This window comes from Trachurus japonicus, chromosome 11 (genome assembly GCF_045865225.1).
Source record: "Trachurus japonicus isolate A0001 chromosome 11, Traja_1.0".
Classification (NCBI taxonomy): domain Eukaryota; kingdom Metazoa; phylum Chordata; class Actinopteri; order Carangiformes; family Carangidae; genus Trachurus; species Trachurus japonicus.
In genome coordinates, this window is record NC_140917.1 from 12307878 (window position 1) to 12379707 (window position 71830).

Genomic DNA, 71830 nt, shown 5'->3' on the forward strand with positions numbered 1-71830 from the left:
TCTCCCTCTTCTCCTGCCTCGCGCTGACAGCTGATCTAGTAGCGCGCACCACGGCTGTGCATATGCGCATCCTTTGTGCAAAACGGGGCCCCTATTGGATCGCGGGGCCCTACGCACTGTGCGTGATCTGCGTGTAGGCAGGGGCGGCCCTGACCCCACTGCTCTTTTGCCCTCCTTTTTTTTTTTTTTTTAAGATTTCAAATTTTTTATCTTCCATCATGGCGTCCGTATCTCGCGCAAGTGGAACGTTCGTCACGTGCAAAGGGTCAATAGCGGTCAGTTGGTCAGTCCTCAACGCCACCAACATTTTTCCGTTACAGAGACAAACTGATTCTTCGTTAATAACTGACCTGCTCTCTGTAACAAAACCCGAGGGTTTAAAGGAGCATTAATGCAAATCCAAATTCGTCATTCGGCGACTAGATGGAGCCAGTGGCGAAGCATATCAGATATAAACACAGGGACGTGGAGAGAAGGTGTTCTACCGAGCGATTCAGTGACTGTAAGCAGCCCAACACTGCTACATTACAATTTACTACATTTTTCCGATTCAGAGGTCGGATCTTTCCAAGTTCCGAGTGCAATCGAACGCAGCAGGCGCCAGGCCGGCTTGTGTCATAACAAAGACAAATTTTGCATTTGCCCCGCAGACACTACACTGTTGGCTATTTTCTTTGTAAATTTAGTTATGGCTCCCTCCGACATATCTTTTGCATATTTCAGCTTATTTAATGCTATTACTGCTGTATTTACAATAATGCTCCTTTAACAAAGCAAATAGTAATGTTCACTCTTATTTGTTAAAAGTAATCCCCAGAGCCAGCTGTTTCCAGTGGTCTGCTGATTAGAACAGAAATAATATGCTGCACATAGTCCAGGTAATCTAGCTCATTTTGGACCCAAAAATAGAACTAATTGTAACAGAAACAGTGTTTCACTATATATCATTTCTTTGAGGTGTCCAGAACAACATACTAAAAGTCCTAGGAAATCCTAGTTGGGGAAATATGTTTAATTCTCATCAATCCAAAATTGATTTACTGTAAAGTCTATGGTGCCAATAAGGCCAGAAAACAATACACCCCAATGGGGCTATCCCCCCCCCCCCCCCCCAATACAATACAATACAATACAATACAATACAATGAAACTTTACAAAATGAAAAAATTAATGAAATGTAACATTTTTTGTATTATAAGTTTCTTTGAAAATTAATTTGAATAAGCAAATGAGCCATACACATGTATATGCCCAAAATACACCCAAATAGGCTTGTTTTTTTTCCTTTACCCCTACCACAATTAAACTTTACACAATGAAAGTATACATGAAAAGTAAAAAAGGTTGTATTACAAGTTTCTTTTAAAATGAATTTGATTATGCAAATGAGCAATACACTAATAGAATATGCCCAAAATACACCCGAATAGGCTTGTTTTTCCCCCGTTTACTCCTACCACAATGAAACTTCACCCAATGAAAGTATACATGAAAAGTAAATTTTTTTGTATTACAAGTTTCTTGGAAAATAAATTTGAATATGCAAATGAGTTCAACACTAATTGAGTTATGGCAGGGATGCAAACGGGTCAGGACCAAAAAAGAGAGGAATTTCCGAGGGGGGGGGGGGGGGGGGGGGGGCTCACCATTAACAAATAAGTACATTACAATATCACGGAAAAGTCAATTTCCAGTAGTTCAACCCCAACTAAGTATTGAGTGCATATAGATGGACATAGTTTTCAGAAGGCCAACATTTCTATATTAAAATGCTTTTAAAAAAGATCCTTTGCAATATTTCCATTTTGGAGATACTGATTTTTAGGTCTTCACTGAATGTTAGTCATAATTATTACTATTAAAATAAACTGAATAAATAAAGATATGGGATGTTTCATCCAGTGTGTAATGGACATATAGCCCTATATAATGTGTTAGTTTCACTTTAATTGAACACATTCTACATCGCGGAGGCGACGTCTTTAGGGCTTCCTTCACCTCTGAAACGGGGCATGTCCGGTGCACAGCTCCACGGACATGCACCGTTAATATAATACATCCATGACATGCACGGGGGGAAAAAACAGCGTCGCCGTTGCACCGACTGCACGCGGATACGCGCCGCTTAATGAGCGCGCATGTCGCGCGTCTACGTTTGAGGTCGGCTGTTATCAGTATAATCAGAGACAACCATGAATGAGTTCGCCTCAGTTTCACGTGATTGTCACTGTCAGCCTGTTAGAAAAACATTTTACTGACCCCAGCTGAGACGCCCCCCCCCCCTCAAAAACAAAAACTCTTCGGATCTGAACGATTCACACAAGTCACCTAATTGGTCATGAAAAAAGCGAGTTTCGCTTTTCGGCGCGCTGTTTGCATCCCTGTATGGTCAAGAAGCCATAAAGCCGCAAGCAGCAAAAACAGGGGCCAAATATCTAAGTTCTTAGTCCCGCTCATATGTTGTTGAACATAACAGCATATTTAACATAACATCACACACAGTCATTGAAACGACTTTAATGTATTCTGACTTTCTTCTGATGTTCTCTGCAAATTGAGGGGAAAGTCATTAGCTAAGGCTTGTTTGCTAATAAAAAATGGATTTAGAAAGCAACTGGAGACAAGACTGTGCAATCAATTCTTAAGGTCAAGTATTTTTGTGGCAACTAGTGACCCAGGTAAGTGTGGCAAGTGACATCAAATTGTGTGTATGCATTGGTCAAGTATGGCAAGTGACTTCACATTGTGTGTATGCATGGGTTAATTTACTGAATGGAAATGAATGTGTTAAGTTATTTGGCCCCTGTTTTTGCTGTTTGCGGCTTTATGGCTTCTTCTCTTCTTCATATCCATTTTCAAAGAAACTTGTAATACAAAAAATGTTACATTTCATCGATACTTTCAATGTGTAAACTTTCATTGTGATAGCAGTAAAGGAAAAATAAAGGAAAAATATAGCCCCATTGGTATTGTATTGTTGCCTGGCCTCATTGGCATCATAGACTTTTATACAGTAGCCTAAATCAATCTTGGATTGATGAGAATTAAACATATTTCCCCAACTAGGATTTCTTAGGACTTTTAGTATGTTGTTCTGGACACCTCATAGTAATGGTGTCTGGTGAAAAACATTCTGTTACAATTATTCTGTCGGAAAACGCTATTTTGCCTGGACCAACAGTGCTCTGGCGTCCTGTTACTTCTGCTGCTCAACTGTTCAAGATGGCGGCCGCATTTCTTGCGCCCCAGCAGCCGATGCGGCGTCTACTCTTCATGTTTATAACGGTCAGTTGGTCCGTCCTCAACGCCGCCAACGTTTCCCCGTTACATCAAACCGAGACAAACTGATTCTCCGTTAATAACTGACCTGCTCTCTGTAACAAAACCCGAGGGTTTAACAAAGCGTCCAGTTGTTTCCTCTGTCGCTGCTTCTCCTGCTCTGACCGACATAGCTCCTCCTCGTACTCCGCCACGGTTCTTTCAATCAGAACAAAGATCTCTTCGACGGCCGAACTCAGTCGCTGCTCCACCAGCGCTCTCAGCACCTGGACTTTAGCCATGTTCACTCAGACACACACACACACACACTCACTCCCCGTGAGACAGCAGCGAGAAGCAAGAAGCTCCACGAGGAGTCCGTTTCCTGTATCCGTGTCACGTGGGTGTCGCCACCACTCCGCCCCTTCAGGGACCAGCAGCAGCAAGTTGTCTCAAACGCACAGAGGGTTGGAAATATTCCTTGGTTTGCACACGTGTTTTGCTATCCACAAATACTACATATTTGTAAATAAATATTTTTCCATTTGTAAAAACAAAAAAGCCACGGTCGAGATCCACAAACAAACAGCTGGTGATTCACAAATGGCCCGCCCTCGTCACCAGTAGGGGGCAGTGTTGGCAAGTAGCTGAATTAAAATTATGAAGAAGATTGCTACTGGAAACTGGATTATCTCGAGAAGTTATTTTAATTCCCTGTTCCCTGTTAATACATCACTTAATTAAGTTTTAATATGTTTTCATGCGAGAAAGTAACTGTTTAGATCCCCAATATGTGGTTAGTTTATCCAATGACGCCTGTTTGGAGGTTTGCTCCGTCGTGAAGCTCCACCTGGCTAACGACTCTCAATGAATTAGAATATTAAGGAAAAGTTTACTTACCGTATGTCAGTAATTCAATTCAAAGGGTGAAACTAATACATTATATAGATCCATTACACACATAACTAAACATTTCATGTCTTTATTTATTTACTTTATTTTATGTGTAATGATTATGGCTTATATTAAATGAAGATCTAAAATTCAGTATCTAAAAAAAACTATAGGAAAAAAGACCAATTTAAAGAACATTTTTAAAATGGAAATGTTTGCTTTCTGATAAGTTTGTCCATCTATATGCTCTCAATAGAGAGCCTAAGCGGAAGCAGGAAGTAGCCTAACGTTGCCATGGGACCTCAACTCGGAAAAAGTCTCCATGTAAGTGAACGGGAGTCAAAGTTTTATTTTGTGATCCGATTGAATTGCGCCATGAGAAAAAAATATGACCTCTACCACTTTAAAACATCACGTTTCATGCCGAGAAATCAGCAGTCTATTGTTAAACAGCAACGGAAGAATGTAGGCTATTTTGTGTGACGACGCTCTACGGACTACAAGTCTGGTGTCCCACAAAAAATACATCACCAACTGACACGGGAAAGGGCGGCATTTGGTGTGTGACGTCACCTACGCGACTTGTAGTCTTTCTGATTGCGGATTCTTCTGAATTTTATTTTACAATAGTTTTACAACAAACTGCTGATTTCTCGGGATGAAACCTGATGTTTTAAACAGGTAGAGGTCATATTCTTTTTCTCATGGCACAATTCAATCGGATCACGAAATAAAACTTTGACTCCCGTTCACTTACACAGTGGCGCCGCCGGCCGGAATCCGTGTGCGTACAATTTTTTTCATAGGTGAAAAAAAAGCAATTTTGTTTATTTTGAGGGGGTGTGATAAAGACGCTTGTTGTTTTTAACAGGCTAAACGTGCTGAGTTCATTGATTGTTAAACCAATCACGGGAACCCTAACGTAAAAGCCAGTGATTGTCGTGACGTTTACGTCATGTCATCTGTCTCTTTTTGATTTCTGGCGCCTATTTACACTACCGCTAGTGATGATTACGCCCGGTCCAGTATAGAAATGTCAAAAAGACAGTTGAGCCTTTTCCAGGCATTTGGAAAAAAAGAAGAGATCCAAACCCACGCTCACAAACACGCAGCAGAGCAGCGATAATGAAGGTCTCTCCTCTCTAACTCCAAACTCACTCGTCTGCACCGCGATTATGGACTCATAGGCGCCGATTCCAGGTTGAGCCCCCACTGGGGGAGCCTCGGCCCATCAGCTGTGTGTCTGTGGGCATGTGTAGCCCGTGTGTGTGTAGCCTGTGTGAATGTGTGTGTTAATCTCTCACGCGCTCTGTTAAGATGAATAAACACAAACCGCTGCGCATCTGGCACAATCCGACGTCGATGTTAAGCACACGTTGTTATTGATATTGTAGCGTCCGAGCCGATGTAACTACAACAACATAACACAAACCTATCTGACAGGTCTCACTTCTTCCTCTGCTCCTCCTCACTCTCACACTCACACACACAGACAGACAGACAGACAGACACACACACACACACACACACACAGGTCTTCCTCACACTCACCCCGGCCCCTCAGTTTCTCATCCAACCATACCCTACCTGCCCGTACCGTACACATTCATAGTCAGTCAGAAATCACACAACTTAAACATCATAACAACAACATTACTGCGGGGTCGCAACAATATTTTCAGTTGTGCAGTATATTAATGAGCGACAAGTCCCATTGCTACGTGGCATGATAAGCGCAGTGTTTGTAGAGCCTGGTGTGCGACCCCCCCCCCACCGCCACTTCACTTACATGGAGACTTTTTCCGAGTTAAGGTCCCATAGTGACCGTTACTTCCTGCTTCCACTTAGGCTCTCTATACTTGATGGGGGCTTTTTGACTTGAACTACTGGAAATAGACTTTTTCATGTCATTCAATATATTGAGATGCACCTGTAAAACTCAAGGATGTGGGACATTGAAACATGCTATGTGAGTGTGAGTAACTGTGTTCAGTAAGTAACTGTGTGATTAACTGTGTGAGTGAGTAAGTGTACGAGTGTGAGTACAGCAACTGTGTTCAGTGAGTAACTGTGTTGAGGGAGTAACTGTGTAAGTAACTGTGTGTTCAGCAAGTAACTGTGTGATTATGAGTAGGCTGTGTGTGTAATATGTACTTAAAGACCCCTCCCATGAAAATTTTCTTTGTGCTTTTCACATGTTCCTGTGGCATTTTTCCTGTGTTAGAGGACATATCAGCAGAAAAGGAAGTGCAAAATTGCATTTCTGAGTTTTTCTGCCTTCAAATTGCTGTGAACCAATGGCAGACGCAAACTGGCAGTTTCAGGGAGACTGGAGCTGACGTGTCACAACCCCAGGGGAGGGCACTAGCGCTACAAGCTCCCGCCCCGCTCTGCATCTGGCCCAGAGGTGAAAGGCTTGACAGCTCGGTGTAGCTGTCTGTGTAGCTGTCAAGGTATAACAGGTATAGCTCAGCTGGTAGAGCAGCTTGCACCGTGAGCAAGGACTTTATTTGCGAGGGGGTAGCTGGGCGGGGCAGCGCACTCTCTGCCCACCCTCCAGAGGCGCATTGCTAATGAGCTGCTGGTGCTGTGCAGAAGAAGAGCCCTGGGAAATGGCACAGGTTTTGTGACTTTGGCTAAAAATGTCATAATCACAATTTAAAGACCACAGAGAATGTTTTAAAATAACCAAAAAGGGTCGTGGGAGGGGGACTGTATTTCAACATTTAGAGACTCCGATTACAATTGATTGTTCGAGAGACAAATTCATCGACATAGTCTGTGGACCCCCTGAAATAGCCTTGGCCACCCCCTGGCCACCCCAAGGATAAAAGTCTAGCTCCGCCACTGGCTAACGTTACCGCCGGACGAGCGGTTCATCACAGAGGCAGCAGCCGGGCTACTGAGGTGGTCGGCCGGCTAACCTACATTGTCATCCCGGGGATATACAATAAACAGACAATAAATGTAGAACCGATTTTGACTCATTTTTCTCCTTTTAACTGCTAGCTGCGGCTAATGGATAATAATAAGACAGTAGTGATGAGGGAGAGGAGAGGGTGTGTAAGTTAGTGACCTGCCTGCTGCTGTGTGCGTGTGTGAAGGGAGAGAGAGAGAGAGAGTGGCAACAGGGGGGGTTAGATAGATAGATAGGTGATAGATGATTTTTAGTATGGCTTTTAACAGGGCTTTCAGTTGTGCTGGGTCGTTTGCTGGCGGGCGAAGAGCTTCCCAAACAGTCATTTGGATCCACCACTTGCCCTCATGTATCCATTCCATGGATAGACTGTAAAGATCCATTCGAAGGCGGTCGGGGAATCGCTGACGTCAGCGCGTGAAATTCACCCCCTGAATTGCAGCGCATTATGCAGCACAGACCCCGTTCAAGGCAATGGAGAGATACGCGGGTGGGCTCATTCTTTTTGGTTTTGAACGCTTCCTCACCCATTATTATTTAAAAAACATAAAACGCATGCGTATTTTCTCACAAATCCTGCCCTATGATCCTTTAAGTAGTGAGTGTATCAGAAAAGTGCAGATAATGAGGAACAGCATTTCAGTAACTTCATATTGATTTACTGGATGTTAAAATTGTTGATGCTAATGAGGAAGATTTTTAAAAACCAAAATCATGAATCTGAGGTTACAATCTAAAACTTTTAAACTGTCTGTGTGATCTATTTCATTACAGTCTTCATCTGCTAGTATCCACAACTAAATAAATACATTTAAACAGTGTGTTTCACCTCTTTTTATGTAGTCGAGTGGACAAAGACACGTAAATTAGTATGAACTTGACCTCAGACTTTTCAAATCTGGGAGTCTGCTCCTATTTGTTGAGGTTTAGTGTGACTGTACCTGAAGTGACACTAACTGATGTAACTAACATAATGCAAAGTCTTCTAGTCCATGGCTCAGTTCCTCCATATTTATTTCTCCACAGGGAGGAACATTTCAGAGACAACTCACAAGAATATACAGATATTTTTCCAAACTTGTACAGAATGAAACTCCCCAAGAACATATTAGGTTTTTTGTACTTCAATCAGATCAGAATGAAACATAAACATCTTCATATTTGGACACATAAGATCGGTCCTTATGCAACACACAACCATCAAGTTATCAAAATGACCAAACTTATGAACACCACACCTAAAAACGTCTGCGATGTTTTCTTGAACCAATTCACAGATTGGTGTTAGTACTAGTATTACTACAGTGAACTTTAACCCATGTCCAGACAACAGCAGAGCATTGAATCCTTCAGACTGGTTTACTGTCGCTGCCAAGACGACGCCTCTGACGCCGTTTGCCTATTGGTCGTCTACGAACCTTTCTGAACTGGTCCTTGTATCCTTTCCATCTGAAACTGGCCTCACACACTTGGCAGCTGAACGTGTTGTCATCGGCATGTTTTCTCATGTGTGCAGCTAAACTGTTACTCCGAGTGAAGCGTCGACCACAATCTGAACACTCGTATGGTTTTTCTCCACTGTGGGTTGTCATGTGTTGTTTCAAGTTCGACTCAAATCTAAAAGGTTCCTTACAAACTGGACATCTTTATAGTTTCTCTCCACTGTGAATTCTCATGTGTCCCGTCAGGTCCGTCTTCCTGCGAAATGTTTTATCACACTCAGAGCAGCTAAATGGTTTCTCTCCTGTGTGAGTTGTCATGTGTCCTGTCAGATGTGACTTCCTGCCAAATGTTTTACCACACTCAGAGCAGCTAAATGGTTTCTGTCCTGTGTGAATTCTCATGTGTTTCATCAGGTCTCCCTTCCTGCTAAATGTTTTATCACACTCGGAGCAGCTAAACGGTTTCTCTCCTGTGTGAGTTATCATGTGTCCTGTCAGCTCTGACTTTGTGCCAAATGTTTTACCACACTCAGAGCAGCTAAATGGTTTCTCTCCACTGTGAATTCTCATGTGTTTCATCAGGTTTGTCTTGATGCGAAATGTTTTACCACACTCAGAGCAGCTAAATGGTTTCTCTCCTGTGTGAATTCTAATGTGTCCTGTCAGATGTGGCTTCGTGCCAAATGTTTTATCACACTCAGAGCAGATAAATGGTTTCTGTCCTCTGTGAATTCTCATGTGTTTCATCAGGTTTGTCTTGATGCCAAATGTTTTACCACACTCAGAGCAGCTGAATGGTTTCTCTCCTGTGTGAGTTCTCATGTGTTGTGTCAGCTCTGACTTTGTGCCAAATGTTTTACCACACTCAGAGCAGCTGAATGGTTTCTCTCCTGTGTGAGTTCTCATGTGCCTCGTCAGGTCTGTCTTGATGCCAAATGTTTTACCACACTCAGAGCAGCTAAATGGTTTCTCTCCTGTGTGAATTATCATGTGCCTCGTCAGGTTTGTCTTGAAGCCAAATGTTTTACCACACTCAGAGCAGCTGAATGGTTTCTCTCCTGTGTGAGTTCTCATGTGTTGTGTCAGCTCTGACTTTGTGCCAAATGTTTTACCACACTCAGAGCAGCTAAATGGTTTCTTTCCTGTGTGAGTTATCATGTGTGTAATCAGGTTTGTCTTGATGCCAAATGTTTTACCACACTCAGAGCAGCTATGTAGTTTCCTGTTAGTATCACAGCCATTATTTTCAGAGTTCAACCCAGACTGAGGTTCTTTTTTCTCCCTCTCCTCATCTTCACTGTCTTCAGTGTCAGATGATTCGGAGGTCTTGTCATTAGTATCTGGTAGTAAATGTCTGTCTGAACATGTGTTTCTGTCTGGTTCTGGTCCTCCATCAGTGTCTGTTTCCATGTGTTTAGGGGAGCTGCTGGCTGGAGGCTCTGCTCCTCCGTCCTCCTCAGTCTGACCCTGTTGAAGCTGTGAGAGCGGAGGTTTCTCTTCATTATCTTCATGTTCACTTTTCACAGGTAAAGGAATGACTTTCAACTCCTCTGGTCCTTGAAGCTGCTCTCCTCCATGAGTGGTCCAAGTATCCAATTCTTTTTTCTCCCTCTCCTCATCTTCACTGTCTTCAGTCTCAGATGATTCAGAGGTCTTGTCATTAGTATCTGGTTGTAAATGTCTGTCTGAACATGTGTTTCTGTCTGGTTCTGGTCCTCCATCAGTGTCTGTTTCCATGTGTTTAGGGGAGCTGCTGGCTGGAGGCTCTGCTCCTCCGTCCTCCTCAGTCTGACCCTGTTGAAGCTGTGAGAGCGGAGGTTTCTCTTCATTATCTTCATGTTCACTTTTCACAAGTAAAAGAATGACTTTCAACTCCTCTGGTCCTTGAAGCTGCTCTCCTCCATGAGTGGTCCAAGCGTTCTCCAGCTCTTCTTTTACACGAGGAGGCTCAGAGTCCCTCTGGTCCTGACTGGAGCTCCACTCCTGCTGCTCTGTGGGAACTTCCTGTGCCCTCACACACTCTGAAATACAAACATTACACACAACTTAAAACAACTCACATCACTTGAGAAGCAAGGGACTGCTTTTCTAATACGCTTTGAGAGCACAAACATCACTGCAGTGTTCTCAGTCCAACTTGAAAATTATGGCCTTTCATAATGCATGTTCGGTTCTACCCTGTATATTTATTTCATAAAATATTGAATATTAAATAGATAAATAAACCACACTGATGCATTATTGAGCTTAAGCCAACAACCAACAAAAGGAGATCAGTGCTTGAATGGAGGCATAATTTATTATCTAGTATCTGTTTATAATTTATTGCTTTTTGTTTTTAAACCTTTTACTGTATCTTAAAACGTCTTTGTTGTACCATTTTGTGGTACAGTAAATAAGATAATTAAACTGTTTGCATTAAGTTTTCAAGTAACAAGTTCCCGGGTATTTGTTTACATCGATCTGGTTTCCTCTTTTGTATGTTCTTCAATGAAATAACTGAAACCATATAATTACTCTATAACTCTACGCTCCCAGAAAATAACAAATCTTAACCTCTATTTTGACGTCTAATCGTGTTTTGAAACTGGAGTTGTTTTTCTTCAATGGCTGGTAGCTAGCCCAGCAAGGAGTTGGTGCTTGGAACCAGTTTTAAGCAAAGAACCGCTGCTAGTCAGGCACTGGCTCCGAACCAGCACTGGAACCAGCTCAGTGGAAAAGGGGGGAAACCCTACAACCACGGCATGTCACAAAACTATAACGCGCCCCATTGAATTAAATTGACTCCACTGCTCTTTTGCCCTCCTTTTTTTATCTTCCATCATGGCGTCCGTATCTCGCGCAAGTGGAACGTTCGTCACATGCAAAGGGTCAATAACGGTCAGTTGGTCCGTCCTCAACGCCACCAACATTTTTCCGTTACAGAGACAAACTGATTCTTCGTTAATAACTGACCTGCTCTCTGTAACAAAACCCGAGGGTTTAAAGGAGCATTAACGCAAATCCAAATTCTTAATTCGGCCACTAGATGGAGCCAGTGGCGAAGCATATCAGATAACAAGGGGGCGTCTCTCCTCAATACATGTTATGCTTTATGGTATTTAAAAATCAGCTGTCAGAGAGAGCGCAGCCTCGTTTGGTGATAAGAAGAACAGGTTCTCTAGTGTAGGACATGAGGAGAAAAAACATGGAGGTTTTCTGTAACATTACAAAACAGCGCCCCTGTTTTTGCTGTTTGCGGCTTTATGGCTTCTTGACCATAAGTCAATTAGTGTTGAGCTCATTTGCATATTTAAAATAAAATTTCCAAGAAACTTGAAATACAGAAATGTTACTTTTTATCGGGGTTTCCGCTACATGTAATTGATCGTGGCGCACCGCCACGGCAAAATAAAAGCCGCCACACCTTCAGAATGATGATTTTTTTTTTTTTTTTTTATGTTAAAGGCCCCATGGCATGAAAAACGTGATTTTTGTTATTTTTTCGTGCTTGGGGAGGTCTCTGGGCCACGTATATACTGCCCCATGCATCAAACTAGTCATAAACGGAGAAACACACACCGCCCATTTGTAGGAACATTCTCTTTAAGACGAGCAGATAGCACTTCCTCCTTTCTGTGATGTCACACACAAGGTAACTCCGCCCACCGTGACCAGTTGTTTGTTTGTTTTTCAATTTTTATGAATGCAGCTTAAGCCTGCCACACACATAAAGATTTTATAAATCTCAACCGATTTATTATCTGTGAGAGACCCCACACATGAAGATAAAAAATCTGTGATTGAACAGTTTTGATCGTATTGTGTGTGGTGTGCTGCGATATTCCAAACACAACACACCACACACATTAAGATTTTTCAGAATCTTGACCCTCTGGTCAGAAAACAATCCGGCATCAGCAGCGATACCAGGGGTGTCGTTGTAGCTACCATGGATGTCGGGTCTATTTCCGGAATGGACAATGAGAGTGACGTAATTTTTTTTTTTTAATGAAAGCGGGACACTTCAGCCTTTACAACGATCCCATCTGTGTGTGTCTGTGTGTATGTGGCTCCGGACACCGAGCAGTCAAGCGGCTGTCCAATAGGGAGCCGTGCGCTGTCACATGACGGGCTGTGAGCGGCGGTCACATGATCGTTTAAACATGGCTGCTGTATTGCTGGCTGTTGCCGGCTACGAGCGCTACTGTCTTTGCTATCGGCTTCAGGAAACCTCCCGTGTATGCGTGAATGTCTGTGTGAACCTCATGTAACACCAGGGCTGCACCGTGGCTCTCTGTGAGGTTGCCGGTGTTGTGTCGAGAAGTGGCTTGTCACCGCGAGCAGCATGCAGAGCTCGGTGAGCAGGCGCTTCTCCGCACAACACCGGCTCTCCACACACAAGATGACTTTTGATTGCAACGGCCACCGAAGTCGGCCCCGATAATCGTAAATATTGAACATGTTTAATACTTACGATTATCGGCGCCGAACGTTTTCCGAGCCGATTGTCGGGGGAATTTTGACTCTTAACACACCACACACTACAAGAGAATCTTATAAGATAATCGTAAAACCTTAAGATAATCGGGCGGTGTCTGTCCGTGGTCGGAAGGGGGAAAATCGGGGCAAAATCAGCTTGATTATCTTTATGTGTGTGGCAGGCTTTAGGTTTCAGTTACTTGCCTGTGATTGGCCCGACCACATGCCACTCAAAAACAGTCAGCCAATCAGAGGAGATTGAGATTGTTGTCTGGCCTCATTGGCATCATAGACATTATACAGTAAATCAATCTTGGATTGATGAGAATTAAACATATTTCCCCAACTAGGATTTCTTAGGACTTTTAGTATGTTGTTCTGGACACCTCATAGTAAAGGTGTCTGGTGAAAAACATTCTGTTACAATTATTCTGTCGGAAAACGCTATTTTGCCTGGACCAACAGTGCTCTGGCGTCCTGTTACTTCTGCTGCTCAACTGTTCAAGATGGCGGCCGCATTTCTTGCTCCCCAGCAGCCGATGCGGCGTCTACTCTTCATGTTTATAACGGTCAGTTGGTCCGTCCTCAACGCCGCCAACGTTTCCCCGTTACATCAAACCGAGACAAACTGATTCTCCGTTAATAACTGACCTGCTCTCTGTAACAAAACCCGAGGGTTTAACAAAGCGTCCAGTTGTTTCCTCTGTCGCTGCTTCTCCTGCTCTGACCGACATAGCTCCTCCTCGTACTCCGCCACGGTTCTTTCAATCAGAACAAAGATCTCTTCGACGGCCGAACTCAGTCGCTGCTCCACCAGCGCTCTCAGCACCTGGACTTTAGCCATGTTCACTCAGACACACACAGACACACACTCACTCCCCGTGAGACAGCAGCGAGAAGGAGGAAGCTCCACGAGGAGTCCGTTTCCTGTATCCGTGTCACGTGGGTGTCGCCACCACTCCGCCCCTTCAGGGACCAGCAGCAGCAAGTTGTCTCAAACACACAGAGGGTTGGAAATATTCCTTGGTTTGCACACGTGTTTTGTTATCCACAAATACTACATATTTGTAAATAAATATTTTTCCATTTGTAAAAACAAAAAAGCCACGGTCGAGATCCACAAACAAACAGCTGGTGATTCACAAATGGCCCGCCCTCGTCACCAGTAGGGGGCAGTGTTGGCAAGTAGCTGAATTAAAATTATGAAGAAGATTGCTACTGGAAACTGGATTATCTCGAGAAGTTATTTTAATTCCCTGTTCCCTGTTAATACTTAATTAAGTTTTAATATGTTTTCATGCGAGAAAGTAACTGTTTAGATCCCCAATATGTGGTTAGTTTATCCAATGACGCCTGTTTGGAGGTTTGCTCCGTCGTGAAGCTCCACCTGGCTAGAGTAGAGTAGAGAGTAGAGAATACTTTATTCATCCCGAGGAGGGAAATTCATATTAGTGTAGTAGCTCACACGACAATGACACAAAAAAGAAAGAAAGATGGAGCAGGGTCGCCGGATGGAGCAGGGCGGGCGGATGGAGCAGGAAGTCTGGTGTCCCACAAAAAATACGTCACCAACTGACACGGGAAAGGGCGGCATTTGGTGTGTGACGTCACCTACGCGACTTGTAGTCTTTCTGATTGCGGATTCTTCTGAATTTTATTTTACAACAGTTTTACAATAAACTGCTGATTTCTCGGGATGAAACCTGATGTTTTAAACAGGTAGAGGTCATATTTTTTTTCTCACGGCACAATTCAATCGGATCACGAAATAAAACTTTGACTCCCGTTCACTTACACAGTGGCGCCGCCGGCCGGAATCCGTGTGCGTACAATTTTTTTCATAGGTGAAAAAAAAGCAATTTTGTTTATTTTGAGGGGGTGTGATAAAGACGCTTGTTGTTTTTAACAGGCTGAACGTGCTGAGTTCATTGATTGTTAAACCAATCACGGGAACCCTAACGTAAAAGCCAGTGATTGTTGTGACGTTTACGTCATGTCATCTGTCTCTTTTTGATTTCTGCCGCCTATTTACACTACCGCTAGTGATGATTACGCCCGGTCCAGTATAGAAATGTCAAAAAGACAGTTGAGCCTTTTCCAGGCATTTGGAAAAAAAGAAGAGATCCAAACCCACGCTCACAAACTCGCAGCAGAGCAGCGATAATGAAGGTCTCTCCTCTCTAGCTCCAAACTCACTCGTCTGCACCGCGATTATGGACTCATAGGCGCCGATTCCAGGTTGAGCCCCCACTGGGGGAGCCTCGGCCCATCAGCTGTGTGTCTGTGGGCATGTGTAGCCCGTGTGTGTGTAGCCTGTGTGAATGTGTGTGTTAATCTCTCACGCGCTCTGTTAAGATGAATAAACACAAACCGCTGCGCATCTGGCACAATCCGACGTCGATGTTAAGCACACGTTGTTATTGATATTGTAGCGTCCGAGCCGATGTAACTACAACAACATAACACAAACCTATCTGACAGGTCGCACTTCTTCCTCTGCTCCTCCTCACTCTCACTCTCACACACACACACACACACACACACACACACACACAGGTCTTCCTCACACTCACCCCGGCCCCTCAGTTTCTCATCCAACCATACCCTACCTGCCCGTACCGTACACATTCATAGTCAGTCAGAAATCACACAACTTAAACATCATAACAACAACATTACTGCGGGGTCGCAACAATATTTTCAGTTGTGCAGTATATTAATGAGCGACAAGTCCCATTGCTACGTGGCATGATAAGCGCAGTGTTTGTAGAGCCTGGTGTGCGACCCCCCCCCCCCCCCACCGCCACTTCACTTACATGGAGACTTTTTCCGAGTTAAGGTCCCATAGTGACCGTTACTTCCTGCTTCCACTTAGGCTCTCTATACTTGATGGGGGCTTTTTGACTTGAACTACTGGAAATAGACTTTTTCATGTCATTCAATATATTGAGATGCACCTGTAAAACTCAAGGATGTGGGACATTGAAACATGCTATGTGAGTGTGAGTAACTGTGTTCAGTAAGTAACTGTGTGATTAACTGTGTGAGTGAGTAAGTGTACGAGTGTGAGTACAGCAACTGTGTTTATTTATTTATTTGGTTCATTTCGGGCATGTCAATTAGTCATCATCATCACACATCATCTCAATCCAATTAATACAATACACATGACCGAAAGGGAAAGCGGGAGAAGCAAAAGCTTATCTAGTCCCGCCCCCAATACTCACATATTCATTTTTTCTGCATGTTACATTTTTGACATAACATTCTTCCAGTATTTTCAAAATTTAACAATTTAACAATTTGACATGACATTTTTTTGTTTTGTTTTGTTTGTTTTTTTTGTTTTTTTAACATGACATTTCTCAATTTTTTTTTTTTTTTTTTCAACATTTGACATTTTGACATAATGTGTTGCAGCATTAGGCAGTATGTAGAGTTGAAGAAATTGAAGTCCAGCTCTAGATAGAGCATAAGGATTACGTGTGTGTCTGCACATGTGTCCAACCGTCATGAGCGAACAACAGTCTCTTCTTGTTGCCAGGCATGTCACAAAAGTCACAAAGTCACAAGATGGTCCAATTGACAGAGAGCAAAGTCTGGTGTGGTCCAATTGACAGAGAGCAAAAGTCCAGTGTATTGATTTTTAGTTGGGATGGTGGGATGGTGTAGGAGCCCTTTCTTCTTTTTACTCATTCTCTGCGGTTTTCGTCGCCATTTCTCTCGATTTCCTCCCGAGTTTTGGCTATGTCAGCTCGCATCAGTGACACATACTCTCGGATTGCGGATATGTCGGACCGTATCCCGACCACAGCACTCCGAGTTGTTGCGTTATCCTCCCTCGCGTCGGTCTGCTCGGTGGCGATCTTTCTCATCTTACGATACTGCATGTAGGCGCCAAAACCCAGGGCGATCATTCCAATTGTCATGAACGTGAAGATGTACACGTCCTCGACATCCTCCACATCCAGTGGGGCAAGGCAAAGGACTCTCCACTTCTCCCATCCATCCAGCATGTAGCCGGACATGAAGGTTCCGTCCGGGCATCTTGGCTCACCAGAGGCCGCACGCCTTGTTGAGAACACTCTGTCAATCGCATTCAGTGACCAGCTCAGCAACTCCATCGTGGACCAGTTGATTGGCGTTGGTGTGTCGATTAGCAGTTAGTTGAGTTCTTCACTTGACTGATTTCTCACAATTAAATCACAGTTGCAATTGTGCCCCAATTTATCATCACCCTGTTGATACTCATTATAATAACATACTACGTATTATAATAACATTCTACGTACAAACTGACATTGGCCTCTGGCCACACAAGTTTCTCTGGTTCATCACATTGTTTTGGGAACACAGTGTTTTTTGTTTTTACCCCTTGTAGTCTCGATACTGTGTCTGCCGTTAGCCTCTCTGACCTTTATCAGCTCTCATGTGTCAATCTGTACCGGTCAATCGTTGAGTTTACATACTTTTTCTTGAAGACGTTAAATGTTGGTAATTTTTTTACTTCATCCTCTAGCACATTCCATATTTTGACGCCTGCGACCGATAAGGAAAAGGATCTTAGTGTGGTTCGTGCCCTCCTCAGCTTAAAGATGTTTTCCCCTCTAAGATTGTGTCTCCCTTCTCTGTTCATGAATAGCTTTTGCAGGTTGAGGGGGAGGCTGTTGCTGGCAGCTTTGTACATAATTTGCAGGGTGCGATAGTTTATTAAATCATATAGTTTGAGAATATTAGATTTAATAAATAACTGATTTGTGTGTGCCCTATAATTGGCATAATGTAAGATCCTCAGTGCTCTTTTTTGGAGTAATAACAATGGATGGGTGGAGCCTTTGTATGTGTGTCCCCACACCTCTGCACAGTACTGTAGGTGTGGAGAGACTAGTGCATAGTACAACATATGGAGGGCTTTTTGATTTATTATTTTTTGTGCTTTCCATATTATGGATACACTTCTGGCCAACTTGCTTTTTAAAGTTCTTATGTGTGGCTTCCAGGTTAACATATTATCAATAGTCACACCCAGTACTTTATTCTCACTAACCCTTTCAATATTCACTCCATTTACTTGGATGTTAATACTGTTGCTGAGGCCTTTTTTCCCAAATAGCATGTATTTTGTTTTCTCTAAATTTAGTGATAGTTTGTTTATGTTAAACCACACATGGAGCTTGGCCATTTCGTGGTTAACCGTTTCCACGAGTTGGATCAAGTTACTCCCAGAACAGAAAATATTGGTATCATCCGCGAATAATATTAGTTTCAGAATGTTTGACACTTTACATATGTCATTTATATATAGTATAAACAGCTTCGGACCTAGAACTGAGCCCTGCGGGACCCCACAGACTATGTCTAGGCAAGTGGATGAGTAATCATCTATTTTAACATATTGGGATCTTTTGTCTAAGTAGCTCTTGACCCACTTCAGTACTATGCCTCTAATGCCATATCTTTCCAGTTTAGATATTAAGATATCATGGTTAATGGTGTCGAAGGCTTTTTTCAGGTCTATGAAAATTCCTATTGAGTGAAGTTTTTGGTCAATAGCATCAGTGATGATCTCCACCGACTCAGTTAGAGCCAAGGCAGTCGAGTGATTCTTTCTGAATCCATACTGGCTATCATTTAGTAATTTGTGCTTATTTATGAAGTTGTCAAGTCTATTGTTGAATAGCTTCTCTAGGATTTTGGACAGTTGCGGTAGTATTGAGATTGGTCTGTAATTGGTAAACTCATGTGTGTCCCCATTCTTAAACAGTGGCACGACTTTGGCAACTTTCATATTATTTGGAAATGTTCCAGTTTGAAATGATAGATTAAATATGTATGTTAGCGGCGCGATGATACCAGGTAACACTTTCTTAATCAACTTCATGTCCAGGTCATTGACATCAGTAGATGTTTTTGCTACACACTTGCTGACCAGGTGTCTAATCTCTGTGTCCTTCACTGGTGTGAGAAACATTGAGTTGGGATTTCTGTCTCCGTCTTTATCATAGTGGTCCCAGTGTAGGGGTGAGTCAGGAATGTCCTTGGCTAGCTCTGGACCGATGTTTACAAAGAATGAGTTGAATCTATTTGTTATGACTCCTAGGTCGTCTTCCTGCGTGTTGTTATAGTTGAAGTAGGGAGGGAGGCTTGGTTTTGCTCTTTTGTTATTAGTCACTTTGTTTAAGATATCCCATAGTTTTTTAGTTTGATTCATATTTTCAGCTAATAGATTGCTATAGTATTCTTTTTTGCGTTCATTTAAGATGCAATTTAGTTTGTTTCTGTACGTTTTGTATCTCACTTCTGACTGGACCGTCCTAGATTTAATGAACTGTCGGTACAGAGTGTTTTTCTTCCTGCAGGCATTTATCAACTTTTTCGTTGAGTTCAGTGAGTAACTGTGTTGAGGGAGTAACTGTGTAAGTAACTGTGTGTTCAGCAAGTAACTGTGTGATTATGAGTAGGCTGTGTGTGTAATATGTACTTAAAGACCCCTCCCATGAAAATTTTCTTTGTGCTTTTCACATGTTCCTGTGGCATTTTTCCTGTGTTAGAGGACATATCAGCAGAAAAGGAAGTGCAAAATTGCATTTCTGAGTTTTTCTGCCTTCAAATTGCTGTGAACCAATGGCAGACGCAAACTGGCAGTTTCAGGGAGACTGGAGCTGACGTGTCACAACCCCAGGGGAGGGCACTAGTGCTACAAGCTCCCGCCCCGCTCTGCATCTGGCTCAGAGGTGAAAGGCTTGACAGCTCGGTGTAGCTGTCTGTGTAGCTGTCAAGGTATAACAGGTATAGCTCAGCTGGTAGAGCAGCTTGTACCGTGAGCAAGGACTTTATTTGCGAGGGGGTAGCTGGGCGGGGCAGCGCACTCTCTGCCCACCCTCCAGAGGCGCATTGCTAATGAGCTGTTGGTGCTGTGCAGAAGAAGAGCCCTGGGAAATGGCACAGGTTTTGTGACTTTTGCTAAAAATGTCATAATCACAATTTAAAGACCACAGAGAATGTTTTAAAATAACCAAAAAGGGTCGTGGGAGGGGGACTGTATTTCAACATTTAGAGACTCCGATTACAATTGATTGTTCGAGAGACAAATTCATCGACATAGTCTGTGGAGCCCCTGAAATAGCCTTGGCCACCCCCTGGCCACCCCAAGGATAAAAGTCTAGCTCCGCCACTGGCTAACGTTACCGCCAGACGAGCGGATCATCACAGAGGCAGCAGCCGGGCTACTGAGGTGGTCGGCCGGCTAACCTACATCGTCATCCCGGGGATATACAATAAACAGACAATAAATGTAGAACCGATTTTGACTCATTTTTCTCCTTTTAACTGCTAGCTGCGGCTAATGGATAATAATAAGACAGTAGTGATGAGGGAGAGGAGAGGGTGTGTAAGTTAGTGACCTGCCTGCTGCTGTGTGCGTGTGTGAAGGGAGAGAGAGAGAGAGAGTGTGGCAACAGGGGGGGGGTAGATAGATAGATAGATAGGTGATAGATGATTTTTAGTGTGGCTTTTAACAGGGCTTTCAGTTGTGCTGGGTCGTTTGCTGGCGGGCGAAGAGCTTCCCAAACAGTCATTTGGATCCACCAGTTGCCCTCATGTATCCATTCCATGGATAGACTGTAAAGACCCATTGGTAGCACTACATAATACGGCCCGCGACTTACAGCGTACCTACCGCTCTCTTGCCGCGTAGGTTGCCGCTTATTTCACACAAGTACTGAGTAACTGCAGCTCACTTTCCCCCGTTTCCCCCGTGCATTTACAGTGTAACTAGGCTGCGTTTTAGCGCGTAACTTAAATCCTGCTTCACACCAACTTCCACAGAAGTACAGGGTAACTCTCGCTGTTTTACAGTTTAACTAGGCTGCGTCTTGGCACGTAACTCCTGTCCTACTTTACACCAAATTACACAGTAACTCTCGCTCACTCCGCCACTAATTACCCCGCATTTTACAGTATAACTAGGCTGTGTCTTAGAGCGTAACTCCCGTACAATTACGTCCTACTTTCCCCGGACTTACAGTGTAACTCCTGCCAGGTACATTAGAAATTAAATAGTCTACTGTACAATATGAGCACAGTTGCAATCCATGTTTTCCAAAAGTGTCAGCAGCGACATTTCACCTCTATTTCAGAGATTTATTATTCATTATTTAATTGTATGGTTTGGAATAGGTGAGAAATGGGTATAGAGTGTGGACATTTTCCAATACAGTAACAGGCTGGCTGGTAGCAAACTTACCTCTCTAAAATGCACATCTATGAAAGTCTAGTTCTGTCATCCAAGGGCAAAACACAAACTATACAGTAATACATCCACAATAATGAGTCATTCGGAGAGTTAGAAAATGTTTTTATTATTTATTAACCAGAAAACACATGACACATCCACATCCATGATCATTCATAAACTTTAAGTACAGTAAGTACCCTACTGTAAGTGAGCACTGTTACCCCTCCTTAGTCTGCACCTACACAGTAGCTGTCATGCACCTACACACTACTTGTCTTAGAGTTACCCAGTAAGTAGAGGGTAACGGGCTGTATTATAAAGTAATGGCTGTTACTCCCTCCTTACGCTGCACCTATACAGTAGCTGTCATGCACCTACACACTACTTGTCTTAGAGTTACCCAGTAAGTAGAGGGTAACGGGCTGTATTATAAAGTAATGGCTGTTACTCCCTCCTTACGCTGCACCTATACAGTAGCTGTCATGCACCTACACACTACTTGTCTTAGAGTTACCCAGTAAGTAGAGGGTAACGGGCTGTATTATAAAGTAATGGCTGTTACTCCCTCCTTACGCTGCACCTATACAGTAGCTGTCATGCACCTACACACTACTTGTCTTAGAGTTACCCAGTAAGTAGAGGGTAACGGGCTGTATTATAAAGTAATGGCTGTTACTCCCTCCTTAGTCTGCACCTATACAGTAGCTGTCATGCACCTACACACTACTTGTCTTAGAGTTACCCAGTAAGTAGAGGGTAACGGGCTGTATTATAAAGTAATGGCTGTTACTCCCTCCTTAGTCTGCACCTATACAGTAGCTGTCATGCACCTACACTGTACTTGTCTTCGAGTTACCCAGTAAGTAGAGGGTAACGGGCTGTATTATAAAGTATTCTTTGTTATTCCCTCCTTAGAGTGCAAATACACTGTAATTGTCCTGCAACTACACTGTAGTTGTCCTGGAGTTACCCAGTACCTTCTACTACAGCTGTAACTACTGTCTAAGTAGAACCAGTAAGTTAGAACACAGTTTGTTTCACGAGATAACATCATCTGAAAGTACAGTAATACAAAGACAAAACTAACTGAAGTGTCCCTGACATCATAAAATAACAGATTTCTACTGGCTTTTGTTATTTACATTAAAGTTCAGTTTTGTTCCTTCTGTTATAAACTGTTTCATTTAGTTTTGATCCATCTGTCTGGTCCTTCTAGGTCTAAAATAGTCAGTCAAGTCAGTTTCATTTGACAAAATGTACTTTCTAAGTTAGAAGAGTCAAGTTGAAATGATCGTTGTGATACTACTATCACACCGGAGTGTGACACTCAGTAATGGAGAATGGATGGGCTCCTCCATAAAAGGTGATCTTGATCTTGATCCAGCTCCTTGGGTCAAGGCAGAGATCAGGGTCATGGGTGGCGTGCCATCTCCCTCGTCAGGTACCATTTTCATGGCATCTCAAAAACCTCACCTGTGTAGAAACATAATTATATATTGTATCATCAACTTCATCACATAAATGCATCACTGTAAAACAAAGTGAGAAAATTAATAACTTTGAACGGTACAGTTTTTCTCATCATGGAATACTTAAAGCAGATATCAGTGGAATGTTTTGTTAATATAAGTCCTAAATAGTCCTATTTTCCGTCAGCAATCACTTACATGAAGTATTTCAGCCTAAACACGAGTCTCTCCGTCACTATGCTCTGCTGTAACCCGAGGAGAAAATTTTCCTTGTGGGATACAAGTGTTATCCAATGAGGGGAGAGAACGGCATGAAGGGCTGTGTGTGCAGCCAAGGGATGCGCGTGAATGTGGTGACGCAGCACGAGGACCAATTGATGCCTGACAAGGGCGGGGGCTGCTAACTCATGGTGCGTTCAAGGAAACTCATACTTTGTGTTTTTCCTTCCTGTGAAGTCATACCAGTTCGATCTGGTACGAGTTCACGGGTCGGAAGTTACGAGTGGCCGTTATAGGGAACTTTCACAGACAACAGGACGGTAAAAACACGAGCTACGGGTTACCTGGAACGCTACCAAGTCGTAGTTGTGACTTGAAGCTGTAACTTACGGTTTCAAAAGCCTGCCTTGAACACAGCATTAGCCGAAACGGCCGTGCCGCTGTTATCTGCTTTAATGGTCAAAGGTGAGTGACTGTGATTGACAACTTATTTCATCCTATTTGACTACCACAGTCTCTCAGATTTGACCATCTGTCATTGGTCAGACCAGAAGCTGCTCACTTGCCATTGGTTGCCTGTTGAGAAGGTAGAAAGTCCCACCTCACAGCGAGGACGGAGCTTGTTGACACAGCCAGGGACGACAGGAGGAGACGACGTGGAGAGATGAGGGAAATTATGCAATGTCTACGATGTGATATGTTGATATAAACACAGAGCAAACACCCCGGGAGACGAGACGGATGAACCGAGGACCTGTGCGACGGCAGTTTGACCGCGTTATCAACCTCTTGGTGAGTTAAGTAGCTATGCTAACGCAGCTAGCAATGTTAGCTTGTGCTAAAGATAATAGTGTGTGTTTTCCCCTGAACCACGCTAACCGGGAACTGTATTTGTGTTAGTACTGTCCACATTAGCTCCATTAGCTAACGTTACGTTACTTTTAAATGGTTAAAATATTTACTCAATAGTTAAAGAAAAAAATATGTATAATTTGTAATTGATTAATATGCTTAAAAATCACAAGTTATGGTTTAAAAGGCTAATGATTTATGATGTGAAAGGTAAAACCGGGATTAAGTATTCCATGATGAGAAAAACTGTACCGTTCAAAGTTATTAATTTTCTCACTTTGTTTTACAGTGATGCATTTATGTGATGAAGTTGATGATACAATATATAATTATGTTTCTACACAGGTGAGGTTTTTGAGATGCCATGAAAATGGTACCTGACGAGGGAGATGGCACGCCACCCATGACCCTGATCTCTGCTTTGGCCCAAGGAGCTGGATCAAGATCAAGATCACCTTTTATGGAGGAGCCCATCCATTCTCCATTACTGAGTGTCACACTCCAGTGTGATAGTAGTATCACAACGATCATTTCAACTTGACTCTTCTAACTTAGAAAGTACATTTTGTCAAATGAAACTGACTTGACTGACTATTTTAGACCTAGAAGGACCAGACAGATGGATCAAAACTAAATGAAACAGTTTATAACAGAAGGAACAAAACTGAACTTTAATGTAAATAACAAAAGCCAGTAGAAATCTGTTATTTTATGATGTCAGGGACACTTCAGTTAGTTTTGTCTTTGTATTACTGTACTTTCAGATGATGTTATCTCGTGAAACAAACTGTGTTCTAACTTACTGGTTCTACTTAGACAGTAGTTACAGCTGCAGTAGAAGGTACTGGGTAACTCCAGGACAACTACAGTGTAGTTGCAGGACAATTACAGTGTATTTGCACACTAAGGAGGGAATAACAAAGAATACTTTATAATACAGCCCGCTACTTTGTAGGTACTGGGTAACTCCGGGACAACTACAGTGTAGTTGCAGGACAATTACAGTGTATTTGCACTCTAAGGAGGGAATAACAAAGAATACTTTATAATACAGCCCGTTACCCTCTACTTACTGGGTAACTCGAAGACAAGTACAGTGTAGGTGCATGACAGCTACTGTATAGGTGCAGACTAAGGAGGGAGTAACAGCCATTACTTTATAATACAGCCCGTTACCCTCTACTTACTGGGTAACTCTAAGACAAGTAGTGTGTAGGTGCATGACAGCTACTGTATAGGTGCAGACTAAGGAGGGAGTAACAGCCATTACTTTATAATACAGCCCGTTACCCTCTACTTACTGGGTAACTCTAAGACAAGTAGTGTGTAGGTGCATGACAGCTACTGTATAGGTGCAGCGTAAGGAGGGAGTAACAGCCATTACTTTATAATACAGCCCGTTACCCTCTACTTACTGGGTAACTCTAAGACAAGTAGTGTGTAGGTGCATGACAGCTACTGTATAGGTGCAGACTAAGGAGGGAGTAACAGCCATTACTTTATAATACAGCCCGTTACCCTCTACTTACTGGGTAACTCTAAGACAAGTAGTGTGTAGGTGCATGACAGCTACTGTGTAGGTGCAGCGTAAGGAGGGAGTAACAGCCATTACTTTATAATACAGCCCGTTACCCTCTACTTACTGGGTAACTCTAAGACAAGGACAGTGTAGGTGCATGACAGCTACTGTGTAGGTGCAGCGTAAGGAGGGAGTAACAGCCATTACTTTATAATACAGCCCGTTACCCTCTACTTACTGGGTAACTCTAAGACAAGGACAGTGTAGGTGCATGACAGCTACTGTGTAGGTGCAGCGTAAGGAGGGAGTAACAGCCATTACTTTATAATACAGCCCGTTACCCTCTACTTACTGGGTAGCTCTAAGACAAGTAGTGTGTAGGTGCATGACAGCTACTGTATAGGTGCAGACTAAGGAGGGAGTAACAGCCATTACTTTATAATACAGCCCGTTACCCTCTACTTACTGGGTAACTCTAAGACAAGTAGTGTGTAGGTGCATGACAGCTACTGTGTAGGTGCAGACTAAGGAGGGGTAACAGTGCTCACTTACAGTAGGGTACTTACTGTACTTAAAGTTTATGAATGATCATGGATGTGGATGTGTCATGTGTTTTCTGGTTAATAAATAATAAAAACATTTTCTAACTCTCCGAATGACTCATTATTGTGGATGTATTACTGTATAGTTTGTGTTTTGCCCTTGGATGACAGAACTAGACTTTCATAGATGTGCATTTTAGAGAGGTAAGTTTGCTACCAGCCAGCCTGTTACTGTATTGGAAAATGTCCACACTCTATACCCATTTCTCACCTATTCCAAACCATACAATTAAATAATGAATAATAAATCTCTGAAATAGAGGTGAAATGTCGCTGCTGACACTTTTGGAAAACATGGATTGCAACTGTGCTCATATTGTACAGTAGACTTATTTAATTTCTAATGTACCTGGCAGGAGTTACACTGTAAGTCCGGGGAAAGTAGGACGTAATTGTACGGGAGTTACTCTCTAAGACACAGCCTAGTTATACTGTAAAATGCGGGGTAATTAGTGGCGGAGTGAGCGAGAGTTACTGTGTAATTTGGTGTAAAGTAGGACAGGAGTTACGTGCCAAGACGCAGCCTAGTTAAACTGTAAAACAGCGAGAGTTACCCTGTACTTCTGTGGAAGTTGGTGTGAAGCAGGATGTAAGTTACGCGCTAAAACGCAGCCTAGTTACACTGTAAATGCACGGGGGAAACAGGGGGGAAAGTGAGCTGCAGTTACTCAGTACTTGTGTGAAATAAGCGGCAACCTACGTGGCAAGAGAGCGGTAGGTACGCTGTAAGTCGCGGGCCGTATTATGTAGTGCTACCGACCCATTCGAAGGCGGTCGGGGAATCGCTGACGTCAGCGCGTGAAATTCACCCCCTGAATTGCAGCGCATTATGCAGCACAGACCCCGTTCAAGGCAATGGAGAGATACGCGGGTGGCTCATTCTTTTTGGTTTTGAACGCTTCCTCACCCATTATTATTTAAAAAACATAAAACGCATGTGTATTTTCTCACAAATCCTACCCTATGATCCTTTAAGTAGTGAGTGTATCAGAAAAGTGCAGATGAGGAACAGCATTTCAGTAACTTCATATTGATTTACTGGATGTTAAAATTGTTGATGCTAATGAGGAAGATTTTTAAAAACCAAAATCATGAATCTGAGGTTACAATCTAAAACTTTTAAACTGTCTGTGTGATCTATTTCATTACAGTCTTCATCTGCTAGTATCCACAACTAAATAAATACATTTAAACAGTGTGTTTCACCTCTTTTTATGTAGTTGAGTGGACAAAGACACGTAAATTAGTATGAACTTGACCTCAGACTTTTCAAATCTGGGAGTCTGCTCCTATTTGTTGAGGTTTAGTGTGACTGTACCTGAAGTGACACTAACTGATGTAACTAACATATTGCAAAGTCTTCTAGTCCATGGCTCAGTTCCTCCATATTTATTTCTCCACAGGGAAGAACATTTCAGAGACAACTCACAAGAATATACAGATATTTTTCCAAACTTGTACAGAATGAAACTCCCCAAGAACATAATTAGGTTTTTTGTACTTCAATCAGATCAGAATGAAACATAAACATCTTCATATTTGGACACATAAGATCGGTCCTTATGCAACACACAACAATCAAGTTATCAAAATGACCAAACTTATAAACACCACACCTAAAAACGTCTGCGATGTTTTCTTGAACCAATTCACAGATTGGTGTTAGTACTAGTATTACCACAGTGAACTTTAACCCATGTCCAGACAACAGCAGAGCATTGAATCCTTCAGACTGGTTTACTGTCGCTGCCAAGACGACGCCTCTGACGCCGTTTGCCTATTGGTCGTCTACGAACATTTCTGAACTGGTCCTTGCATCCTTTCCATCTGAAACTGGCCTCACACACTTGGCAGCTGAACGTGTTGTCATCGGCATGTTTTCTCATGTGTGCAGCTAAACTGTTACTCCGAGTGAAGCGTCGACCACAAACTGAACACTTGTATGGTTTTTCTCCACTGTGGGTTGTCATGTGTTGTTTCAAGTTCGACTCAAATCTAAAAGGTTCCTTACAAACTGGACATCTTTATAGTTTCTCTCCACTGTGAATTCTCATGTGTCTCCTCAGGTCTGTCTTGATGCCAAATGTTTTCTCACACTCAGAGCAGCTAAATGGTTTCTCTCCTGTGTGAATTCTCATGTGCCTCGTCAGGTCTGTCTTGATGCCAAATGTTTTACCACACTCAGAGCAGCTAAATGGTTTCTCTCCTGTGTGAGTTATCATGTGTCGTGTCAGATGTGGCTTCCTGCCAAATGTTTTACCACACTCAGAGCAGCTAAATGGTTTCTCTCCTGTGTGAATTCTCATGTGTTTCATCAGGTTTTTCTTGATGCCAAATGTTTTACCACACACAGAGCAGCTAAATGGTTTCTCTCCTGTGTGAGTTCTCATGTGTCCTGTCAGATGTGACTTCCTGCCAAATGTTTTACCACACTCAGAGCAGCTAAATGGCTTCTCTCCTGTGTGAGTTCTCATGTGCCTCGTCAGGCCTGTCTTGATGCCAAATGTTTTACCACACTCAGAGCAGCTAAATGGTTTCTCTCCTGTGTGAGTTCTCATGTGTCCTGTCAGATGTGACTTCCTGCCAAATGTTTTACCACACTCAGAGCAGCTAAATGGTTTCTGTCCTCTGTGAATTCTCATGTGTTTCATCAGGTTTCTCTTGATGCCAAATGTTTTACCACACTCAGAGCAGCTATGTAGATTCCTGTTAGTATCACAGCCATTATTTTCAGAGTTCAACCCAGACTGAGGTTCTTTTTTCTCCCTCTCCTCATCTTCACTGTCTTCAGTCTCAGATGAATCAGAGGTCTTGTCATTAATATCTGGTTGTAAATGTCTGTCTGAACATGTGTTTCTGTCTGGTTCTGGTCCTCCATCAGTGTCTGTTTCCATGTGTTTAGGGGAGCTGCTGGCTGGAGGCTCTGCTCCTCCGTCCTCCTCAGTCTGACCCTGTTGAAGCTGTGAGAGCGGAGGTTTCTCTTCATTATCTTCATGTTCACTTTTCACAGGTAAAGGAATGACTTTCAACTCCTCTGGTCCTTGAAGCTTCTCTCCTCCATGAGTGGTCCAATCGTCCAGCTCTTCTTTTACACGAGGAGGCTCAGAGTCCCTCTGGTCCTGACTGGAGCTCCACTCCTGCTGCTCTGTGGGAACTTCCTGTGCCCTCACACACTCTGAAATACAAACATTACACACAACTTAAAACAACTCACATCACTTGAGAAGCAAGGGACTGCTTTTCTAATATGCTTTGAGAGCACAAACATCACTGCAGTGTTCTCAGTCCGACTTGAAAATTATGGCCTTTCATAATGCATGTTCGGTTCTACCCTGTATATTTATTTCATAAAATATTGAATATTAAATAGATAAATAAACCACACTGATGCATTATTGAGCTTAAGCCAACAACCAACAAAAGGAGATCAGTGCTTGAATGGAGGCATAATTTATTATCTAGTATCTGTTTATAATTTATTGCTTTTTGTTTTTAAACCTTTTACTGTATCTTAAAACGTCTTTGTTGTACCATTTTGTGGTACAGTAAATAAGATAATTAAACTGTTTGCATTAAGTTTTCAAGTAACAAGTTCCCGGGTATTTGTTTACATCGATCTGGTTTCCTCTTTTGTATGTTCTTCAATGAAATAACTGAAACCATATAACTACTCTATAACTCTACGCTCCCAGAAAATAACAAATCTTAACCTCTATTTTGACGTCTAATCGTGTTTTGAAACTGGAGTTGTTTTTCTTCAATGGCTGGTAGCTAGCCCAGCAAGGAGTTGGTGCTTGGAACCAGTTTTAAGAACCAATAACCAGTTGGTGGAAAAGCAAAGAACCGCTGCTAGTCAGGCACTGGCTCCGAACCAGCACTGGAACCAGCTCAGTGGAAAGGGGGGAAACCCTACAACCACGGCATGTCACAAAACTATAACGCGCCCCATTGAATTAAATCGACTCCACTGCTCTTTTGCCCTCCTTTTTTTATCTTCCATCATGGCGTCCGTATCTCGTGCAAGTGGAACGTTCGTCACATGCAAAGGGTCAATAACGGTCAGTTGGTCCGTCCTCAACACCACCAACATTTTTCCGTTACAGAAACAAACAGATTCTTCGTTAATAACTGACCTGCTCTCTGTAACAAAACCCGAGGGTTTAAAGGAGCATTAACGCAAATCCAAATTCTTAATTCGGCCACTAGATGGAGCCAGTGGCGAAGCATATCAGATAACAAGGGGGCGTCTCTCCTCAATACATGTTATGCTTTATGGTATTTAAAAATCAGCTGTCAGAGAGAGCGCAGCCTCGTTTGGTGATAAGAAGAACAGGTTCTCTAGTGTAGGACATGGGGAGGAAAAAACATGGAGGTTTTCTGTAACATTACAAAACAGCGCCCCTGTTTTTGCTGTTTGCGGCTTTATGGCTTCTTGACCATAAGTCAATTAGTGTTGAGCTCATTTGCATATTTAAAATAAAATTTCCAAGAAACTTGAAATACAGAAATGTTACTTTTTATCGGGGTTTCCGCTACATGTAATTGATCGTGGCGCACCGCCACGGCAAAATAAAAGCCGCCACACCTTCAGAATGATGATTTTTTTTTTTTTTTTTATGTTAAAGGCCCCATGGCATGAAAAACGTGATTTTTGTTATTTTTTCGTGCTTGGGGAGGTCTCTGGGCCACGTATATACTGCCCCATGCATCAAACTAGTCATAAACGGAGAAACACACACCGCCCATTTGTAGGAACATTCTCTTTAAGACGAGCAGATAGCACTTCCTCCTTTCTGTGATGTCACACACAAGGTAACTCCGCCCACCGTGACCAGTTGTTTGTTTGTTTTTCAATTTTTATGAATGCAGCTTAGGTTTCAGTTACTTGCCTGTGATTGGCCCGACCACATGCCACTCAAAAACAGTCAGCCAATCAGAGGAGATTGAGATTGTTGTCTGGCCTCATTGGCATCATAGACATTATACAGTAAATCAATCTTGGATTGATGAGAATTAAACATATTTCCCCAACTAGGATTTCTTAGGACTTTTAGTATGTTGTTCTGGACGCCTCATAGTAATGGTGTCTGGTGAAAAACATTCTGTTACAATTATTCTGTCGGAAAACGCTATTTTGCCTGGACGAACAGTGCTCTGGCGTCCTGTTACTTCTGCTGCTCAACTGTTCAAGATGGCGGCCGCATTTCTTGCTCCCCAGCAGCCGATGCGGCGTCTACTCTTCATGTTTATAACGGTCAGTTGGTCCGTCCTCAACGCCGCCAACGTTTCCCCGTTACATCAAACCGAGACAAACTGATTCTCCGTAAATAACTGACCTGCTCTCTGTAACAAAACCCGAGGGTTTAACAAAGCGTCCAGTTGTTTCCTCTGTCGCTGCTTCTCCTGCTCTGACCGACATAGCTCCTCCTCGTACTCCTCCACGGTTCTTTCAATCAGAACAAAGATCTCTTCGACGGCCGAACTCAGTCGCTGCTCCACCAGCGCTCTCAGCACCTGGACTTTAGCCATGTTCACTCAGACACACACAGACACACACTCACTCCCCGTGAGACAGCAGCGAGAAGCAAGAAGCTCCACGAGGAGTCCGTTTCCTGTATCCGTGTCACGTGGGTGTCGCCACCACTCCGCCCCTTCAGGGACCAGCAGCAGCAAGTTGTCTCAAACACACAGAGGGTTGGAAATATTCCTTGGTTTGTACACGTGTTTTGCTATCCACAAATACTACATATTTGTAAATAAATATTTTTCCATTTGTAAAAACAAAAAAGCCACGGTCGAGATCCACAAACAAACAGCTGGTGATTCACAAATGGCCCGCCCTCGTCACCAGTAGGGGGCAGTGTTGGCAAGTAGCTGAATTAAAATTATGAAGAAGATTGCTACTGGAAACTGGATTATCTCGAGAAGTTATTTTAATTCCCTGTTCCCTGTTAATACATCACTTAATTAAGTTTTAATATGTTTTCATGCGAGAAAGTAACTGTTGAGATCCCCAATATGTGGTTAGTTTATCCAATGACGCCTGTTTGGAGGTTTGCTCCGTCGTGAAGCTCCACCTGGCTAACGACTCTCAATGAATTAGAATATAAGGAAAAGTTTACTTACCGTATGTCAGTAATTCAATTCAAAGGGTGAAACTAATGCATTATATAGATCCATTACACACATAACTAAACATTTCATGTCTTTATTTATTTACTTTATTTTATGTGTAATGATTATGGCTTATATTTAATGAAGATCTAAAATTCAGTATCTAAAAAAAACAATAGGAAAAAAGACCAATTTAAAGAACATTTTTAAAATGGAAATGTTTGCTTTCTGATAAGTTTGTCCATCTATATGCTCTCAATAGAGAGCCTAAGCGGAAGCAGGAAGTAGCCTAACGTTGCCATGGGACCTCAACTCGGAAAAAGTCTCCATGTAAGTGAACGGGAGTCAAAGTTTTATTTTGTGATCCGATTGAATTGTGCCATGAGAAAAAAATATGACCTCTACCACTTTAAAACATCACGTTTCATGCCGAGAAATCAGCAGTTTGTTGTTAAACGGCAACGGAAGAATGTATTTTGTGTGAAGACCGCTCTACGGACTACAAGTCTGTGTCCCACAAAAAATACGTCACCAACTGACACGGGAAAGGGCGGCATTTGGTGTGTGACGTCACCTACGCGACTTGTAGTCTTTCTGATTGCGGATTCTTCTGAATTTTATTTTACAATAGTTTTACAACAAACTGCTGATTTCTCGGGATGAAACCTGATGTTTTAAACAGGTAGAGGTCATATTCTTTTTCTCATGGCACAATTCAATCGGATCACGAAATAAAACTTTGACTCCCGTTCACTTACATAGTGGCGCCGCCGGCCGGAATCCGTGTGCGTACAATTTTGGTGGAAAGGTGAAAAAAAAGCAATTTTGTTTATTTTGAGGGGGTGTGATAAAGACGCTTGTTGTTTTTAACAGGCTGAACGTGCTGAGTTCATTGATTGTTAAACCAATCACTGGAACCCTAACGTAAAAGCCAGTGATTGTCGTGACGTTTACGTCATATCTGTCTCTTTTTGATTTCTGGCGCCTATTTACACTACCGCTAGTGATGATTACGCCCGGTCCAGTATAGAAATGTCAAAAAGACAGTTGAGCCTTTTCCAGGCATTTGGAAAAAAAGAAGAGCTCCAAACCCACGCTCACAAACTCGCAGCAGAGCAGCGATAATGAAGGTCTCTCCTCTCTAGCTCCAAACTCACTTGTCTGCACCGCGATTATGGACTCATAGGCGCCGATTCCAGGTTGAGCCCCCACTGGGGGAGCCTCGGCCCATCAGCTGTGTGTCTGTGGGCATGTGTAGCCCGTGTGTGTGTAGCCTGTGTGAATGTGTGTGTTAATCTCTCACGCGCTCCATTAAGATGAATAAACACAAACCGCTGCGCATCTGGCACAATCCGACGTCGATGTTAAGCACACGTTGCTATTGATATTGTAGCGTCCGAGCCGATGTAACTACAACAACATAACACAAACCTATCTGACAGGTCTCACTTCTTCCTCTGCTCCTCCTCACTCTCATTCTCACACACACACACACACACACACACACAGGTCTTCCTCACACTCACCCCGGCCCCTCAGTTTCTCATCCAACCATACCCTACCTGCCCGTACCGTACACATTCATAGTCAGTCAGAAATCACACAACTTAAACATCATAACAACAACATTACTGCGGGGTCGCAACAATATTTTCAGTTGTGCAGTATATTAATGAGCGACAAGTCCCATTGCTACGTGGCATGATAAGCGCAGTGTTTGTAGAGCCTGGTGTGCGACCCCCCCCCCCACCGCCCCCCCCCACCGCCACTTCACTTACATGACTTTTTCCGAGTTAAGGTCCCATAGTGACCGTTACTTCCTGCTTCCACTTAGGCTCTCTATACTTGATGGGGGCTTTTTGACTTGAACTACTGGAAATAGACTTTTTCATGTCATTCAATATATTGAGATGCACCTGTAAAACTCAAGGATGTGGGACATTGAAACATGCTATGTGAGTGTGAGTAACTGTGTTCAGTAAGTAACTGTGTGATTAACTGTGTGAGTGAGTAAGTGTACGAGTGTGAGTACAGCAACTGTGTTCAGTGAGTAACTGTGTTGAGGGAGTAACTGTGTAAGTAACTGTGTGTTCAGCAAGTAACTGTGTGATTGTGAGTAGGCTGTGTGTGTAATATGTACTTAAAGACCCCTCCCATGAAAATTTTCTTTGTGCTTTTCACATGTTCCTGTGGCATTTTTCTTGTGTTAGAGGACATATCAGCAGAAAAGGAAGTGCAAAATTGCATTTCTGAGTTTTTCTGCCTTCAAATTGCTGTGAACCAATGGCAGACGCAAACTGGCAGTTTCAGGGAGACTGGAGCTGACGTGTCACAACCCCAGGGGAGGGCACTAGTGCTACAAGCTCCCGCCCCGCTCTGCATCTGGCTCAGAGGTGAAAGGCTTGACAGCTCGGTGTAGCTGTCTGTGTAGCTGTCAAGGTATAACAGGTATAGCTCACCTGGTAGAGCAGCTTGCACCGTGAGCAAGGACTTTATTTGCGAGGGGGTAGCTGGGCGGGGCAGCGCACTCTCTGCCCACCCTCCAGAGGCGCATTGCTAATGAGCTGTTGGTGCTGTGCAGAAGAAGAGCCCTGGGAAATGGCACAGGTTTTGTGACTTTGGCTAAAAACTTTATAATCACAATTTAAAGACCACAGAGAATGTTTTAAAATAACCAAAAAGGGTCGTGGGAGGGGGACTGTATTTCAACATTTAGAGACTCCGATTACAATTGATTGTTCGAGAGACAAATTCATCGACATAGTCTGTGGACCCCCTGAAATAGCCTTGGCCACCCCCTGGCCACCCCAAGGATAAAAGTCTAGCTCCGCCACTGGCTAACGTTACCGCCAGACGAGCGGATCATCACAGAGGCAGCAGCCGGGCTACTGAGGTGGTCGGCCGGCTAACCTACATCGTCATCCCGGGGATATACAATAAACAGACAATAAATGTAGAACCGATTTTGACTCATTTTTCTCCTTTTAACTGCTAGCTGCGGCTAATGGATAATAATAAGACAGTAGTGATGAGGGAGAGGAGAGGGTGTGTAAGTTAGTGACCTGCCTGCTGCTGTGTGCGTGTGTGAAGGGAGAGAGAGAGAGAGAGAGAGAGAGAGTGGCAACAGGGGGGGGTAGATATAGATAGATAGGTGATAGATGATTTTTAGTATGGCTTTTAACAGGGCTTTCAGTTGTGCTGGGTCGTTTGCTGGCGGGCGAAGAGCTTCCCAAACAGTCATTTGGATCCACCAGTTGCCCTCATGTATCCATTCCATGGATAGACTGTAAAGATCCATTCGAAGGCGGTCGGGGAATCGCTGACGTCAGCGCGTGAAATTCACCCCCTGAATTGCAGCGCATTATGCAGCACAGACCCCGTTCAAGGCAATGGAGAGATACGCGGGTGGGCTCATTCTTTTTGGTTTTGAACGCTTCCTCACCCATTATTATTTAAAAAACATAAAACGCATGCGTATTTTCTCACAAATCCTGCCCTATGATCCTTTAAGTAGTGAGTGTATCAGAAAAGTGCAGATAATGAGGAACAGCATTTCAGTAACTTCATATTGATTTACTGGATGTTAAAATTGTTGATGCTAATGAGGAAGATTTTTAAAAACCAAAATCATGAATCTGAGGTTACAATCTAAAACTTTTAAACTGTCTGTGTGATCTATTTCATTACAGTCTTCATCTGCTAGTATCCACAACTAAATAAATACATTTAAACAGTGTGTTTCACCTCTTTTTATGTAGTTGAGTGGACAAAGACACGTAAATTAGTATCAACTTGACCTCAGACTTTTCAAATCTGGGAGTCTGCTCCTATTTGTTGAGGTTTAGTGTGATTGTACCTGAAGTGACACTAACTGATGTAACTAACATAATGCAAAGTCTTCTAGTCCATGGCTCAGTTCCTCCATATTTATTTCTCCACAGGGAAGAACATTTCAGAGACAACTCACAAGAATATACAGATATTTTTCCAAACTTGTACAGAATGAAACTCCCCAAGAACATATTAGGTTTTTTGTACTTCAATCAGATCAGAATGAAACATAAACATCTTCATATTTGGACACATAAGATCGGTCCTTATGCAACACACAACAATCAAGTTATCAAAATGACCAAACTTATAAACACCACACCTAAAAACGTCTGCGATGTTTTCTTGAACCAATTCACAGATTGGTGTTAGTACTAGTATTACTACAGTGAACTTTAACCCATGTCCAGACAACAGCAGAGCATTGAATCCTTCAGACTGGTTTACTGTCGCTGCCAAGACGACGCCTCTGACGCCGTTTGCCTATTGGTCGTCTACGAACCTTTCTGAACTGGTCCTTGTATCCTTTCCATCTGAAACTGGCCTCACACACTTGGCAGCTGAACGTGTTGTCATCGGCATGTTTTCTCACGTGTGCAGCTAAACTGTTACTCCGAGTGAAGCGTCGACCACAATCTGAACACTCGTATGGTTTTTCTCCACTGTGGGTTGTCATGTGTTGTTTCAAGTTCGACTCAAATCTAAAAGGTTCCTTACAAACTGGACATCTTTATAGTTTCTCTCCACTGTGAATTCTCATGTGTCCCGTCAGGTCCGTCTTCCTGCGAAATGTTTTATCACACTCAGAGCAGCTAAATGGTTTCTCTCCTGTGTGAGTTGTCATGTGTCCTGTCAGATGTGACTTCCTGCCAAATGTTTTACCACACTCAGAGCAGCTAAATGGTTTCTCTCCTGTGTGAGTTGTCATGTGTCCTGTCAGATGTGACTTCTGGGCAAATGTTTTATCACACTCAGAGCAGCTAAATGGTTTCTCTCCTGTGTGAGTTATCATGTGTTGTGTCAGGTTTGTCTTGATGCCAAATGTTTTACCACACTCAGAGCAGCTAAATGGTTTCTCTCCTGTGTGAGTTATCATGTGTTGTGTCAGGTTTGTCTTGATGCCAAATGTTTTACCACACTCAGAGCAGCTAAATGGTTTCTCTCCTGTGTGAATTCTCATGTGTCTTGTCAGATCATACTTCCTGTAACATGTTTTACCACACTCAGAGCAGCTAAATGGTTTCTCTCCTGTGTGAGTTATCATGTGCCTCGTCAGGTCTGTCTTGATGCCAAATGTTTTATCACACTCAGAGCAGGTAAATGGTTTCTGTCCTCTGTGAATTCTCATGTGTTTCATCAGGTTTGTCTTGATGCCAAATGTTTTACCACACTCAGAGCAGCTAAATGGTTTCTCTCCTGTGTGAATTCTCATGTGCCTCGTCAGGTCTGTCTTGATGCCAAATGTTTTACCACACTCAGAGCAGCTAAATGGTTTCTCTCCTGTGTGAATTCTCATGTGCCTCGTCAGATGTGACTTCCTGCCAAATGTTTTACCACACTCAGAGCAGCTAAATGGTTTCTCTCCTGTGTGAGTTCTCATGTGCCTCATCAGGTTTGTCTTGATGCCAAATGTTTTACCACACTCAGAGCAGCTAAGTAGCTTCATGTTAGTATCACAGTCATTATTTTCAGAGTTCAACCCAGACTGAGGTTCTTTTTTCTCCCTCTCCTCATCTTCACTGTCTTCAGTCTCAGATGAATCGGAGGTCTTGTCATTAGCATCTGGTTGTAAATGTCTGTCTGAACATGTGTTTCTGTCTGGTTCTGGTCCTCCATCAGTGTCTGTTTCCATGTGTTTAGGGGAGCTGCTGGCTGGAGGCTCTGCTCCTCCGTCCTCCTCAGTCTGACCCTGTTGAAGCTGTGAGAGCGGAGGTTTCTCTTCATTATCTTCATATTCACTTTTCACAGGTAAAGGAATGAATTTGAACTCCTCTGGTCCTTGAAGCTGCTCTCCTCCATGAGTGGTCCAAGTATCCAATTCTTTTTTCTCCCTCTCCTCATCTTCACTGTCTTCAGTCTCAGATGATTCGGAGGTCTTGTCATTAGTATCTGGTTGTAAATGTCTGTCTGAACATGTGTTTCTGTCTGGTTCTGGTCCTCCATCAGTGTCTGTTTCCATGTGTTTAGGGGAGCTGCTGGCTGGAGGCTCTGCTCCTCCGTCCTCCTCAGTCTGAAGCTGTGAGAGCGGAGGTTTCTCTTCATTATCTTCATGTTCACTTTTCACAAGTAAAAGAATGACTTTCAACTCCTCTGGTCCTTGAAGCTGCTCTCCTCCATGAGTGGTCCAAGCGTTCTCCAGCTCTTCTTTTACACGAGGAGGCTCAGAGTCCCTCTGGTCCTGACTGGAGCTCCACTCCTGCTGCTCTGTGGGAACTTCCTGTGCCCTCACACACTCTGAAATACAAACATTACACACAACTTAAAACAACTCACATCACTTGAGAAGCAAGGGACTGCTTTTCTAATACGCTTTGAGAGCACAAACATCACTGCAGTGTTCTCAGTCCGACTTGAAAATTATGGCCTTTCATAATGCATGTTCGGTTCTACCCTGTATATTTATTTCATAAAATATTGAATATTAAATAGATAAATAAACCACACTGATGCATTATTGAGCTTAAGCCAACAACCAACAAAAGGAGATCAGTGCTTGAATGGAGGCATAATTTATTATCTAGTATCTGTTTATAATTTATTGCTTTTTGTTTTTAAATCTTTTACTGTATCTTAAAACGTCTTTGTTGTACCATTTTGTGGTACAGTAAATAAGATAATTAAACTGTTTGCATTAAGTTTTCAAGTAACAAGTTCCCGGGTATTTGTTTACATCGATCTGGTTTCCTCTTTTGTATGTTCTTCAATGAAATAACTGAAACCATATAACTACTCTATAACTCTACGCTCCCAGAAAATAACAAATCTTAACCTCTATTTTGACGTCTAATCGTGTTTTGAAACTGGAGTTGTTTTTATTCAATGGCTGGTAGCTAGCCCAGCAAGGAGTTGGTGCTTGGAACCAGTTTTAAGAACCAATAACCAGTTGGTGGAAAAGCAAAGAACCGCTGCTAGTCAGGCACTGGCTCCGAACCAGCACTGGAACCAGCTCAGTGGAAAAGGGGGAAAACCCTACAACCACGGCATGTCACAAAACTATAACGCGCCCCATTGAATTAAATCGACTCCACTGCTCTTTTGCCCTCCTTTTTTTATCTTCCATCATGGCGTCCGTATCTCGTGCAAGTGGAACGTTCGTCACATGCAAAGGGTCAATAACGGTCAGTTGGTCCGTCCTCAACGCCACCAACATTTTTCCGTTACAGAAACAAACTGATTCTTCGTTAATAACTGACCTGCTCTCTGTAACAAAACCCGAGGGTTTAAAGGAGCATTAACGCAAATCCAAATTCTTAATTCGGCCACTAGATGGAGCCAGTGGCGAAGCATATCAGATAACAAGGGGGCGTCTCTCCTCAATACATGTTATGCTTTATGGTATTTAAAAATCAGCTGTCAGAGAGAGCGCAGCCTCGTTTGGTGATAAGAAGAACAGGTTCTCTAGTGTAGGACATGAGGAGAAAAAACATGGAGGTTTTCTGTAACATTACAAAACAGCGCCCCTGTTTTTGCTGTTTGCGGCTTTATGGCTTCTTGACCATAAGTCAATTAGTGTTGAGCTCATTTGCATATTTAAAATAAAATTTCCAAGAAACTTGAAATACAGAAATGTTACTTTTTATCGGGGTTTCCGCTACATGTAATTGATCGTGGCGCACCGCCACGGCAAAATAAAAGCCGCCACACCTTCAGAATGATGATTTTTTTTTTTTTTTTTATGTTAAAGGCCCCATGGCATGAAAAACGTGATTTTTGTTATTTTTTCGTGCTTGGGGAGGTCTCTGGGCCACGTATATACTGCCCCATGCATCAAACTGGTCACAAACGGAGAAACACACACCGCCCATTTGTAGGAACATTCTCTTTAAGACGAGCAGATAGCACTTCCTCCTTTCTGTGATGTCACACACAAGGTAACTCCGCCCACCGTGACCGGTTGTTTGTTTTTCAATTTTTATGAATGCAGCTTAGGTTTCAGTTACTTGCCTGTGATTGGCCCGACCACATGCCACTCAAAAACAGTCAGCCAATCAGAGGAGATTGAGATTGTTGTCTGGCCTCATTGGCATCATAGACATTATACAGTAAATCAATCTTGGATTGATGAGAATTAAACATATTTCCCCAACTAGGATTTCTTAGGACTTTTAGTATGTTGTTCTGGACACCTCATAGTAATGGTGTCTGGTGAAAAACATTCTGTTACAATTATTCTGTCGGAAAACGCTATTTTGCCTGGACGAACAGTGCTCTGGCGTCCTGTTACTTCTGCTGCTCAACTGTTCAAGATGGCGGCCGCATTTCTTGCTCCCCAGCAGCCGATGCGGCGTCTACTCTTCATGTTTATAACGGTCAGTTGGTCCGTCCTCAACGCCGCCAACGTTTCCCCGTTACATCAAACCGAGACAAACTGATTCTCCGTTAATAACTGACCTGCTCTCTGTAACAAAACCCGAGGGTTTAACAAAGCGTCCAGTTGTTTCCTCTGTCGCTGCTTCTCCTGCTCTGACCGACATAGCTCCTCCTCGTACTCCGCCACGGTTCTTTCAATCAGGACAAAGATCTCTTCGACGGCCGAACTCAGTCGCTGCTCCACCAGCGCTCTCAGCACCTGGACTTTAGCCATGTTCACTCAGACACACACAGACACACACTCACTCCCCGTGAGACAGCAGCGAGAAGCAAGAAGCTCCACGAGGAGTCCGTTTCCTGTATCCGTGTCACGTGGGTGTCGCCACCACTCCGCCCCTTCAGGGACCAGCAGCAGCAAGTTGTCTCAAACGCACAGAGGGTTGGAAATATTCCTTGGTTTGCAAACGTGTTTTGCTATCCACAAATACAAATTTCTAATTTGTAACTTGTATTTTGGTTTTTAGAAATAGGCCTACATGTATAAATATATATATTTCCATTTGTAGATACAAGAGCCATTTGTAAAACTGAAACTTCTGTTTGTGAGGTGTGATTCAGCATTTGTGGATCTTTCTTTTTTTTTCAAAGCATTTGTGGATCATCAACACGCATCACTTTCCTCGACGTATTTCTGAGACGTTCTTGTCGAGATCCACAAACAAACAGCTGGTGATTCACAAATGGCCCGCCCTCGTCACCAGTAGGGGGCAGTGTTGGCACTTAGCTGAATTAAAATTATGACAAAGCTGCTGGATAATCTCGAGAAGTTATTTTAATTCCACTACATCACTTTATTAAGTTTTAATATGTTCTCATGCAAGAAAGTAACTTAGCCTATATCCACCGCCGTGAAGCTCCACCTGGCTAATAACGTTACCGCCAGACGAGTGGATCATCACAGAGGCAGCAGCCGGGCTGCTGAGGTGGTCGGCCGGTTGACCTACGTCGTCATCCCGGGGGAGCCATCTGGTGAACATCTCTCCTAGCTTCCCCATTGTGAGTCACCACAGTATTATATTAATTTGCTATATTCAGATTGGCACGTGTAAAATACTGGCGTTACAGCCTGTCATCTTTCACATCCTTATCTGTCTGTCAATCGATCTATTTGACAGTCTGTCCACTACTGCCGTCTATTGTATTAACTCCCATACTGCCAGTCAGAGCCCTGCAGTATGTGAGGTATTTTGTTTTAATTTTATATCTGCTTCTTTTTGTCTCAGCACCAGCCTTTTTTAGTTTGGATACATGTACATTCCTATTTCTACTACCAGAACACACCTTGATATATTGTGTATATTAAAAAAATTACTGACAGTAATGTGGATTCAAATGTTACTCCTCTCCCACTCTCCCCAGATTCCTCAGCACAGGGGACTCCTTTACAACTATAGCCTCCAGTTTCCGGCTTGGAGTGTCGACCGTGGCTGGCATCGTGAAAATCACATGTGATGTTTCATCATCTGGGCGCAGCTGAAGGAAACCCACATGCCGTTTCCAAATGAGGAGCTCCGGAAGAGCACGGCCAAGAAGTTCCAGGAAAGGTGGGATTTCCCAAACTGCATTGGTGCACTTGATGGGAAACATGTTCTAATACAGGCACCAGCAAATTCCGGTTCACAGTATTACAATTACAAAGGTACCTTCTCTGTTGTCCTCCTTGCGCTGGTGGTGGATGCCAGTTACAGGTGCTTGGCTGTCGATGTGGGAGGATTTGGTAGCTATAGTGACGGTGGCATCTTTGCCAACTCCCGTCTGGGGCAGGCCCGTCAAGGTGGGAACTTAAATGTACCAGCAACATGCCCACTCCCCTCAGCACCCGAGTTGGGGCAGGTGCCATTTGTGGTCGTAGCAGATGAGGCTTTCCCAATGAAGACTGTTGTGGCTGTCTTTCAACAAACTTCAGCCGCTGAGGAACTTAAAGCTCCATGGGTCCACGATCAGTTAAAAGTGTTTATTGTGACAAAAATCAAAAAGAGCCAACAAGCAGTTATATCAAAAGGGAAATTAATACGTGCCCTCTCAATAAATAATAATAATGATACTGGTGAGATGATAAAGTGAAAATGATGGTGAATTGACGGTCAACAAAAAATATATGAGCTTAGCTCTCTCTCTCTCTCTTTGTGTTTGAAACTCCCGCCACCACACACACCCACTAAGTAAAGAAAGTAACCACACCCCCTCAATGTGTGAAAGCAAATGACATCATCAATGCAATGACGTTAAACCTAAAGCAAAATGGCAGGCAAAAATATATTTTAGCTTCTACAAAGACCTTTCTCTCCCCAGCACACCGTTGAAAATGCCTTTGTTATCTTCTGCCAGAGTTGGAGAGCGGATCAACACCGACTCAGCTGCAAGTCTCTCCTGACGCTGCAGACAGCATCATGAAAGCCACCTGCATCCTCACAAACTAGTTTGCTTTGTGAAATGTTTAATTAATGATGTCAAAACAGACATGTCATGTGGTTTCTGAGTGAGGCTGAAAATACTGAAATATTTAAAAACTTTTTAAAAACCAAAATCATGAATCTGAGGTTACAATCTAAAACCTTTAAACTGTCTGTGTGATCTATTTCATTACAGTCTTCATCTGCTGCTGCAGCAGAACTGTATCCACAACTAAATAAATACATTTAAACAGTGTGTTTCACCTCTTTTCATGTAGTCGAGTGGACTTGACCTCGGACTCTTTCAAATCTGGGAATCTGCTCCCATTTGTTGAGGTTCAGTGTGACTGTACCTGAAGTGACACTATAACTGATGTAACTAACATGATGCAAAGTCTTCTAATCCATGGTTCAGTTCCTCCACAGGGAGGAACGTTTCAGATACAACTCACATGAATATACAGGTATTTTCCAAATTTTTACAAAATGAAACTCCTCAAGCACATACGTAGGTTTTTGGTTCTTTAATCAGATCAGAATGAAACATAAACATCTTCACTTTTGGACACATAAGATCGGTCCTTATGCAACACACAACAATCAAGTTATCAAAATGACCAAACTTATAAACCACCACACCTAAAAACGTCTGCGATGTTTTCTTGAACCAATTCACAGATTGGTGTTAGTACTAGTATTACTACAGTGAACTTTAACCCATGTCCAGACAACAACAGAGAATTGAATCCTTCAGACTGGTTTACTGTCGCTGCCAAGACGACGCCTCCGACTCCATTTACCTATTGGTCGTCTACGAACATTTCTGAACGGGTCCTTGCATCCATGGACTCTCATGTGTGCTCTATAACTGCCTTTCCATCTGAAACTGGCGTTGACAGTGGGCTGCCTCGGCACGTCTCCTCATGTACAGTTAAACTGCCCATCAAAGCGAAGCGTCGATCACAAACTGAACACTTGTGAGGTTTTTCTCCCCTGTGCGTTGTCATGTGTTGTTTCAACTTCGATTTAAATCTAAAAGTTTCCTCACAAACTGAACAGCGGTGTAGTTTCTCTCCCCTGTGAAGTGCCATGTGCAACTCCAGATGTGTCTTGAAGGGAAGTTTCTCACCACACACAGAGCAGCTAATTTGTTTCTTTACAGTTTCACATCCAGCTGTGACCTGTGAGGACTCACCAACACACCTGTGTTTTATGACCTGATGAATCCAGTTGAAGCTTGTGCCACAAAAGATGCACTTTAATGATGGTTCATCTCTATGTGTGAGCAAGTGTCTTGTCACATTTCCCGTCTGTGCAAATCTTTTACTACAAATTGAGCAGCTGTATGGTCTCTCTCCTGTGTGAGTTCTCATGTGTGTCATCAGCTGTGACTCACTGTCACATATTTTACCACACTCAGAGCAGCTAAGTAGTTTCCTGTTAGTATTACAGCCATTATTTTCAGAGTTCAACCCAGACTTAGGTTCTTTTTTCTCCCTCTCCTCATCTTCACTGTCTTCAGTCTCAGATGATTCTGAGGTCTTGTCATTAGTATCTGGTTGTAAATGTCTGTCTGAACATGTGTTTCTGTCTGGTTCAGGTCCTCCATCAGTGTCTGTTTCCATGTGTTTAGGGGAGCTGCTGGCTGGAGGCTCTGCTCCTCCGTCCTCCTCAGTCTGACCCTGTTGAAGCTGTGAGAGCGGAGATTTCCCTTCATTATCTTCATGTCCACTTTTCACAGGTAAAAGAATGACTTTCAACTCCTCTGGTCCTTGAAGCTGCTCTCCTCCATGAGTGGTCCAAGCGTTCTCCAGCTCTTCTTTTACACGAGGAGGCTCAGAGTCCCTCTGGTCCTGACTGGAGCTCCACTCCTGCTGCTCTGTGGGAACTTCCTGTGCCCTCACACACTCTGAAATACAAACATTACACACAACTTAAAACAACTCACATCATTTGGGAAGGGACTTCACACTGGGACATTTGATAAACAGGAAAGGAAGGGAAATGGCTGATCACTACTTGCACTTGACACATGACAACAATCACTTGACCTCTGAGGGGAGCTAATACAAGCTCTTATAGTTTCTGACAGATAACATGTTGTATGAGCCACTGCTTTTCTAATACGCTTTGAGAGCACAAACATGACTGCAGTGTTCTCAGTCTGACTGAATTTATGGCCATTAATGCATGTTTGGTTTTATTGTTTGTCAGTTCGCTCATCAGAAATATATTGTTTCATATTGTTAAAAACGTCCCATTTCTCAGAGAAAACCTTGCTGTTAAATGACTAATGTAACCACATCCCGCCTTGTACATTTATTGTGTAAAATGTGAAAGAATGCTTTCAGAAGTCACAATAATTAAATAGATCAATAAATACCACTCTGCTTCATTATTGAGCCTTCATTTAAGCTAAGCTAACAACCAACAAAGGAGATCAGTCCTTGAATGGATGTATAATTATCTTTCTGTTGATAATAGTTAGTTAGTTTTTTATTTTCACGGTGTCATACACCAAAGAGGTGCTCAGCCTTCATGGGCTTACAAGACACACCAAAAGAAATAAAGAACAATAAACAAAAGAACATCTCCACATACACTAATCCGGGATCTACAGTCATCAGAAAGCACAATCCACAATCAAACAGAAAGCGCGCCCATTTTCACTAAACAGATATGCTAGTCTGCAGTCATCGGACACAGAAAACAAATCAGGACAGTCCGGGATCATTTTAAGAAAGAGCTTATGTCTACAGTCATGGTAAAAAGGACAGCAAAACAAAAAATGCATTTCATTTTCTACCTCTCTCAGGTCACACAGGTGACACTTTCTATTCTCTTCTGGGATTGAATGGAAACGTCCCGTTTAAACCGCCAGAGGCAAGATACCACATCTCAACTGGGCACAAACAGACCTCTGCGCTCTAGTTAGGTTAAGGGTGACATAAGGCTCCGGTTGGTAGACAGACTTTATCAAACAATACACTCTTAATTTAGGTTTGTGCAGAATTTCTTCTGCCCAATTTTGTTTATAATTTTCAAATAATATCATCTTAATTTGTCTAACATTACAAGATAATTTATATATATATATATATATATATATATATAAAATCTGCTTCATCAAATATTTTAATAAGTTCCCTTGTCCAACGACAGTTTTTTGACATGTTCCATTTGTTTGACAAGTCTGTTGTCAGGCATTTTAATGAGTCTGTTCCATAGTCGCACCATGTCACCCTTAATCCGCACTTAACATGGTTCCCTATGAGGGGCCGCCAGGGACATAATTCAGAATTACCACTCACACACACACATGTAAAACAAAACACATTCACACACAATAGTAAAAACTTCACACACTTACAAGTGAAATGCTTTCATAAACACAACTGAGACACTTTCACACACACACAACTGAAATGTTGTGCTCTCATACACACAACTGAAATGCTTCCACACACACCATTGTAATGCATTTCAGTGTAACAGGAAGGCAGCTAAAAAGAGGAAGTGTGGGCTATTTTTCTTCTTTGGAGCATTCTGAGGAGGCACATGGTGGATAATCGGAGGGGACGCTGTGAAAAGTGTTAAGTGACAGTGCTTAAAATGAATCTTCATCTGTTCCACTTTATTTTTTGCTTATTAGTGCAAACTTTATTTTATGATGTGCAAGGTAATGAAGAGGATGTAATACGTTTTTTTTTACAAGCGCTTTGCAGTGTATTGAATCGCTTCAGAGAAATGAGCCTAATAATTTTGACCAGGAAAGGCTTCATAGAGTGCTTGATGACCACACAGGAACTATATCTGCTCTTCAAGCGGCTGTGTCCAGATACGATCCGTGGAACAGGGAGGTCAGTCACCTGCTGGGATCACTGCACAGGTGTTTCCGCAATTTGCTTCATGGACACGAGGCCAGACAGAACAAAGAGGAACAGATGTGCCTGTGAGGCGCTGCACTGGGATACAAAAACGCTGACGAACCCAAATCACCATGCGCGAGTGTTCGGGGAGCGGGCTGGACTGCAGGGTTTTCCCTGCCTGTCTGCAAAGGCCGTGGGTGATTTTCAACGCCGTCTTGGTTCAACTGTGTGTGCATCATGCATGGGGGGCCGTTCAGATGAAGCGTCTTTTGCGCGCGCTCAAACCCATTCAATGTAGCCGCGCGTCATGCACGCTCACAACTCAAAAGCCGTAGCCGCGCGCTTTTGATCTTTTGATTTGATTGTTTTTTCGTGCACGTCCGCGACGCACAGCTGCACGACCTGCTTCTCCCCGCTGTTGTGTCCCGGTGCCCTCGGCCTGTAACATGTCTCTCCTACTGTTTCCCACTGAGCTCTGTCTCGTTTGACAGGTGAAGGAAGCCCGTGTGTGGAAAGACGTTGCCTCCGAGATGTAGAATGTGTTTTATAGAAGAGAAACACATTTCAGGACCAATGACTTGTATCCTCAGAACAGAGTCAGACGTCCTGTGATGGTCAGCCTCCTTTCATATTTAAGCTGAAAATCACAGGGCATGTCTGAGGATACAAGTCAGCAGTGTAAAGCTCCAGCATCATATGTAAATGATGATATATGATAATGTCAAGATTTTTCATTTTATATCATACAAAACACCATGAAGTGTATAAATGAAAATTTTGCGCTTACAAGTAAAATAAAAATATTTAAATTATTAGACGAAAGGTGAATTTAATTTCAATCTAGGCCTATTTGAATGTGCGGCCCCCAAGGTGTCTGTTAAGAAAAATTCTGGCCCTTTGACAAATGTATTTGAGTACCCCTGCTCAAAGGAACTCTAGGATTTTGGAATTGATATTTTTTATAGATATTGAGGTAAAGTTATCTTTTCCAGGTATCCGTCCATTTAAAATACAGCAACATATCACCCTGTTTATTTACAACATTATCCAAACTGACTCTATATAATAAGATAATGAAACCGTTTGCATATGAAGTTTGCATGTACCACGTTATCAAATTGCTGCAAGTAAAGTTACACATAACTTGACGGTTTCCATGGTGATCAGCACCACGGACAGTCCCGTCCCCCCCAGAATATCAGAATACTTTCTGTTTTGTTTCCTCTCTTGTACTGTTTTTCTATCTTGGATGTAATAACTGAAAACATATAAATAAAACATCCAAATGTGTTAATAACCTCCGACAGTGTCTTCACCCTCTAATAGCGTTTTTTAACTGGGGTTGTTTTTCGGTTTTGGTTGATGCCGATCTAGAAGACTGATGACTCACCCAGCGCCGCTGACACAGCAGCATCGCTACACGGCCGCCATCTTGGCTCAGTCAACTCGCTCTGTCAAAGTATTAAGCCTATGGTGCATGTTCTACTAAATGAACTTTAGAAATGCATACTTACAATCACGAATTATTTTAGTCATGTATTTTTCAAGTAACACTAAGGTAACATTTACAAATAGTTAAAGTAATATACGGACAAAAGTAGTTATTAAGTTATAAATTAAAGTTATGACCCATTTACTGCATATAGCTACCAGACACAAAACTCTTCCAACCTCCACACACTGCCTTCTTTAGAACTGCTCTTGGGCAATTTTCAATTTGTTATCAAGGTCCACGTCTCTGGAATCAGCTACCTGACTATCTGAAAAAAAATATTAATTTAACATCATTTAAAAAGGCTCTCAAAAAGTACCTCATCAGTCAAACCATGTACCATCAAACATAAGACAATTATTGTCATGTTTTTCTTTTGTCTCTCTCTCTCTTTCTCTCTCACTTCTTATTCTTTCCTTATGATCTTATTCATTATTTTTGTTTTGTATTATTCATTCATGTATGTATTTTTTTTTCCTTATTTTCTTATATTTACTGTTTAATCTCTTACTTTTCTACTTATTTTTCATTATTGTTCAATTATTTTCCTATGTTATTGTTTTTAAACCGTAACAAATTTGATCTTTGAATATGTTGGGTGAGTCCGTTTCCTGTATCCGTGTCACATGGGTGTCGCCACCACGCCGCCCCTTTAGGAGACCAGCAGCAGGTCTTTAGTGTATTGACTCCAATGGGAGAAGTGAACGTCAACACAGATTATGGTCGATTCTTTCGCCCCATAGTCACTGAATTAAATACTGAAACTCTTCAAACACAAGTGTTTTGTTCTTTAATCAGATCAGAATGAAACATAAACATATTCAAATAGCAAAATTATCAAGTCTTCGTGTTTTTTTTTCATACTTGGACACATAAGATCGGTCCTTGTGCAACACACACCCATCAACATATCATTTAAGACAAGAAACATAAACCAACAGGTTCCTGCGTAAATAACATAAATAACCGACTTTTCACCGGCAAAACAAATCTTAACACTAATTAAATCTGTGCCAAGACTCAAATCATTTCAACCATGACCAAACTTATGAACACCACACCTGAAAAGGTCAACAATGTTTTCTAGAACCAATTCACAGATTTGTGTTAGTACTAGTATTACTACAGTATTACAACTTTAACCCATGTCCAGACAACAGCAGAGCATTGAATCCTTCAGACTGGTTTATTGTCGCTGCCAAGACGACGCCTCCGACGCCGTTTGCCTATTGGTCGTCTACGAACCCTTTTGAATGGGTCCTTGCATCCATGGGCTCTCATGTGTGCCCTGAAACTGCCTTTCCATCTGAAACTGGCCTCGCACACTTGGCAGCTGAACGTGTTGTCTTTGGCATGTTTTCTCACGTGTGCAGTCAAACTGTCGCTCCGAGTGAAGCATCGAGCACAAACTGAACACTCGTATAGTTTTTCTCCACTGTGGGTTTTCATGTGTTTTTTCAACTTCGATTCAAATCTAAAAGGTTCCTTACAAACTGAACAGCTGTGTAGTTTCTCTCCCCTGTGAAGTGCCATGTGCAACTCCAGATGTGTCTGAGAGGGAAGTCTCTCACCACACACAGAGCAGCCAAGTTGTTTCTCTTCAGTTTCACATCCAGCTGTGACTTGTGAGGACTCACCAACACACCTGTGGTTTTTGACCTGATGAAGCCCATTGAAACTTGTGCCACAAAAGATGCACTTTAGTGATGTTTCGTCTCTATGTGTGGCCAAGTGTCTCGTCAGATTTCCGCTCTGTGTAAATCCTTTACTACAAATTGAGCAGCTAAATGGTTTCTCTCCTGTGTGAGTTCTCATGTGGGTCGTCAGCTTTGACTTTGTTACACATGTTTTACCACACTCAGAGCAGCTAAGTAGTTTCCTGTTAGTATCACAGCCATTATTTTCAGAGTTCAACCCAGACTGAGGTTCTTTTTTCTCCCTCTCCTCATCTTCACTGTCTTCAGTCTCAGATGATTCGGAGGTCTTGTCATTAGTATCTGGTTGTAAATGTCTGTCTGAACATGTGTTTCTGTCTGGTTCTGGTCCTCCATCAGTGTCTGTTTCCATGTGTTTAGGGGAGCTGCTGGCTGGAGGCTCTGCTCCTCCGTCCTCCTCAGTCTGATCCTGTTGAAGCTGTGAGAGCGGAGGTTTCTCTTCATCATCATCATGTTCACTTTTCACAGGTAAAGGAATGAATTTGAACTCCTCTGGTCCTTGAAGCTGCTCTCCTCCATGAGTGGTCCAAGCGTTCTCCAGCTCTTCTTTTACACGAGGAGGCTCAGAGTCCCTCTGGTCCTGACTGGAGCTCCACTCCTGCTGCTCTGTGGGAACTTCCTGTGCCCTCACACACTCTGAAATACAAACATTACACACAACTTAAAACAACTCACATCACTTGGGAAGGGACTGATTGTCTAATACGCTTTGAGAGCACAAACATGACTGCAGTGTTCTCAGTCTGACTTGTATTTATGGCCTTTAATGCATGTTTTGTTTTATTGTTTGTCAGTTCACTCATCAGAAATATATTGTTTAATATTGCTGAAAACGTCCCATTTCTCAGAGAAAACATTTCTGTTAAATGACTAATGTAACCACATCCTACCTCGCATGTTTATTGTGTAAAATGTAAAAGAATGCTTTCAGAATTCACAATAATTAAATAGATAAATAAATAACACTCTGCGGCATTATGCTAACAACCAACAATGGAGATCAGTCCTTGAATGGATGTATAGCTAATTATTGTTCTATTGATAATTTATTGCTTTTTGTTTTACAAACCTTAACCCAGTGTTTCCCCTAGCCGTTTTGTCTTGGGGGGGTGGGGGTCGATGAGTCCGGGGGGGGGGGGGGGGGGTGTATGTGAAGGTGTGTGTGTTCATCTCTCGCGCGCTCTGTTTGGATTAAATAAACACAAATAGGCTACAAACACACACATTGGCCTCTAGTATTTTATATTGTTTTCATATATTTTACTGATCGAAATTATAGAATAGGCCTACGAGTGTGTGTTTTATTGAGTGTGCGTATGAAAATAGTGGGTTTTTTAGGTGCTGTGGCTACAAGCAAATTTCATATTGTCTCTGTACAAAGACTTATTCAAGATTTGCGTTTGGGCAACACTGAAATATAACAGGCAAAACATCGAAATTCATTTATTCATGGCCACATTAAGTGAAATTATTAACTTTACCGATTATCCATCTGTCCTGCTGTGAGTGGACAACTTCTTTCAGTGGTGACTGACTGTATAAAAAATAAGATATAGGCTGTAGTCTAATATATAATGAACTAGGGATGCACATGTTTAACCGTTAACCGATAACAAGAACTTTGACCGATTAATACTATCGGTTATTTATTTATTTTATTAGCTCCTTATGTCGTCAACTCATGGGGGCGTGTTGGCACGAGTTCACGTGCCTTCAGTCATATTTCGCAGCAAAAAGTTACACAGGAGGACTGACAGTATGTGCAGCAGCAGCCCCCATGAAGGAAGATCAGACAATAAATGTAACCTACACGGACATAGATGTGCATCACCTGTAACAACGGCGCTGGAAAAAAAAAAAAAAAAAAAGAGGACGTCGCTGCTCTCCAGCCTGTTCACCTGCAGCTCTCCTGCAGCTCCACAGAGGAGCTGTCAGAGGAGCTCTGCTGCTCCTTCAGTGGGGTGTTTGGCTGCACTTTGTATAAAAACAGTTCTACATTGGACGATCTAACCTCCAGAGCGCACTGATCAGCTGAGACAGAGCGCACTGATCAGCTGTCGCGGCGCACGTGTGTATTTAGCGGCAAAAAAAAAAAAAAAATTGAAACAAAATTTTTTTATTTTTTTTTTATTTTTTTGGCCGTGCGCCGCAAGATTCTTAATCTTATCGGTTAACGGTTAATAATCGGTTAACAAGCGTCGGTTATCGGTCAGAAAAAAAATTCAAAATGTGCATCCCTATAATGAACTCCTGACGCTCAGCAGGTGAGGAGAACAACTGTAGGCGGAGACGCTCAGAGAGAAAGTCAACAGCAGCGGATCAGCTGATCTCTCCCTCCGTACAAACGCTCCGTTCTGATCCACTGGACTTTCAAAGTAAAGCTGACGCAGCTGATAATGAGTTAAATAGTGAAACAGCGGTGCTTTTATCGCCAGTTTTATGATTAAACAAAATAGACCAGACGCCAAAACGACTGCTGCAGGGCGCGAGCCGGCCGCGGAGGTGCACGCCGCGGTGAATCTGATTCGCGGCGCTTCCTCGCCCGGTGTGTACCCGGCGTGAGCGCTGGTATTTAAAAATCAGATGGCAGAGGGAGAATAGTGCCGTTTGGTTGCTTGGGCAGCTTGGGTGCTTCAGGTGGAGCGCTCTACAGTTTGATCAGACCAACAGGTCCGCTTTGACCGCGATTGGCTCCTTGATGTCCGGTTTTTCAAGGGGGGCGGGGGCCCGTGCAGGCGGGGCGGGCCGCCCCGCCAATAGAACGGTAGGGGAAGCACTGCTTAACCTGTATCTTAAAACATCGTTATTTTGTGGTACAGTAAATAAGATAATGAAACCGTTTGTATATGAAGTTTGCATGTACCACGTTGTCAAATTGCTGCGGTTTCCATGGTGATCAGCACCACGGACAGTCCCGTCCCCCCCAGAATATCAGAATACTTTGTTTTGTTTCCTCTTTTGTAGTGTTTTTCTATCTTGAATGTAATAACTGAAAACATATAACTACGCCCTATGTCTATGGTGCATGTTCGACTAAAACTTCCTCACCTGTTGACCGATTTTCAAACGGTTTGGTTTTTATGAACTTTAGAAATGCAGCTATGATAGGCTACAGCATACCCAGGGTTCCTACAGCTTAAGCCAAGTTAAATTTAAGACTTTTTAAGACGTTTTTAATGCCACTTAAGATGAAATTACGAGTAAAAAAGTACGGACTTTGGTGAAAACTACAAACTCGAGTGAGTTTTATGCAGCTGTCCTTTCAAAATAAGTGCATAAAAAGTCCAGAAAAAAAAAAAACTGACTCGGAAGCTGGTGGCGGTGAGAAATTTAGCGTTGACGGCCGCCACTAACTTCTCTATGTCGGAATTTTACCAATTATTTTGAGATTTGAGACTAATTACAATCATAAAATCCCACTTACCAAGTGTTAACATTTTTAAGACGTTTGAAAAATTGATTTAAGACATTTTAATGCCAATTAAGGCATTAATTCAATGCCTTTTAAGACTTTTTAAGGATCCGTAAGAACCCTGATACCGTACTTACAATCACGATTCACTAATGATTTTAATCATGTACTAACGCTAAGGTAACATTCACAAATAGTTCAAGTAATATACGGACAAAAGTAGTTATGAAGTTATAAATTAAAGTTATGAATAGTTTTTTTTAGTGCAGATGACTGGATCACCCATTTACTGCAGCCAGAGACAGAGCAAGTTGCCTGACCCAATATGGCCGCCTCTGAGTTACACGTGCGCGTAGTCCGATCATTCATCCCCTTGGTCCAAAAAACCTAAACACCACCAACATTTCCCCGTTACATCAAACCGAGACAAACTGATTCTCCGTTAATAACTGACCTGCTCTCTGTAACAAAACCCGAGGGTTTAACAAAGCGTCCAGTTGTTTCCTCTGTCGCTGCTTCTCCTGCTCTGACCGACATAGCTCCTCCTCGTACTCCTTTTTCCTCCTTATGAAGTAGTTCCCAAACTGCTCCAAGTGCTAACGGTTTCCATGGTGATCAGCACCACGGACAGTCCCCTAGCAACCGTCAGAATATCAGAATACTTTACCGCAGATTTGTTTACGTCGATCTGGATTCCTTTTTTTTTTTTACATCTTAAAGAGGAACTAAACCCCTAAACCACTTTTTTCTGCTGAAAACAAATGTATTTGGGTATAAGGTAGTGTTGTCAGTTGATTCTGGTCCAACTTTTGACATTTTAGTCAAAATATTTCAATTTGGTGTATTTTGTAGTAAAAATGTAGAGTGACTGCCCTCTATGGGTTGAAACACGGCTATTACAATCTAATTTTTCTATTGGCTGAGATGGAGGCAGATGACGTTTTGGAGGCAGCTTTCGTCACCGGCCACCAGCTCCCCGGCCAATCAGCACCGGCTGCTGCCTGCGGCTAACGGTTGCTAGGCACTCTAGCTGCTCTGCTGCGGCTAACGGTTGCTAGGCGCTCTAGCTGCTCTGCTGCGGCTAACGGTTGCTAGGCGCTCTAGCTGCTCTGCTGCGGCTAACGGCTGCTAACAGCTGCCTGAATGGGAATCGTTAGTGCGGCCGGCGCTAACGAGCCGTTAACGAGCTAACGAGCCGGCGGATCAGCTGTAGATGCTGTGTCACGGCTCTGGCGTCCTCTCCTAGTAGAGTCCACGCTACTAGTGCTGTTAGAGTAGCTCGTTAGTAGCTCGTTAGCGCTAGCAGAAGTGTCGATGTGTGTTTATTACTTTTTTTTCTCTTTTGTGTGATTTCGCGGGTGTGAATGGGGCGCAGGGGGGGGGGGGGATCGGAGAGTATCCTGGAGTCCCGCCCATAATCAAGGCATTTTTTGAATTTCAAGCTTAGAGCACGTCATCCAAAACTGAGGGTTTTTTTTTAGTTCCCCTTTAAATGTAATAAATGAAACCATATAACTAAACTACACAATAAATAAATACAATATCTTGACTTGACCACTAGTATCTTTAACGTCTAATCGCGTTTTGCAACTGGAGTTGTTTTTCTTGACACGGCTGGTGACGTTTATAACGGTCAGTTGGTCCGTCCTCAACGCCGCCAACGTTTCCCCGTTACATCAAACCGAGACAAACTGATTCTCCGTTAATAACTGACCTGCTCTCTGTAACAAAACCCGAGGGTTTAACAAAGCGTCCAGTTGTTTCCTCTGTCGCTGCTTCTCCTGCTCTGACCGACATAGCTCCTCCTCGTACTCCGCCACGGTTCTTTCAATCAGAACAAAGATCTCTTCGACGGCCGAACTCAGTCGCTGCTCCACCAGCGCTCTCAGCACCTGGACTTTAGCCATGTTCACTCAGACACACACATACTCACTTTTTTTTTTTTTTTACACACTCACTCCCCCCGAAACAGTTGCGGGACGGAAGAAGCTCCACGACGAGTCTGTTTCCTGTATGAGTTAGTCTGGGGCCGTTGACTCGCTGTTTTGGTAGGAAACAGATCCAGGGTGAGAGAGACAGACCTTTCCTTCAAAATAAAAGCACCAAGCTAATAAAATGCGGTAAAACTCTTTAATTTAAGGAATATAATTTACAAGAAAGTCCCCGAGCCATTAAGTTAACATTTTGCTTTTATTGTATTACAAGTTAATGTTTATTTTATAAGTTTTATGTTGGTGAATACTTTTATTTTGTTGAATTTGGTGATTTCAGTATCCGCTACAGACAGGAACCAGAATGCAGTCTAATTCGGAGGTAACTACCCTGTCAACACACCCATGTGGGGCCCATGTGGGTTGGATGTGGGCCAGTGAGTGGGCCCCATCTGGGCTGCCCAGGTGGGTCCCAGTCAGTTTTGTCCGGGGGCTCCATGGTGGCCCCATGTGGGCAAGCCCAGATGGGCTGAAGGTGGGTTTCAGATGGGCCCTATCTAAAACCCACATGGGCAACCCAGGTTTCTCCCACATGGGGCCCACACTAGGTGGGCACTAGGTGGGCCCCATGTGGGCTGATTATGGGTCCCAGCTAGGTCTTACACTGTACCCATAAGGGTAATAACCATTATTTTACAGTTCTTAAATCAAGCTGCAATAATGAAGAGACAAGCAGTACAATTAATTATCTTTTTATTAAAGTAAAATTAAGTAAACATGCTTTTGATGGATGAATCAGTGTTCCAGCAATGTCACAGACAGAAAAACTGAAAATAAATTAATGTTAACACTGAACATTTTGGGATGCACTACCTATTTCAGACCCATGTCTATATTCCCATTGGAAACCACTGTATTTCACTATGACTTAGAGAGGCTGCCAACCGGTAAAGGGACATTTTTAGAATAAAGTGCAGATTTTATACTTTGCACTGAACTATCTAGATTTGGATCATGATCATTCAATAACATTATTAAAAGTATATACACCGGTTTTCTGCAGATGGAAATGGTTTGGAGGTTTATCTAGTTCAAAGTATGTGAAATGAAAGGGTTCAAAGTGCAGATTCTGAAGAAGATGGTCGTCAGCATTCACACCGAGAGAGAAATTAAGGATAGTCATAGTGTTAAACATCTGGTGGATCTAATAGTTAAAATGTTACGACAACTAATTCATACCAAGTTCTTTTTCTGTGAGGAATTGCGTGGTTCTTTCAGCTACTCCTCAAAGTGTTCCACCTCCTCCAGTTAGCCAAAGGGAAACTGAATGCCGTCAGGTTCTTCAGTTGGAGCAGTTCATCAGCCATCCTCCCAGGGATCAAGCTGACCATTGCAGTCAGTTGTGTTAGCTGGTGCTTCATGTGTTGAAGTAGTTCCAGGATGTGGAATTCAGCAGCTGAGGGAGAGTGAGAGTGGAAGTTGGTTACTTGTTTATTGCCCAGCATAAACACAACATTATATTAAGAGGAATGATAGATCTGCAGATTGATGAAGTAATGATCACTAAGCTGATGTGGACTTAGGAAAAAACAATTGTGGAAACTTACCAGAGCAAGGTATCTGCTCTACTTCTGATCGCCCCACTCTCAAAGATGGCCTGAAGAGTTCAGGAGTGTCTTGAGACCGACTGAGTGGTGTGCCGAGGATGAGGAGGGCTGCAATGATGGCGATGACCGATGATGAGGAGATGAGACTGGGCGTGGTGATGACCAATATGGAGATGATGGAGATGTCACCAAGTGTGATGAACGATGAGGAGACTGAATGGGGCTCAGAGATGACCGATTTGAAGATGGAATTTGGTGTCTAAATATGGGGTGTAAAGAAAGGAGAGACATGAAGAACTGGTGGAGTGAAGGCATAATCAACAGAAACATATAATAGGCTTCATGCACAGCTCCACTACTTCCAGAACTTAAACCGGCTCCTTTATTTCCTGTCTTACATTATAGGACAAACTGATTAATCCAGGTGTGTCTGACTCTGACCTCAGTAGTCACAACAATGGTCAGACACACCTGGATTAATCAGATTGTCCTATAATGTAAGACAGGAAATAAAGGAGCCGGTTTAATGCCGCGTTCCAGGCAGGCTTTTGAACCCGTAAATCACGACTAACGACTTTGTAGCGTTCTAGGCAACCTGTAACCCGTGCTTTTCCATAAGTTCAGTAAATAGTGGAGCTGTGCATAAAGCCTATTCACTTATTTTATAACAATAACTCAAAACAATCCAGTCATCTTTGATTTACCTTGGAGAAGATTCCCGGGGAGAAGACACTGGTGGTCGTGGAAGTGACCGTGGCCTCTCAGGAAGTGATGACTGGTAAGGGGATGGTGCTGGTGGTGCAGGGCACGACGAGGACTGCAGAGAATTAGATTTTGAAGGCTGTGGTGATCGGGCCAGGTTGTTTTGAGGAACCTCTTCCTTTAATCTGTATCACCTGAGCAGTGGCTATTAACACAAAAGAAAATATACATTAATACCAAAGAAAATATCAACAATAAATATGACTGCTATTGAATGCCAGTTGGCATTAATAATTTCAATGCAAATGTGCAATTGCTCTGCCTTTTCCAATGGCAATGTTCTTCCAAATCATAAACCACAGACTGCTCACATCCCATCAAATATATCACGTTGAACAATGTTACCTACTGTTTCAATCTTTGCAGTAAAGGCATGACCACAAAATATCTACTTTATACTGCTGACTTGAATGATCAGACAGACATCCTGTGATAAATCCTATATTTAACATACCCTTTACAGCACGGCTGACACAACACATGCGGGAGAAGCAGTTGTGCAGGCGGATGTGCATAAAAACTTTAAAATTAATGCATGTTCTGAACCAAGCATAACTCACTTTTCGTAGCATTAAAGCTCATGTTACCGACATTATAATTAAAATTCAGTAAGGTTAAGCAGCCTGTGGCTTCTGAGCTGTGCTAAAATTAACTTTGACACTTCCCGATGAGGGCAGACACACAGTTTGATTCATGGTAAAGCTAATGTGTACAGGCTACATTAATGATAACAGTTTGTAAGTTATGCTAGTTGGTGCTTGAAAATGTTTGCACTGCTAACACTTTCACAGTCATGCAGTCCGAACAGAAACAGAGCCATTATGCCACTTGAACTGGATTTATGATGTGTGTATAGTTTGTTGTAACATTTTCAGTAAGAAACTGTAGCACGTTATGCTAACGCTAACACGCTAACGCTAGCAATGCTAAATCGTCTCTCATTCAAAAGATAACTTTAATGAGAGCCCAAGAATGAAAGAGAAAAACATACCAAAACTTTCAAGTATTTTTTTTTTTAAATAAAAGGACTTACTTTGAATGTTTCTCACTCCTCATGAGCCACTGATCCACACCTGCTGCTTGCTGTCCTCCCGATGTCCAACTGCTGCTTGCTTTTTTTTTTTTTTTTAACTGCCGCTTGCTCTGCTCGCTGCTGTGACGTCATGCGGACGGTTAAATTTCAAATCGTGGGCGCGTTTGAAAATTTTTAAAAAAAATCGCGGATCTGCTCTGCTTTAGGGTTTTAATATTGAGCATTTTTCTGGGAGAGTTGTTGAAAGTTGTAATTCATAGTGGTTAAGACCACTATTCAATTGCTATGGCATAGCCATCTTAATTGCTCAATATTAAAATTCATATAAAAAGTAGACCTATAGCCCAGTGGCTGTTGTTTAAATTTTTGAATTTTGAAATGATGCCCAGCTGGAGCCCACTTATTACCCATGATTAGTTTAGCCCATCTACTGCCCATATGGGTTGCCCATGTGGGTCCCAACAACAAAGCCCACTCTGAGCCCATGCCCAGCTAAAGCCCAACTTGCCCAAGTGAGGCCCACGTGGGCCCCAACTGGACGTGTTTGCAGGGTAGGCTCTTCGCTTGTCTGAAGAGCCTGGTGATGCGAGGCTATAGTGTCACATGGGTGTCACCACCACCACCACTCCGCACCAGTCTTTAGTGCAGGGCCGGCCCTAGGATTTTGGTGGCGCTAAACAAGGTTTTTGTTTACTCTAAGCGCAAACACCAAATCACTGGTTAAAACTGAATACAGACATGTTTATAGAGAGCCTAAGCGGAAGCAGGAAGTAACGGTCACCATGGGACCTCAACTCTGAAAAAGTCTCCATACAAATGAACGGGAGTCCAAGTTTTATTTCGTGATCCGTTTGAATTGTGCCATGAGAAAAAAATATGTCCTCTACCTGTTTAAAACATCACGTTTCATCCCGAGAAATCAGCCGTTTGTTGTAAAACTATTGTAAAATAAAATTCAGAAGAATCTGTAACCAGAAAGACTACAAGTCGCGTAGGTGACGTCACACACCAAATGCCGCCCTTTCCCGTGTCAGTTGGTGACGTATTTTCTGTGGGACACATCTGTAGTCCGTAGAGCGTCTTCACACAAAATACATTCTTCTGTTGCCGTTTTATGATAAACTGCTGATTTCTCAGCACGAAACGTGATGTTTTAAACAGGTAGAGGACATATTTTTTTCTCATGGCGCAATTCAATCGGATCACGAAATAAAACTTGGACTCCCATTCATTCGTATGGCGAGTTTTTCAGAGTTGGGGTCCCATGGCGCCGTTACTTCCTGCTTCCGCTTAGGCTCTCTATGCCCTCTGAGGTTTGAGGCCATTTTCTCGACTTTTACATATTTTCTTAAATGTATCTTTTTAAGATACTTGCAGATGTAACAATACTCAAGTGTTTTATGTCTAAATATTAGAACCTCTGCTGTAAGCACACTGAGGCCAGTTTGTCCTAGAACACCGTATAAAGAAATAATTTAGGCCAAATGCTGGAAATTTGAGGTCTGCTTTTTGAAAAATTTCAAATCCCTTGTGAAAACACACTTTCAGTCATGAGAATGAACTGTGCTTGAAATAGGATATGAATACAGTAATAGATACGTGTAGAAAACAAGTCTAAAATGACATTTTGTAAGATTGCTTTTTGAGCACAAATGTTGTCATTCTGCCATTCTATTTTCACCAAATGTCTCAAATGTGAGATAAAAGAAGCTGAATATTGACTTCAAATTACATATAAAGCTCATAGTGTGCGTGCAGACCTCAGGATGTTTAAAATGACTTGATGAACCCCGGTACCTCTCTGATCATGTCGCCCCCCACCTAACGGCCTAAACAACTGCATAGAGTGTTTATGCCAGCGGCCGGCCCTGATTTAGAGTATTGACTCCAATGGGAGAAGTGAACGTGAACAGAGATTATGGTCGATTCTTTCGCTCCATAGTCAATGAATTAAATACTGGAGTCATTTTACACAAGCCACATCTCTTCTGAACATGTCGTCACGAAAATAGCAAATTTCAGACGGACAAATCAGGACAAAATTAAGTTTGTTCAAGACCTGTGTCTGTCTCAACAACACACTCTCGCGAGATTTGGCACAGATCTCGACCTACGCCCATGCTAAATAAGACTGTTAGCTGTGTAAATATTCAATCACAAAAAAATATGAATACTGTAGCTCACTTTCCTCCGCCGACGACTTTCATAAGTCCATTGGCGTCAGCGCCGTAACGTAACCGTGCGGGGCCCCCCCGCGGCCGTTCGCCGCGGATGACAGCGGTGACGGCGGGGGGGGGGGGGGGGGGGGGGGTGCGGCGGCGAGGCGATGGCCGCGATGACGGGGGGGCGGGCCGGGGGTTGACGGCGGCGACAACACAGCAGAACAATCCTGCCTAGGAGCTATCCATGGTTACTTAACCAAAAGTCTCTTGAAATATCAAACAAAGAGGAGAACTATGGACTGTGGAAGCTTGAATGGCCAAAATACAGAAGTTATCATGACGTGAACCATATGTTGTGGTGTAAAAAAAAAAAAAAAGAAGGACCGTTGATTCGGTGGAAACTCGGCTTAACGGGCGGGGGCGGGGCCCCCACGGCATGCGGGGCCCCCCCGCCTCGCGGGGGCTGCGGGGGTATACTTTACGGCCCAGATTGGCGTAGCTTTGATAAATAAAGAAGAGAAAAATTAAATAAAAAGATAAAGATGACACCTGCATTTCAAATCACTTCCTGTATCTGCGTCACATGAGGTTCACCACAGCGGGAGATGCGTCTTTTATTTATCACAAATTATCACTGATTTTCTCTCCACAATATTCAATAGAATAACCGTTGGGCCAATATTAACAAGCCACAGATCCAGCAAACAGTTTGATATAAAATTACATTTTTCAGACTTACTGATCAAGTACGTAACTTGATTGTGATCCGTTTCACTCGGCAGCAAATTTTCACATTATCTGAAAACATCTCTGTGGTAGTATCTTTAATGACATCAGAATGAAACATGTGCATCTTAAAGAGAGCAGCGTTATCAACTCTTCGTTTAAACATAACAGGAAGACAAAATACATAAACCAACAGGTTCCTGCAAAAATAACATCAGTTATGGAACTGACTTTTCACCTGCAAGAGGACAAATCTTAACACTAATTAAATCTGTACCAAGACTCAAATCATTCCAACAATATATATTTACCACCTAGCAAAAATCTATCAAAATGGCCAAACTTATGAACACCAGACATAAAAACTTCTACAATGTTTTCTAGAACCAATTAACAAATTAGTGTTAGTACTTAGGCTACTACAGTGAAAATATATTCCTCTCAATTAAGTTTATTTCTCAAAGTTAAACCTTTTGCCAGTTTTGGATTCATATGACAACATTTCCATTCAAAAGCAGTGCATTTAATTCTCCAAACTGATCTCCTGTCGCTGCCAAGACAGTGCCTCCAACGTCATTTGTTTCTTGATCATCTCGAAACCCTTTGGCTTTGCACAATTGGCAGCTAAACAGTTTCTCTTCTGCATACACGCAGGAGAAAAGTTAGACCGTCACTCCGAGTGAAGAATCAGTTCACAGTGGACAGAAACTATCAAGCTGTTCAGTTTGTGATTGTCATGTGCAACCTCAGTCTCTCACCACACACAGAGCAGCTACTTTGTTCCTGTTCAGTTAGTTTCACATCCAATAATTTTTGAATGTAACGTGACTGAGGTTCTCTGGTCGACCTCTGACCTGTGAGGACTCACCAACACACCTGTGGTTTTTGACCTGATGAAGCCCGTTGAAACTTGTGCCACAAAAGATGCACTTTAGTGATGTTTCGTCTCTATGTGTGGCCAAGTGTCTCGTCAGATTTCCGCTCTGTGTAAATCCTTTACTACAAATTGAGCAGCTAAATGGTTTCTCTCCTGTGTGAGTTCTCATGTGGGTCGTCAGCTTTGACTTTGTTACACATATTTTATTACACTCAGAGCAGCTAAGTAGTTTCCTGTTAGTATTACAGCCATTATTTTCAGAGTTCAACCCAGACTGAGGTTCTTTTTTCTCCCTCTCCTCATCTCCACTGTCTTCAGTGTCAGATGATTCGGAGGTCTTGTCATTAGTATCTGGTTGTAAATGTCTGTCTGAACATGTGTTTCTGTCTGGTTCTGGTCCTCCATCAGTGTCTGTTTCCATGTGTTTAGGGGAGCTGCTGGCTGGAGGCTCTGCTCCTCCGTCCTCCTCAGTCTGACCCTGTTGAAGCTGTGAGAGCGGAGGTTTCCCTTCATCATCTTCATGTTCACTTTTCACAGGTAAAGGAATGACTTTGAACTCCTCTGGTCCTTGAAGCTGCTCTCCTCCATGAATGGTCCAAGCGTTCAACAGCTCTTCTTTTACACGAGGAGGCTCAGAGTCCCTCTGGTCCTGACTGGAGCTCCACTCCTGCTGCTCTGTGGGAACTTCCTGCGCCCTCACACACTCTGAAATACAAACATTATATACAACTTAAAACCTACATGAAATGTATGGTCACAGTTTATGTATTTTTGTTGTTTTATTTTGAAAGTCATTGCTGAAAAAAATTTCAAAGGAGGTTAAATCGAAAGCAACTGGACTTAGTTATTTGTCTAGGAAGGCGTTTCAGAGAGAAGGGGAGGGGAGGGTTGCGCACTATAGCTTTAAAGGTACCATCCCTGGGGGTTCATTTTTTGCAAAATTTAAGCAAAATTATAAAAATCGGAGTATATCTGGTAAGTATTAGACAGTAATTGATGACATAACTGATTTGACATATCAATGACGAAACTTGGTCCAAAAATTGTCCTACCAATCAAATTAGTCTCAGATAACTTTGGTTGGATGGCCCGTCTGTCAGTAAGTTGTGCAATTCGGAAAAAAAGTCCAGCCGCCTGGGATGGTAACTTTAACAGCTGCTGTTCTCAGTTTGACTCCATGCTGGTTTTAGGGTTTTTCAGGTCACTCATTAGAAATATATCATTTCATATTGTTGAAAAAGGCCCATTTAGCAGAGAAAGCATTTTACAATATTATGATTAGTTTATGTCTGGCATAATTATTGGCTAATATAACCACATACCTCATATATTTAATGTGTAAAAAAAAAAAAAAAAAAACACTCTGCTGCATTATTGAGCTCTCATTTAAAGCAGAAGTAAGCGATCCGGTCATTTTGGCTAATGCTGCGTTCGAGGCAGGCTTTTGAAACCGTAAATTACAGCTTCACGTCACGGCTTACGACTTATTAGCGTTCCAGGCAAGGCAACCCACTTGTGTTTTTCCGACCTGTTTTACCTGTGAAAGTCACTATAACGGCCACTCGTAACTTCCGACCCGTGAACTCGTACCAGATCGAACTGGTACAACTTCACAGGTCGGAAAAACACGAGTTACGGGTTGCGTTGAACGCACCATGGATCTATTGGTCCTCGTCCCTAACTTGTAGGATACGAGAAAAGTTTTCTCCTCGGCTCAGAGCAGAGCAGAGTGACTGACAGACCCGTGTTTCAGTCCAAACACTCTATAGAAGTGATTGCTGTCGAAAGATATAACTATTTAAGACTTATATTAACACAAAAATATTGCTTACTTCTGCTTTAACCAAGCTTTTCAATGGTGTATCATTATAATTCATTATCAATTTATAATTTATATAAAAAAAATTGTGGCACAGATACAACTGTTTGACGTAGCAACTTGTCAAACTGCTGCAACTTTGACGGTTTCCATAGTGATCAGCACCAGGGAGGGACAGTCCCGTCACCTCGCAACCGTCAGTATACTTTCTGTTTTGTTTACTCTCTTGTACTGTTTTTGTGTCTTGAATGTAATGACTGAAACTATAACTATATCACCCCCCAAAAAACCTAAATTATATCACGGCCATAGTGTCTTTATCGTCTGATGGCGTCTGTAACGCCCCAATGGCGTTTTTAACGGCTGGCGTGGTTTTGATTTAACGGCGGATTTATAACGGTACGCTATACGCTACGTCCGCTACGTCAAACAGAGACAAAATGTGTCTTCGTTAAAAGAAAAAACTGACCTGCTCTCTGTAACAAAACCCGATGGTTTAACAAAGCGTCCAGTTGTTTCCTCTGTCGCTGCTTCTCCTGCTCTGACCGACATAGCTCCTCCTCGTACTCCGCCACGGTTCTTTCAATCAGAACAAAGATCTCTTCGACGGCCGAACTCAGTCGCTGCTCCACCAGCGCTCTCAGCACCTGGACTTTAGCCATGTTCACTCAGACACAACCACAACCACAACCACACACATACACATACACACAGTTCCCCTCCGAGACAGTAGCAAGAAGGAAGAAGCTCCACGACGAGTCCGTTTCCTACATCCGTGTCACATGGGTGTCGCCAGCCAGCCAAGTACCCGTATGCAGCCTGCGGAAAGGGGCGGGAAGGTCGCCTGTGATTGGTTGGCGGGTCTAAAGATCGCCTGTGATTGGCTGAAAGTCGAATGTGGACGGTGCTAAAGGTCGGTCACTGAAAACTTTTTTAAATTTATTTTTATTGAATTAGAGTCATTGTGAATTGGGAAGTACATTGTGGGAACGAGGGAGGAGGGGGTTACAAATAAAAGTGGAATAATGTCAGCAAGTTGAGTTACATAGTATCATGAAAGGCAGGAGAAGACAAAAAATAGGTACATTTCATGTTAGGCAAACATAGGTCTATTCAAAAATGTGGAAACAGAGAAAGTAGTACTATGGTCTTTATGGCTTTCTTATTTTCCGATTGACTAATTAGGTTGATGTATTGTTTGATTTCGTTTTTGAAACGGTGAGTGCAAAGTATTTGATTTGTAAATTTGTGGTTGTGAATATGAGCTTTGGCTAAAAATAGTATCAAATTAATTATATAATATTGGTTTAATTGGGAAGCCGAGTCTGCAAAGAAACCAAACAATACATTTTGATAGTCCAAAACAAAGTTTTTGTCGAAATGTTGACGGATGAAAGTAGTTACATTTTTCCAAAAGGACAGCAGATGAGGACATGACCAGAAAAGATGTTGAAAATCTTCTGGAGCCTGTTTACAGAATGAGCAGAGTTCGTTAATGTCTTTTTTATACCTTTGCATGAATAAATTGGAGGGATAGATACGATGGATGAGTTTAAGGGATACTTCTTTGATTTTACTTGTGATAAAATATTTGTAGGGGAGGGACCATATGTTTTTCCAGATCAGGTTTGTGAATAAATTATTCCAGTATGAGACAATTGGGGGCACTAACACTTCCTTTTTGAAGTAATGCACGTACAGTACGGTTGTTTTTTGCTGAGAAGCAGATTCGACCAATTTCAGTCTGTACAGCAGGGGTGTCAAACATGCGGCCCGTGGGCCAAAACCGGCCCGGCAGAGGGTTCAATCCGGCCCTCAGGAAAAATTTGCCAACTGTGAAAATTACATAGAAGACATACTGTAAGAGGCATGAAATTGCACATTTAATCAAGAAATGTCAAGTTGGTTCGTAAAAGAATAGTTCATTAACTGTAAACATCTTAATAACGCACTAAAACAAAGGGAACAATTCAATGTTCTTTTTATTTATATGGTATCATGCTATTATTTTACTAGTCCGGCCCACTTGAGATCAGATTGCGCTGTTTGTTGCCCCTGAACTAAAATGAGTTTGACACCCCTGCTGTACAGGCTCCAGAGGTAAGGGGTCAGACTCAGGTAACAAAACATTTTTTAATAACATAATCACTCCAGAGGGTATCGCATCAAATACTATTGCATATTCTTTCGGAGGAATAGGAAGTGTATATTTATTTTAAAATTCTGAATATGATAATAGTGTGCTGTTAGAATTGAAAAGCTGACTAACCAGAATAATGCCGTGGGTGAACCAGTTCTCCAGAAAAAGTGATTTGTGTTTATATAGTACGTCCCTGTTATTCCAAATATAATATCTGTGGGGGGTGAAGTTATGTTTATAAATCAAAGACCAGAAAAGAAGTATCTGTTTATGAAAGTTGGCTAGTTTTATGGGAAGTTTTTCAATATTGTAGGTACAGAGTAACAGAAAATTAAGGCCACCGACTTTGGAAAATATATAGTTGGGAATGAAGTTCCAGATTGAAGTTGGGTTTCTGATGAATTGTTTGATGTCGGTCACTGAAAACGGTTGGAGTAGAGCAGAGCGATTGACATAACAGAGTGGCGACAGCTTTTGATGTTTTTTGTGTCTTTGTCATATTAGGTTATACTTATAATTTGTATATTTCAAAATTTAGATTGTAACATTAATGTAGACGACAGTTTTTTTTCTTACTTTGTGTTAATATTTATCTGTAAGAGGTCCATGATTATGCTATTAACATGGATGACCTAGAAATTTCCTTAATCAAAATACCTCACTTCCTCGTTCACCAACAATGCACAGTAGGGGTGTCACGATTTCGATTTTTTTATCGAAATCGATCGAAATTACGTCATGATCTCGAGCATCTAAATCAAAGAGAGGATCGACTTGCCACTTTTTGTCGATGTATTATTTGCGGGGGCTTTCGGGGGATCTGGTGCCCCGCTGTCTGTCACATGACTCTCCGTATCAGCGCAATCTCGTTTACATTACATGAAGTCGACATCAGGAGATGACGCGACGGTAAATTAATGAAAATAAAATTATGATAATGTACAGATATAAATATATTTGTTTCAAAACCTTGGGGGCAATTTTGGCCCCTGGATCATGATTTTGGGGGCATTCTTGGGAAAATTGTTACCTTTATATTGTAAATAAATTATTTAAATGTGACCATGGATGACAAAACACCCACAATGCACCGCAAAATTGAGTGAACAAGCGATGTACACTACTTTCTACTCCCGTATCCCACAATGCAATGCGGTCGCGTTTTGCCAGAGAAGAAGAGGAAGCTAATTAGCATGTTAGCTACGATTTATTTAGGCAATTTACCAAAAAATACATATTTGCCTTTGCTCCGTTTGCCTCGCCCGAGGAGCAGGAGTTGGGCAGCAGCATCCGAACATTAACAGGCAGCATTAAATCAATCTAATAAAGAAACTGTAGTAGAATATGAAGTAAAAACGATCTGACGAGCTAAGCTAATAGCCACAGAGCATAGCCACAGAGCCGCTAACGGCTCACGGTCGGGACACACAACAGTAGTTTACCAAACCAAACTTCGGATATTTCAACAGTCAATTGTCTGAGAAACACAACCACACAGAATCACATCCTCAAATGTTCCCGCAAGTGTCCAGTTTTTCTTATTTTATTTTTTATGTGTCCAGTTTGTTTCATACATCCATGGTTTGTTTACATGATTCTCGGTGCGTCTGCTTCCGTCACAGCAACACCTGGCGCATCAGCTGACGCAACCACGTCCAGAAAATGAAGTGTCCGAATTCTCCTCCCGTCATTCCCTACATCGTGTACATGATGTAGTCCACTATATCATATACATGATGTAGTGGATAGGGAGTGAGTGAGTGAGTGGATGATTTCGAACACAGCCCATTAGTGCCTAATGTGATACAGTATGGAAATGGCATCATTTATATGTAGCCCATCTTTTGAAATAAGATTTAATGTACAAAACTTGATGAATAAAACCAATGATCGTAGACTAGACTAGTCTGAAAATGGCATAGACCTCTGTGCTGTAAGAAAAAGAAGAAAAAAAAATCGAGAATCGAATCGTGACCCTAAAATCGAAAATCAAATCGAATCGAGGATTTGGAGAATCGTGACACCCCTAATGCACAGATGTCAAGTCACACCTGTGATTTATGACCTGAAGAATCCAATTGAATCTTTTGCCACAAAAGATGCACTTTAATGATGGTTCATCTCTATGTGTGGTCAAGTGTCTTGACTTCCCGTCTGTGCAAATCTTTTACGAAAAAATTGAGCAGCTAAATGGTTTCTCTCGTGTGTGAATTCTCATGTGTCTTGTCAGCTGTGACTTCGTGCCAAATGTCGTATCACACTCAGAGCAGCTAAATGGTTTCTCTCCTGTGTGAGTTATCATGTGTCTCTTCAGATGTGACTTCCTGCCAAATATTTTACCACACTCAGAGCAGCTAAATGGTTTCTCTCCTGTGTGAGTTATCATGTGTCTCGTCAGAAGTGCCTTGATGCCAAATGTTTTATCACACTCAGAGCAGCTAAATGGTTTCTCTCCTGTGTGAGTTATCATGTGTGTAATCAGGTTTGTCTTCCTGCCAAATGTCGTATCACACTCAGAGCAGCTAAATGGTTTCTCTCCTGTGTGGATTCTCATGTGTATTTTCAGCTGTGACTTCCTGCCAAATGTCGTATCACACTCAGAGCAGCTAAATGGTTTCTCTCCTGTGTGAATTATCATGTGCCTCGTCAGGGCTGGCTTGTTGCCAAATGTTTTACCACACTCAGAGCAGCTAAATGGTTTCTCTCCTGTGTGAATTATCATGTGCCTCGTCAGGGCTGGCTTGAAGCCAAATGTTTTATCACACTCAGAGCAGCTAAATGGTTTCTCTCCTGTGTGCATTCTCATGTGTGCCGTCAGCTTTGACTTCGTTACACATTTTCTACCACACTCAGAGCAGCTAAGTAGTTTCCTGTTAGTATCACAGCCATTATTTTCAGAGTTCAACCCAGACTGAGGTTCTTTTTTCTCCCTCTCCTCATCTTCACTGTCTTCAGTCTCAGATGAATCAGAGGTCTTGTCATTAGTATCTGGTAGTAAATGTCTGTCTGAACATGTGTTTCTGTCTGGTTCTGGTCCTCCATCAGTGTCTGTTTCCATGTGTTTAGGGGAGCTGCTGGCTGGAGGCTCTGCTCCTCCGTCGTCCTCAGTCTGACCCTGTTGAAGCTGTAAGAGCGGAGGTTTCTCTTCATTATCTTTATATTTCAACTCCTCTGGTCCTTGAAGCTGCTCTCCTCCATGAGTGGTCCAATCGTCCAGCTCTTCTTTTACATGAAGAGGCTCAGAGTCCCTCTGGTCCTGACTGGAGCTCCACTCCTGCTGCTCTGTGGGAACTTCCTCTGCCCTCACACACTCTGAAATACAAACATTACACACAACTTAAAACAACTCACATCATTTGAGAAGGGACTGCTTTTCTAATACGCTTTGAGAGCACAAACATGACTGCAGTGTTCTCAGTCCGACTTGTAATTATGGCCTTTAATAATGCATGTTTGGTCTTATGGTTTATCAGTTCACTCATCAGAAATATATTGTTTCATATTACTGAAAACATCCCATTTTTCAGAGAAAACATCTTCTGTTAAATGGCTAATGTAACCATATTCTACCCTATGTATTTTGTAAAATGTAAAATAAAGTAAATAGATAAATAAATAACACTTTGCCACAATACTGAGCTCTCATTTAAGCTAAACTAACGCCCCCAGAAATAAAAAAATCTTAACCACTAGTATCTTTAACGTCCAATCACTACATTTATGAGCATCCGCACGCACCGTGAAATTCTTTGACCGGCGCAAGACAGACTCATGTTTTCATTCATCAAGAATTAAAGTCAGAGGTTCTAAGACGATCAGATACCGTCGTAGTCCCGACCATAAACGGCGATTCGGCTGCGTTACGCCTAAATTCCACTGGATGCGGAACGGCTGCAGATCCGCTCCGGTACGGCGGCGGAGCCGTTACGTATGAATTATAATCACCGTGGCAGCGTCCACCGACTCCGGGTCCGCTGCGTCGTGGGTCCGGAACGGCACCGGCATCCGGCAGCCCTCGCAAAAGATACGCAGAGCTTCTATTTTTGCCGGACGCCGGAGCACGGCGCATCAATCAGCACAGAGCAGGTCGTGTATGACAGGAAATCGCGGGCAAAATACAAAATAAAACACCCAGTTAATTTTCAAAATAAAATACACCATGTTTGGGGCGGTGCGTGGCGCAATGGGTAGAGCGGCCGCCCCATGTAGAGGCTACAGTCCTCACCGCAGGCGTCCCCGGTTCGAATCCCGCGTCGGGCAGACCTTTCCTGCGTGTCATTCCCCCTCTCTCCGCCTCCCCATTTCCTGTCTATCTCTACTGTCATCACTATCAAATAAAAAAAAAAAAAAAAAAAAAAAATACACCATGTTTACAGCGGAGCCAGCGTCGGAAATTAGCGGGGGCCATGGGCCATTTGGCCCCAAATTTTACCAAGGATGCCCCCAAAAATCATGATCCTGGGGCCAAAATTGCCCCCAAAATTTCAAAACAAATATATTTATATCTATACATTATCATAAATGTATTTTCATTAATTTACTGTCGCGCCTCATTATTCTCCTGATGTAAACGAGATTGGGCTGATACGTGAGAGTCATGTGACAGCGGGGCAGTGCTGCAGCTGCTGTGCTGCGATGGACCTGATCAGACTGGCGGTGGCCCACAGTGAATCCCCCCGAAAGCCCCAGCAAATAATAGCCTACATCGACAAAAAGTTAAGTGGCAAGTTGCACCTTTTCGTCGGCTTATTATTTGCAGGGTTTAAAAAAAAAAAAAAATCTTATAACGTCACTGCAACATGCGGCTCTCAGTCCTTGTCGGTGTTGTGTAGTTAGAGCTGTGTCTCCCTCCTGTTTCCCAGGTAGGAGGGGGACAATAGCCCACTTAGGGCTGGGTGATAAAACGGTAGAAATTGTGAAATAACTTTTCCTCAATAGAAATATGAGACATGGTCGATAGGTTTCATTCATCCATGTTTTGGCAAACAATACAAATAGCCGATGATATTGAGAGTTGCGCCGTGCCGAACCAATCATGTGGCTGGAATAGAGCCAGTCAACACGTGTATTTGTTTGGGTTGCTGCAGACGGGCACATCAGCTGACACCGCCGGTAAAATAAAAAATAAAAGAAAGAGAGAGAATGAATGTTGTCTCAAAAGAAAAAGTAAGGAGAACTCGGACGAGTGACTGAAAAGACGCGTGGTGCGCAATGGGGACACCAGGCAGTTGGAGTGGACCGTGGTCACGGTGCGGCCGCTCTGCTGCTCACAGGGCCGTTACTAGGAATTCTGGGCCCCCTGAAGGAATACTAAAGTGGGCCCCTGCCCCCTCACGTTTCCACTTTTTTGCTTAGACTACGTATGTATTATCATTTTTTTATTTAGCCTACTTTGTTTTGATGCCAATGCAGCATTACTATGAGTATTAGTCAGGGTCTTATGCAGAATAATTCAGTTATACAAAGATTAGACTACTGGGGTTTTTT

At 42.6% G+C, this 71830-nt stretch overlaps 5 protein-coding genes, 1 long non-coding RNA gene and 2 pseudogenes across 6 annotated transcripts in view; all 8 read right to left on the reverse strand.

Moving 5' to 3' along the window:
- The window catches only part of LOC146978325 (uncharacterized), a 7257-nt gene extending 3696 nt beyond the window's left edge, over positions 1 to 3561 (reverse strand). The window contains exon 1 of the mRNA XM_085790595.1: positions 3369 to 3561. Within this exon, the coding sequence (XP_085646721.1) occupies positions 3369 to 3561 (193 nt within the window). The remainder of the gene's footprint in view (positions 1 to 3368) is intronic.
- Positions 3562 to 8185: 4624 nt separating this feature from the next.
- On the reverse strand, positions 8186 to 13860 carry LOC146978326 (uncharacterized; annotated as a pseudogene).
- Positions 13861 to 27817: 13957 nt separating this feature from the next.
- LOC146978327 (uncharacterized) lies at positions 27818 to 44182 on the reverse strand. The gene is made up of 2 exons (XM_085791032.1): positions 43994 to 44182; positions 27818 to 29045 (listed from the first exon to the last, which is right to left on the reverse strand). Exons 1-2 carry the CDS (start codon positions 44178 to 44180, stop codon positions 27895 to 27897), a joined length of 1338 nt encoding a protein of 445 aa, XP_085647158.1. The 5' UTR covers positions 44181 to 44182; the 3' UTR covers positions 27818 to 27894.
- On the reverse strand, positions 35898 to 40687 carry LOC146978328 (uncharacterized; annotated as a pseudogene).
- A 4666-nt stretch (positions 44183 to 48848) lies between the features above and the next one.
- LOC146978329 (uncharacterized) lies at positions 48849 to 55193 on the reverse strand. The gene is made up of 2 exons (XM_085790596.1): positions 55001 to 55193; positions 48849 to 50510 (listed from the first exon to the last, which is right to left on the reverse strand). Exons 1-2 carry the CDS (start codon positions 55191 to 55193, stop codon positions 49336 to 49338), a joined length of 1368 nt encoding a protein of 455 aa, XP_085646722.1. The 3' UTR covers positions 48849 to 49335.
- A 1868-nt stretch (positions 55194 to 57061) lies between these two features.
- On the reverse strand, positions 57062 to 58680 carry LOC146978330 (uncharacterized). The gene is made up of 3 exons (XR_015037079.1): positions 58620 to 58680; positions 57529 to 57731; positions 57062 to 57083 (listed from the first exon to the last, which is right to left on the reverse strand). It is a non-coding gene; the product is annotated as an uncharacterized LOC146978330 (long non-coding RNA).
- A 3045-nt stretch (positions 58681 to 61725) lies between these two features.
- Positions 61726 to 71830, reverse strand: part of LOC146978331 (uncharacterized) — a 27349-nt gene continuing 17244 nt past the window's right edge. Inside the window, exons 3-4 of the mRNA XM_085790597.1 lie at positions 62862 to 63089; positions 61726 to 61745 (exon numbers count right to left, since the gene is read on the reverse strand). Of these exons, the coding sequence (XP_085646723.1) occupies positions 61726 to 61745; positions 62862 to 63089 (248 nt within the window). The remainder of the gene's footprint in view (positions 61746 to 62861; positions 63090 to 71830) is intronic.
- The window catches only part of LOC146978332 (uncharacterized), a 6234-nt gene continuing 2365 nt past the window's right edge, over positions 67962 to 71830 (reverse strand). The window contains exons 2-4 of the mRNA XM_085790498.1: positions 69458 to 69655; positions 69181 to 69331; positions 67962 to 69096 (exon numbers count right to left, since the gene is read on the reverse strand). Coding sequence (XP_085646624.1) covers positions 68511 to 69096; positions 69181 to 69331; positions 69458 to 69655 — 935 coding nt within the window. The 3' untranslated portion in view covers positions 67962 to 68510. The remainder of the gene's footprint in view (positions 69097 to 69180; positions 69332 to 69457; positions 69656 to 71830) is intronic.

Coding starts and splice junctions, on each gene's coding strand:
- LOC146978327 (XM_085791032.1), bottom strand. CDS start 44,180: ATGACACACATGAGAACTCACACAGGAGAGAGACCATACAGCTGCTCA. Junction 29,046..43,993: donor CATAAAACACAGGTGTGTTG/GTGAGTCCTCAC, acceptor TTTGTATTTCAG/AGTGTGTGAGGGCACAGGAA.
- LOC146978329 (XM_085790596.1), bottom strand. CDS start 55,193: ATGGCTAAAGTCCAGGTGCTGAGAGCGCTGGTGGAGCAGCGACTGAGT. Junction 50,511..55,000: donor GGTTTTGTTACAGAGAGCAG/GTCAGTTATTAA, acceptor TTTGTATTTCAG/AGTGTGTGAGGGCACAGGAA.